This window comes from Hordeum vulgare, chromosome 5H (genome assembly GCF_904849725.1).
Source record: "Hordeum vulgare subsp. vulgare chromosome 5H, MorexV3_pseudomolecules_assembly, whole genome shotgun sequence".
NCBI lineage: Eukaryota > Viridiplantae > Streptophyta > Magnoliopsida > Poales > Poaceae > Hordeum > Hordeum vulgare.
In genome coordinates this window covers 97,529,828-97,601,916 of record NC_058522.1, presented here as the reverse complement: position 1 = coordinate 97,601,916, position 72,089 = coordinate 97,529,828, and the positions used below count along the sequence as shown (strand labels likewise).

The 72,089-nt window shown below is 43.3% G+C and overlaps 1 protein-coding gene and 2 long non-coding RNA genes across 5 annotated transcripts in view; all 3 read right to left on the bottom strand.

The window, feature by feature from the left end:
- Positions 1–31,021: 31,021 nt before the first annotated feature.
- On the bottom strand, positions 31,022–38,737 carry LOC123396904. Of its 2 annotated transcripts, none has more exons than XR_006609932.1 (9): positions 38,517–38,737; positions 37,571–37,777; positions 36,601–36,644; positions 36,066–36,272; positions 35,092–35,135; positions 34,883–34,954; positions 34,631–34,664; positions 32,588–33,941; positions 31,022–32,461 (listed from the first exon to the last, which is right to left on the bottom strand). It is a non-coding gene; the product is annotated as an uncharacterized LOC123396904 (long non-coding RNA). The 2 variants fall into 2 exon arrangements; XR_006609933.1 differs by having other exon boundaries at positions 31,022–31,480; positions 33,850–33,941.
- Positions 38,738–53,422: 14,685 nt separating this feature from the next.
- LOC123398522 lies at positions 53,423–57,546 on the bottom strand. The gene is made up of 4 exons (XR_006610172.1): positions 57,454–57,546; positions 56,354–57,207; positions 54,841–55,679; positions 53,423–54,260 (listed from the first exon to the last, which is right to left on the bottom strand). It is a non-coding gene; the product is annotated as an uncharacterized LOC123398522 (long non-coding RNA).
- A 7,714-nt stretch (positions 57,547–65,260) lies between these two features.
- Positions 65,261–72,089, bottom strand: part of LOC123399946 — an 8,295-nt gene continuing 1,466 nt past the window's right edge. The window contains exons 3-4 of one of the 2 annotated variants that reach the window (XM_045094338.1): positions 69,660–70,013; positions 65,261–65,537 (exon numbers count right to left, since the gene is read on the bottom strand). In XM_045094338.1, the coding sequence (XP_044950273.1) occupies positions 65,521–65,537; positions 69,660–70,013 (371 nt within the window). In that variant the 3' untranslated portion in view covers positions 65,261–65,520. Of the gene's footprint in view, positions 65,538–69,053; positions 70,014–72,089 lie in introns of those variants that run through there. The other variant, XM_045094337.1, reaches the window with a different exon arrangement.

Sequence of the window (72,089 nt, the reverse complement as noted above, 5' to 3'; positions counted from 1 at the left end):
ACATCAACACACCATATTCATTGAATTTAACCACTATGAGCAACACATATTTTTTTAAATTTTATCACAAATAAATTTGAAAAGTTGCTGAACAAACATGCAAAGTATTATTTGTCCCTTTCAATGTCATGAAATCCTAGCTCTTCTGCATGAAAAACATATTTATTTAATTTTTTGTGTTCAGTGCAAAAGCAAGAGTAGAAGTAGTATGCTTGGCTTATCTAAATCTGAGAAGAATAGATACTACCCTAATCTCATCCAATAACTCTAGTAGCCTTTTTTCCTATTTAGAGCGAACATGGCCAACAACGATAAGGCCGGCGGTTCGGGCAAGCCATTCTGGGAGCTATCCCAGGAAATGGAGGAAGAACCTCACCGCTATGAGGACGCCACGAAAGACGCCGATCCCGACTACACAACCCCTAGTGGCGTCGGGGATGACACCACTGATGGTGCCGCCGGGGATGCCACCACTGATGATGGTAGCGAACACACAGATGGCAGCCAACCGAAGAGGCAACGGAAGGACCGGCGCCCGGACGTGCTCGACACCGTCAAGGAGGAATTTACTGAAGTGTCCTCCAGTGGGCATCCAACGGTGCCCAAGGAATTAGTCAGTGGGTACGCGGGACAACTCGGGTGCATTCTTCGGAGAACCGTCTCGATCAACACCGAGAACCTAAGGCATCATGACCAAGGGAATTTGCGCAACCTCCTCTTCATGAAGCTGCACGAACAATACATGTTCCCCATTAACGTCACAAACACACGCCTCTTAGGGAATAAAGTGAACAGTGCCACCCTCACGAAGAGGAGCACAGCCCTGGCTACTTGGAGAGCCGCGGTGAAGAGAAGGATTCTAAGAGGTGATAGTTATGAGAAGATCAAGGAGACAAATCCTTCGATCAGAGAAGCTGACTACCTGGAGTTCAAGATCAAGTGCGAGAGCAACACATCCGCGGAATCAAGTTAGTGGGGGAAAGATATGTGGGACTTGAACTTAGGGGTCCACAATTTCGGTCCCGACGGTTACAAAGTGGCAGAACCTAAATGGGACAAGGAGGACGCGGAGCATGCCGAGCAAGGCCTACCGCCCCTGTTTGATAAATACCATGAAAAGCAGACGAGGAACTATGTCAGGGCCCGGTACAAGGTGGACCCGGTAACAAAGGAGCTTACCACGGATCCGAAGGTGAAGGAGCTTGAGCGTGTTCTGGTAAGGAATACACCCCCGCGTAATTAGGTCCATATGGTTGCATTCTAATTAATGAAGAGAAATTTCTAAATGGTTCACGTTCCTCCCAGAGGAAACTAAAAGCAGTAGTGCGGGGTCTCAGAGCTCCCCATCTGCCCCTTGGGACACCACTTTAAATAGGGCGTTGAACGTAATGAAACACAAGGATAAGTTCAGTAAGCCGTCGTCAGCTGGTCGTGTGGCCGGCGAAGGCTTGTCCATGAAATGGTCGGAATACTATAAGGTTGGGCGAAAGGAGAGAAAGACCAGCTTAGAAAGCCAGGAGCGCGAGGTTAAAGAACTCAAGGCACAAGTCGCGCGGATTCCGGAGATAGTCCAAGAGCAAGTGCAAGACCAACTGGGAGCGACGATCACCGCCATTATGCCTTCCTTGATTGAGGGGCTGCGGAGGTGGATTGCGGGAGGCCAACATGGGCCGCCCCCGATTCCCAGCTTCACGGGCAGCAACTCGCACAACATGCCGGCATCGATGTCTCCGGTGGAGGCGGCATTGCAGGTGCCTCCGGTGTCGGCGCCGGTATTGGAGCTTAATGCACCCGTGTGTGGGAAGAATACTCCGGCTGGTACCTCGGCAGAAAGCGCCCCCTCCATCACTTGCATGCCCACCGTTGGCGGTGCCTCGACATTAGCCGAGCTCGATGCCATCACGGTAACTAAGCCCCGGCTGATGACTTCATCTCCTTGCCTTTGACTGGGTATCCCTGACGCCAACGTTCCATGCACCCTCCTGCACTTCGTGGACGGCGAGTTGATCGATGTCGCCAAGGACAAAATCGTTGAACTGGGCAACCGCGTGTTCCACGGTAATCCGATGCCACCCACCGTGTATAGGGTTCAGCTGGTTCGGGTGCTGCGGGGCTGCGACGACTTGTTACCTCCGTATCGACCCCCTAGGGCCGACGAAGACGATGTGATGACCCTCAATGCCTGCTTAAACTGGTCCATGCTTTGGCCGAAGAGCCAAATTCGTTTGGGGGCGGGGGACACCACCACACAGACAACACCGCCAGTCATACCGGCGCCAAGCCATGGCAAGACCGCCGCAACACTACCGCCGTCAGCTAATCCGGAGATGCATATGGCACAGGATCCGGACGACGACTACGGTGCATTTCCAACGTCGATAAGTACATCAACGAACATGGGTACGGTGACGAATTGTTAGGGCCTCCTTCTCAAGAACCCAACCCTGCAAAAGACGATCGCGATCTAGCTGGTACCGCGGAGAAACCCAATTGCAACAGGTGTCGTCTGTTCAGTTCTCAGGAGACGACTCTAGCTGCCGCCTTCACCAAGACTCAAATAGCCGAGGTGCGAAATATTATCAGCCCCAACACACTCAAGAAGGTGGTCTCTGAGCAGAACTCGATCCCACTACAGCAGAAGAGGCAGAAGGGACGGAAAACAAAAAATAACAAGGGTGTGAGCCAGCCGGCACCGAGTACGATCCGTGCTCAGGATGGGCCACCAAAATCTAAGGATATCTCGAGGAGGGTGCATGTGGCGGGTAGGCCGATGCTATTGACTAATCTGCTCAATACTGCAACCGGTGCTATGCGGAGTCTGCATGACGGTGTTCTTTATATGGAGAAGCGGCGTCTCTCCGAGAATGATCTGTCATACCCGGTTTTCGTGGCCAAGGTTGATCGTCCTGCGGTTTGATGACCTCTTCGCTATGCTTAACCTTTATCCGCTGCACTACACCTTCATTCGGCTATTTTTGCTCAGTATGGAGATGCGGATCATGAGATACAAGACCTCGGACATCGTGATAGTCGACCCCTTCTACATGCGTGCCAAGATCTTGGGCAGCGCTGGGGACCGGCAAGTCGTGAGTTCATACCTCAAAGGCGTCATTCTGGCGAACGCAAATAAGGATAACTTCCTCATGCCTTACTTTTCCGAGTAAGTCATCCCCTCACCGCCCCGTAACATATGATTTCTTAGATTTCGATCGTTCTTTTTTTTTCTAACATTCCGTGTTTTGTGCAGTGACACACATTGCACACTCATCCTCTTAAGCCCGAAATATTCCATGGCCACGTATTTCGACTCGGACCTCCAGTCGAATAAAGACTACACAAATATCAAGAAAGTTCTTGATGGTGCCCTCCCCGGCCATGCCAAATCTGGAGGCACCTTCAAGAGGCCAATTCGTAAGTATGGCAAGCACGTGTTTACCCACGTAACGACGTTCCCCTGCGTCAAGCAGCCGCCTGGCAATCAGAAGGATGCCTACTACGCCCTCCATCACATGCGGGCAATCGTACGGGACCAGCATCACCGTATGCTACCAAATGATCTCAAAGAATGGGTCGCACGCTTGTCGGCAATCCAGGACGAGGACATCAGACAAAAATTCTTTTGCATCCAGTCGGAGTTTGTGGAAATCATCTATCAAGATGTCCTTCCTAGATCGGGGCAGTTCTACCTCAACTGTCAACCGTCCAACCGTGAAATAGACACAACGCTACAAATGCAGGCTGACAACGACCGCACATTCATGACCATCGCAAAAGACGACGGCTTCATCCACGCTCCGTTCCCTGAGTCGAGTCGAAAGTATTGATGCTATGTAGTTCCGAAATATCGATTAGCTCATGTTGTAATTAAACTTTAATGAACTTGTATGCCTCTTTAGTTTGGACAGTCGTTCAACTTATATGCAATCGATGCTATTTATTAGTAGGACCATGAATCGTGTTATTAATGTGTTGCTTTTCTCTTCCGATCCTTTTGTTGTATACTTATATATTGCTTATATATTATCTGTGAATTGCTACTAACGTTTTGTTTGTCTAGTGCATAGAGATGCCTTCGTATGTCGTGTACAAGGGTGAGGTTCCCGGAGCCTACGACGAATGGGAGGAGTGTCGGAGACAGGTTCACCATTTCAGCGGTAACAGTTACAAAGGGTACACCACTAGGGCGGAGGCGGAAGCTAGATACGCGCGCTATCTAGCGGGAGAGAGGAGGGAGCGGAGGAGGAACCGGATGAATATCAGTTTCATCGCGATGATGCTCATCGTGACCGCAACCCTCTTCTATGTGATGGTAGTTTAGATATCGACTTGTAATGTGAAGACAAACTCGCTACTCGCGGTCTCGAGACTTGTAATGTTCTAACTTTGTTTGGTATTTTGAATTCGAAGACTAATATGATGAATTGTATTCGGAGACTAATCTTCTATTGTATTCGATAAATCTGCTGTTTATATGTTGTGCTGTTTATATTCTCTGTTGTAATATATTTTGTAACCTGTGCAAATATCAGAAAAGCAAGAAAAAAATTCCTAATATTCATAGTAGTGGCGCACCAAATTGCACTTTAGTGGCGCACATGAATAAACACACGAGTGGCGCATTATCTAAAAGTGCGCCATTAGTGTCTGGGATAGTAATGGCGCACCAGGTGGTGCGCCACTGTTATGTAGATTAACAGTGGCGCACCAGGCGTGCACCATTACTATTTATTAGTAGTGGCGTGCTAATAGTGGCGCACCTATAGTGTGACATTAATAGCCAAAATAGGTGCGCCACTAACAGCCTTTTTTCTAGTAGCGCGGGATGCCCGACCGGCCGCCTCGGGGTGTGGCGGTAGGCTCCAGCCGCTGCAGGGGGCGGCGGCGCGTGCCACGCGTCACCTGGCGCGCCTGCCGCCAGGAGAGGGAGGGGTCCAGTCTGACAATTGTTTCTGCAGGGAGTCCTTTCTTGCAAATCCATCCGATGGATGGTCGTTTTGGACAAAAATTCCTTAGGCAGCTTGGCGTCGTAGGTGTACAAGCACGCCGTCAGCGCGCTCTTTGGCCTTGCGCTGAATGAGGAGAGATCAGCTCATGAAACGATCGGCCACTAGTAGGAGAAAGGCTACCAGTAGCGGTGGTTTTAGCCTTACTAGTAGCATTGGGGCCGACGCTACTGCAAACGCGCTACTGCTAACCTGTTAGCAATAACGCTGGTATTGAAGCGCTACTGGTACCTCCCTTAGCGATAGCGCTGGAAAACATAAAGCGCTACTACTAAGCCAGCGCTACTTCTAATATTCCTGCTTTCAATATTTATGCCCCTCTACGTATTTGTGCATGCTCTAAACAATAGTTTCATCGTATCATAATAAACATGCATTATTCTCATCATATCATACACATAAAGTAGTCTCGTCATTTATACCAACTCATCATCATCTTAATCATATACCAAGTTAAAATCTCATAAAACAGAAAAAACATCATAATAGTCATCATATGGATGCATCCTAATCGCTCATGCAAGTTAATATAAACCAGAAAAACTTGTCTCTCATAAGACCTAGTCCTCGCTCCTATGTATAACGTCATAAAACAGAATAACACCTATGTCTCCGTGATGAAACACAGAGATCCAACGGTCTCCAACTTGTGGCTTGCGATCCTTCTTTATTTCTCTCCATGCTTCAGTTCGGAGCCTTTTTGATTTGTGGTTACTCGAGTATGGAGCATCGAACTCAGCTCTCAGCGGGCTTTTAGTTTTCATATGACCTTCTGGGTGCATCAACAGATGCACTACATCATTTGGCAGTTGTTGTTGAACAACATAATAATAACCTAGTTAGCAATGTAATCAACACCATTTATGCAATAGTAGAGCATACTTAATTAGAAAACTCTTACCAAGATATTTCGGCGAATATCATCTCCCTCAACCTATGCACTAGTGGCATGTAAAATGTATAATTTTGGCCATTTCCCAAAATATACGGGAAGTTATCCCTACAAACCAGGACACCAACAAGAAAGTAGAGAAGAACATCCTTCTCCTCCCAAGTTAGATGTGAACCATACGTGTAGTGTGTCGTGTCAATTAATTTCCGTAATTCACTCGAAGAAATGAAATAAGCTATAAATTATAATTTAACAAATTTAGTATATGGATGAACACCAACTATTTCTAAAAATAGAATGCAAATTACTTGACAAATATGGTTGAGGAACTCACATGGACGTAAAATAGGAAGCATATCGACAACCACCCAAATGTCGATGTTGCCTGGCATATTATCTTGAGGACGAAGATCGAAGGTTATTTCCATACCCTCATGAAATCCATATGCCTTGCAAAGATCTTCCCAATTTGGGCATCCTATTTCTATGTTAAAAATTAAATCCATTACTTTGATCAGAAATGTGTGACCATGTATAGTCCTCAGGTTAGCTCTCCTTGTCTTCATACTCTCGTGGTCTTCGAAATCGAGCCTCTCAACACATATCTTCTTGCATGGAAAGGGAGAAACTAGTCGAATTGTATAAACAAAAATTACACGTTGAAGCAAAGAAACAGAAGTCATGCATGCTTAATTACGAAAAAGCATTTGTCATCGTAGCGTACCATAGAATCTTCGAAGGTCTCGTCAAGCTTTAAGCTGAAGAACCTGTCGTCTCGCGGGTGAGGTGTGTCTCACACACCCCGATAGTCGTCGCAATATTCACACTACCAATAATCATCGTCAGACATTTCCTGTTTTAATGTGGTAATTTAACTTATAATTCGTGGAACATGTTTGTAAATGCGTAAACAACAACCATGACACTATATCGAAAGAACTAAACATCTATATATAAACAGAAGCATGAATAATAAAAAGGGACCTATATTTGGTCGGAATGTTGATTCATTTCCCTTCCCCGCAATTCCCAGGCACTCCATATGTCCTAGTTTCTAGCACTAGTCATGCCGAAATTCACGGAAATTTTCGACATGACCTTTTCTAAGAAGTGGACATATGAAGTGCCTGAAATTTGCCGGAACGGAAATGAATCAACATTCCGACAAAATATAGGTCACTCGAAAATTTTCTTGACCTATTCTAGAAGAATAAGACATGGAGCAGTAGGCCTTGATTCCGGAAAAACATATGTATCTCACATGACACATATGTCTAACACACACAAATTAAAGAGTGACATTCTGTCTATAATAAAATAACCATGATGTATTTCATAAACATGGTCATGGTATTAATTACTAAAAGTGTCATACTACCTACAATAAAACTATCATGATCTAATTAATACTAAAAGTGTCGTGCTATGTACTACCCTAGTATTGTTAATAAAATTGACACCGTTTAAATAATAAAAATGCCATGCATCTTGCTGTTTTAAGTATTTTATTAAGAGGTTCCATTAGGGAACTACATACGGATGTATATAGACATACTTTAGAGTATAGATTAACTCATTTTGTTCCGTATGTAGCCCTCTAATGAAATCTCTAGAAAGAATATTTAGGAACGGAGGGAGTAGCTAGGATACTTTATGTCTTGCTACTGTATGGTATGGTTTGTTGTGCATCCTGGGAATAATTTTGGTTGATGCCCATGTCTTGTCACTCGGCCGGTTTGATTGTTTGCACCGATACTCTCTTAGCTTTGATGATATCCATTTATAATCAAGCTCGACCAACCACCTGGACGTCTATTAAAATCTTTAAGAAAAGATCAAGAGGGCCAGACCCTGGATCCATTTTTTACAGAATGAATGGAAGGTATGGTTCAATAGTTATTTAAAAATTTATGTATGATATGCAGAGAGAACAAATCTGTTCATGGTGTAAAACGATGCTCAATGCCTGAACTTGAAGAAATACTAGCATGCCACAGATTAAGCAATAGTACTAAGCAACCGATGTTTCCATGAACTTCCATCAAGTAGAGACAAAGCTTGGATTCCCTAGTCAGAGACAGTGCATTTTGGTTCGATTTCCTAATGTGTGTTTAAGTTACATTTCAACCACCTAATTTAACCATAACAGGTATACATATACATGTAAAAAAAGCACAGCTATATATAAACCGTGGCTGGCTATACAAAGAAAGTCTGGATGTGATAACGAGCTATGGCTCTGGCTCAGAGAACATGATGAATGATTGACCAGGACACAGGATCTGCACAGGTCTTCCAGCTCTCCTTCGGTGAAGAAGTTGTAGTTGCCATTTACGGGTCCAACAATGTGCCAAACATAGTAGTGGGAGGGGAGGGGTGGCGTACCTCGGGGGAGAAAGAAGAGGTCTGTGGCGACGACGTGCGATCGAGGAAGAGGAAGCACGCGCCCGACGATGATGGTGATGGCGACAGAGGAGCTCTCCGACGGGCGGCGTGAGCTCGAGGGCGCTCAGGGATGGGCGGCGGCGGCGACACAGAAGAGGGGGATAGGGGGTGGGGGAGTGAGGAGTTAGGAAATTTTGAGCCCGTGTGGGGGGTTAACTGAACATAGCAGTAGCGCTGGTTGTGCTACTGCTAACTTAACAGTAGCGTTGGTTCTAATCTAGCGCTACTGCAAACTTAAGAGTAGCGCCGGTTCTAATCCAACCCTACTAATATATATTTTTTATTTCTTTTTATTATTTTCTATTTCTTTTTTTTCCATTTCTTTTTTTCATTTTCGTTTCCTTTTCTGTTTAGTTTTCTTTTTTGTATTACTTTGTCCCTTTTGTTTTTGTTTTTTGTTTTTATCCCGACGGCCTCGCACGCAGTAGTGGACGAGAACGTCCCCACACTGCGCAAATATCACTCGAACCATGTGGTGGTAATTGAAGGGGATACGATGTATATATCATTTGGCCGATAACGATTACTTAAGTGCGTACACAAAATACATACATACATATAAACGATTGTTTCTCAGCCGTGTCGAAGACGTTTCACATTGAGCTTCTTTCCTTTCTTGTTCATTGTGTTGATTCTTCTTTTCTGGCACCATGGAGTACGGTCTTTCTTAGGTAATGTAGTCCTGATTCTTCTTTTCACGTATGCTTCATCGTCACCGTCATCTTCCCTCATCGGGTTGCCATATTGGTGGTAGTCTTCCTCGTTGGCGACTTCATCCATTCTGACAATGTTTCTTTTGCCTCTCCTCATGACAACACGGCTGGGATTGGTCGGGTCGGTTATGAAGAAGCACTGTGTCACATGCTTAGCGTGTATCCATGGCTCAGTTTTGGCGTTGACGTTAACATTCACGGTAGCGCTCTTTGCATCGGGTATAGACATGGTAGTGAAATACTTGTTTTCTCTTACGACGGTCTGAGCCCACCTACCATGGAACATCGTTGCATCGTGTTTTCCAGCATAGTTAATCTCCCAGATCTCTTCGGTCCTTCTGTAGAATCTTTCAATTGTGCCATTCGAGTCGATCACGCATTCAATCGTCACCCCTGAGTTCTGGTAATCAGCGTCCATGTCTTTGGCCTCCGTGTAGAACGTGTACCCATTGATATCGTATGCGTCATAGGACACGAGTTTGGGCGCGGGGCCCTGTGCTAAGACGTGTATGAGAAACCCGTCCGCACTGCCCTCTTCGGGGGGATTAGCACGAACCTGCTCTTTGAATCAACGCAAGAAAGTGGCGTTGTGCTCTATAGTAACTTCGTAGTCCGTCTGGCGCATCCCCTGATCACGGTACTTCTTTGCGATGATTTCTTTATGCAGTGTCACATAATCATCTACCACATCTAGGTGTTGTAGCACTACAAAGTTAGCCCTGTCAAAGTCGTCTCGTCGATCCGAGTAGTCCACGTGCAATTCCCACCTGTCGTTGTTGTGACCTTCTCCTCCGAGCCTCCCCTGGACGATGCTCCCCTCGGGACGATACATGTTACGAACAGATCCTTTGATGAACCCATTCATCCTCTCGAACGACATCATGTTGTGAAGGAATGTCGGCCCGAGGTCGATGATGTCGTCCACGATGTTGATACACAGATGCACCATGACGTCAAACGAATTTCATTTTTTTAATCTTATTACAAAGAACTTCTAATATGCAAAAAATAACATATAAAAATAGCAAAAGTCAAAATAGATGCGTTTATAGATAAAATTCAACCTAAATTCAAAGTGTTAGTTGTACAACATCCGCACAACTAGCACTTTAAATCTTAGGTCGAATTTTCTCTATAGACACACTTGGAGTTGGCAGCCACGGAGGGGCTTATAAACCAGTACTAGTGCGCTTCGTTTGGCGAGGTGGGACTAAATTGTGGATGCCAGCCACGTGGGCGTACTGCTAAGTGGGTGCAATAGCCGTAATGCTGGCTCCAGGAAAACGCTACTGCTATTCTACTTAGCAGTAGCGTTTTTTACAAGCTCGCGCTGGTACTACTACTACTTCTACTGTCGGTACCCTCGTTCGCCCTCCTTTAGTAGTAGCGCTTGAAATATATCCAGCGCTACTGCTATGGACCCTAGTAGTAGCGCTTTACATATCCAGCGCTACTGCTAGCAGTAGCATTAGCGCTTGCTTTTTTCCAGTGCTACTACTAGGCTCCTACCTATAAGGTTTTTCCTATTATTGGGCGTGCGACAAACCTCATAGACAGAATGGCATCACACGCGGACGGAGCGCAACACAACATGGTCAATGACAGTGGTGGTGCCCTCATCGACGAGGTACTGGCTCTTGAGGAACCCGGTCTGGTCGGATGCGAGAAACAGCGCGGCCTCCGACACGTCGGTCACGCGCAACACCTCCGCGCTCATGCACACCATGGGGAACACAAGGTTGATGTGCACGCCATGACGACTAAGCCCCCGGATGACCGTGCTCCCGTGCACACGACGGCGCCATAGACACCCACGGACGAACATGGCGCGGTACTCGAGCGCGCCCAGGTTCATTCATGTGCGGGACCGGGCCTATCCGGGGCAACACGAACTAGGCATGTAGCTTCCCTCTTTTTTTGCGGGGTGTCGCTTCCCTCCTAAACGAGTAAATTGTTAGAGTAAAACAAGATTGAATGAAAGTGAATGGACGATTAGTCATGTTTGTATTGATTCTCAAGTATATATACATCTGAAAGAGGTGCGAAGAAGAGGTGTCTGTTCGGAGGCATCCCTCCAGAACAAGTGCCTGTTGGCAATAGAGAGAGAGAGAAGAGACACGACTGTTCGGGGTTGGACACATCCCTTTGCTAATTAATCTACTAATTACTTTCTAACACTCCCCCTTGTACAACACCGCTCCTTGAATGTTTCATCGTTGAAAGCTTCTTGCATATAGATCTTCCATCTTGAGAAATCTTCCAGATAATCTTGAGAGTCTCCCCCAAAAACCCCGTGGGAAAAATATGAGGAGAATAGAGTAGATATGTTGCTAAAACTCCTTCAAACCCAGTGGGAAAATAAAGATAAAATGATGCAACATATGATGATCATTGTCTCTTGATAACTCATATGAGAAAACCTTTGAAGAAGGAGAAAACTCATTGATAAGTTTAGAGAACAATTAATATGTCTTGAGTACTTCCTTTAAAAAACCTGATGGAGAAAATAGAAAGTATGACATATGATCTTTGAGAAGATATTGCCTCACTAAAAACCATTATGAGAAACTTTGAGAGAAAACTCAAAAGGGAAAAGAGTGCAATCGTACATGCCACTCAAAACTCCTTTAAAACCGAGTGGAAAAAATATAAGGAGAAAATGATATGGCATATATAGATACTTGTGTTTATATTATCTCATTAAAAACCTTTTATGATAAACCGTTAGGGAAAACTCTTCAAGGGAAAAAGAGTACAATATATGCAATCTGACGATTGTTAATAGGTTATAGTCTAGGAGATTACTCCCCCTGAACTCTGCAAATATGGAGAATGTATCATACCAATGCCATTGACATGAACATGATATTGTGTATAATCTGTTGGATTATCACAATATTTTGTTTGCAAATCATTTCCTCAACTTTCTATAATCCATGAGGATAAGTAATTTCTGAGCAATGTGATTTATGATATTGCTCTTCATATAACCTGTAGGTATTGAGTAACACAAGTGGAAGTATCTTGATAAATCAAGTTATGTAATTCTGATGAATCTCAACCACATGATTTTGAGTGTGGTTAACCACTCTACTAAGTTATGCATATTTTGCAATGCCTTTAGACAAAACAATTATGTTAGAATGATAACTGCAAATAACCATTAAAATCCATTTATATGACTTCCATGTGAAGGCTATTCCAGCAAATTCAGTCATTGATATGGTGTCATTGGGATCAAATAAAGAGCCAATATCAGTACATCATATCATGGTCATATCTTATTTCCTGATGGAAATATTCAAGATTTACTGTAATCTTCAGATATAAGATGATAGTACTTATATCAACCATATACCTTTTGTTTGGGGTTGCACTCCGAATAAAGATAGCAAATATAGTGTGAGGCCTGACGTAATTTGCAAGTATATGAGTGTTTTGACATTAGTGAGATATTGAACTTTAGGTCCTGATATCACTTCATTATCACCCCTAGGTATGGATGGATTCGTACCATATTAGGGTTGTATGACCATACATGTCTTTTGTTGTTATGATATATCCACACTGAACTTCTCGTATATGTTTTGGATATATGTATACTGAAATGTATTCTTGAGAGAATGCTCAAGTTGTAAGCTTAAGCTAAATTTGGTTGGATCCAAATTTTCCGTCTTGAGATGATTTTGTGTATGTTTATGTCTTGTAGAGACATTGATGATGAAATCATCGATATACACTGAGGTGATGTAAGGAAATCAAATTTCGCGATTCCTTTATTAACACATAAAAAATGATCATCCTTTTGAGCAATCCTTTGAAGAAGGGACTCATTTAGTCGGTAGTATCATATGATTTCTGACTATTTCAAGTCATAGAGTGACTTCTGAAATTTTACACAAATATATGTTGCGATTTGTTTTTGGATTCGGAAATGTAAGCCCTTCAGGGACTTTAATATATATTTCCGAAATGAATGACTCATATGAGTATGTAGCCACTTCATCCATCAACTACATGGATAATATTATTTGTACTGCTAGTGATATTTATTATCGAAACTTAATTCCACTCATACCAAGAGACTATGTTACATCATAATTTGATGTCGGGTCTCTGCATGTACCCTTTTGCTACAAGCCTCGCTTTCTCACCACCTCGTTGACTTTGTTTAAATGAGAAGTTTTTAGTATTCCTTATGGGAGATACTTATGAGTAGTAGGTATTACTGTGGTACATACCACTCTTTGCTGAGCGAGTGCTATTCTTCATTACTTGCTTCCTTTTATGTGAACCAATATGAGTGCAAGAGGCGCTCTACCATGGATTTTGGTTCAGGGTCCAAAAGGTTTTAGCAATTTTTAGAAGAAATGTATGTCGACAAATGTAGCCTTTATTTTATATGATTCTGGTGGAATCGATGAAATTTGTGGAAATATATTTATTCCTTTTAACTCCTTGTGATTTCCTACAACAATGGAATCAAGGTGTTTCGATGTCCCGACACCAAAATCTTTGTGCAATTTTATGTCGGGCTTTGGATGATGAGCATCCAATGAGGTGTCTTTCAACTTGATGTTGAATGACATTTACTGGTTGAGGGTTTGATTTCCTCTGTTTCCGTGGAAGCATATGCAAGATTATATCTCATGTGGTCATATTTCTCCCCCTATTGCTCTCATTTGGGGACAAGAGTGGTTTATCACGTACCTCCGATCTTTCTGACACTTTACTGCAGGAATATAAAATTGAGTGACACCTTTGTCATCAGTAAATGTATGTGGCAGATTGTCACACCCAAGATGCGACCCTATCCTCAATTGGGCATGAGGTCCTCGCCAGGGATAGAAGCGCATCTCGTCGTGTCGCAAGAATGGATATCGTTACAAGTACATGTACTGAAAAGAAGATATATATATATATATATATATATAATTGGCTTACACTCGCCACAAGCTACATCAGAGTCACATCAGTACAATACACAATCATCATGATTAAGAGCAGGGTCCGACTACGGACGAAAACAAACGAGAAAAGAAGAACGACGTCCATCCTTGCTATCCCATGCTGCTGACCTGGAACCCATCCTAGATCGATGATGATGAAGAAGAAGAAGCAACTCCAAATGTACAATCAACGCGCTCGCGTCAAGTAACCTTTACCTGTACCTGCAACTGGTGTTGTAGTAATCTGTGAGCCACAGGGGACTCAGCAATCTCATTTCCAAAGGTATCAAGACTAGCAAAGCTTAATGGGTGAGGTAAGGTTAAGTGGTGAGGTTGCAACTAAACGTGAGATTCTTACTTTGGGTTTGATTGGTTTAGGTTTTATTGGGCTGAGATTTTTTTAGTTTGGTTTTGGTTTGGGTATGTGGAGAAACCAGTTTGGGTATAGTTGGTTATGGGTTTAAACGGTTTGGTTATTAGCGGTTATAAACTATGGATCCAAGCCGGTTTCTAGGCATTGGTTATATGCAATAATCAACTACGACCGAGAACGAGTATCTTTGATCGGTGTGCATGCTGTAATGCACTATGTAATTATGTATCATGGGGAAACATCAGATGAAAATCGAAAGTGTTTTCTTGTGCTTTCGCTAAGCAATTTGGTTTTAATACACTTGTTAGTGAGCTTATCAGCCATGGGCATGTTCTTTTTGCCTCTTACTGTGTGTTGACTGTATCTCAAGGATTACTTTGTTTCTAAACTGTTGTAGATGCATTTATACCTTTTCTATCTTATTTGTTTCTTAACATGTCAATTTATGCAATCATATGTACATTAAAGAAAACCATGGTTATGTAATGGGTTTAAACCCTTGGTTATGTTTTGGGTTTAAATTGGTTTGGGTGGAAAAAATAGTGGGTTTGGTTTTGGTTGGGCTAAAAATGACACTAAATGGGTATGATTCAAGTATGGTTTTGAAAGATAAATGAATGGGTATAGTTAAAGTATGGTTCAAGTATTAAACCATTTTCAGGTTTAGTTGCAACAGCGGCTAAGCATATATTTGGTGGCTAAACCTACGAGTACAATAATAAAGAGGGGGATGATCTACGCATAGCGGACGTGAACTACTAATGATCAAATGAATGATCCTGAACACCTACCTACATCAGACATAACCCCACCGTGTCGTTGATTGGAGAAGTAATTCACGAAAGAGACAGTCACGGTTACGCACACAGTTGGCATATTTTAATTAGATTACTTCAAGTTATCTAGAACCAGTGTTAAACAAAGTTTCCACGTTGCCACATAACCGCGGGCACGGCTTTCCGAAAAGATTTAACCCTGCAGGGGTGCTCCAACTAGTCCATCACAAATTACCACAACCCGCATAGAAATCCTCGATCACGAAGATCACGATCTCGTCGGACTCCTTAGTGGAAAACCTCAACTCTGAGATTACCCAAAGCATCACTAGAATCCCGATGCACAAGATATCTCGTCAAAGGTAAAACTAATCCAGCAATGCCACCCGACGTGTCAACGACCCCGATAGGAGCCACGTATCTCGTTCTCAGGACACGACGGATAAGCTACGCATACGGAGGCCTGATAGAAATCACCCAAGTTTCCCTGGGTTGGCCCCGCACAGTGCTCTGTTTTGGACCAGCAGCATCAGCACTGGCCCCCCTGTATTATGTAGAATTACTCCTCGGGTAGCGCTAACTCCCTATGCATTTCAATGTTAACAAAATTATCATGTTGGGCAAATGTAGTACCAATGGTGGGCCTTGCCAGACCAGCTTTAATCTAAAATGAATTATCAAGGGGGTCCCCATAACAACCCCGATCGTGTTAGGAGCGCTCAAATATGGAACATAACACCGGTAGCCGAAACTAAGGGGGCAAAGGTGGAACAAAACACCAGGCTAGAAAGGCCGAGCCTTCCACCTTTTACCAAGTATATAGGTGAATTAAATTAAATAGCATTAAATAGGGTGATATAACAAGGAACCCCCATGTTTTCACATGGAAGCAACTACACCTGCAACTAGCAACGCTAACAACGTGGATAAGCAAGCGGTAACATAGCCAATCAGTGGTTTGCGAGGTCGAACAGGATGAAGGTTATCATGGCATTGTTGAGAGGCTGATATTTAACATGTGGTAGGCAACGAGACGTAAACGGTAGAAATGGTAAAACTAGCATGGCAATGATAGTAATGGTATCTGGGGAAATGGTCATCTTGCCTGATATCCCGCTTGGAAGAAGAACAACTATGAGAAGTCGGTGAACCCACGTAGTCGAACGGGTCATCACATTCCGACACGCTTGCGGAACTCTATGGAGACGGAGCAAACCGGAGACAAACATCAACACAGATATTCACCACACGATGCACAACATGATGCACAACCTACTATGATGCATGATCAGTTCACTGATGCAAGGGATGGCATGACAGTTCACCTCAGACAAACACTACACATTAACTGAAGCTCGACATGCAACGAGTTGCATCTCGACGAAACTCCACATTTAATTATTTAGTTCGCTGCCGATTATTTACACGGCAATATTAATTTGTTGTTAACATGGCAAGAGGTGAAGCGGGTGATTCTACCTGTCATCCTAGTCGGTTAACACGCGGAGCATAGAACGGAGCTAAGTTACAAGAAACATGCAACACAGGAAATTGTGCCATGAATGCTTCATGCATGCTAGTTACAACACGGGCAAGAAGAGAAGGAAGCATGTGTCGCCACGGCGTGCGAAAGGGATCCACGACGGCAAGACGGAAACGATGCCACGACAACGTTCCTATCCCGATAACTCGAAGAGGTATTGGTGCCACGAATTGTGAGCGTGTGCGGGTCAAGTCAAATAAAGATGGGGTGATCCCGTTTATCGGGTTCCCATGTGTCGAGGGCATGACGAAAGGAAGACAACGTGCAACGGGCAAACATATGGCGCAAACATACGGTACACGACACGTTCCAACGGTATACCTTCGAAGCGTGCAAATCGGAGCGGATCGATTCATTGCGGTGAAGGAGAACAAAGATCGTCGTGGTCGTAGTGGAAGTCGTGGTACTCGGGTCTCGTCGATGGTAGTCGTACTCTGGCGTCAGTACACGGGTCTTCTCGTCGGTAGTCGAACACGTTTCCGAAGATGTCCGGGGGTCGTCGAGGACGTCGTGGTACTCGTCGTTCTTGTCGGATCCACGGCAGGCGGGGATGGCACGCGACAAAATAGCATCAGCTAGTAACAACGGCGGAATAGCAACAACAGCATGCTACGCCAACTAGCAATGTGGCTAGCAACCTACATCAACTATCAACTAGCACTAGCAGCAAAGCAGGCAAAAGCAAGAGCAGCAACAGCTACTACGCAACATCAACTAGCAAGGCAAGCAAGCAAGCAACACCATCTAGCAGCAACAAGCACTAGGTAGCAGCAAGAGCATTGGCCAGCGGTAGCTACACGGCTAGCAGCTAGCAGGCAAACTTGACAGCAACATCAACGGCTCGGCAAAGCGGCACAAGCAGGTAAGAAGGCAGCATCAGGCATCTACTAGCATGCAAGCTACGGCAACTAGCTATGGCAGCAGGCAAGCGGCAGCAACAGCAACATAGCAGTAGCAATCAACACGCTACGCAAGCAAGCAGCAAGGCGGTAGCAAGCTGGCAAACAGCAAGCACTAGAATCTAACAGCAAAAGCATCAGCTAGCAAGCAGCAAAGCAGGCAACAGCTAAGGCTACGGCAGCGGCTAACAGCAGCAACGCAGGCAGGGCAAGCAGCCTAGATCAGTAACTAATAACAACGACATGGCAAACAACAGATACAACTAGCAAGCTAGCAACAACATCGCAGCAGCATGCAAAAACGGCAAGCATGCAACGCAGCAGCTATGGCACAACAACATCATCGCAACAACGCAAGGCAGCGCAACAATAGGCAACCGGCACAACGACACGTCGGCACGGGGACTGGCCAAGGCGTCTCGGCAGAAGGCATACTCGGGAGGGACGAGGCCGGGGCATGACGAGGAACGGCGGCGCAGGCGAGGAACGGCGACGCAGGCGAGGAACGACGACGCGGGGCGCGCGGGGAGGCGGTCTGCTGCTACTCGGCCTGCCCGAAGCGGTTGTCGGAGGCGGCGGCTCGCTGGAGAGGATGAGGGGCGAGGCGAAGCTCGGGAGACCAGGGGCGAGGCGACCTGCAGCAGGGCCAAGTCGGCCATGGCAAGGTCGGGCACCGGCGACCTAGGGGTGCGGGAGACGGCGCAACGCGGGGAGGCGACCAGCTACTGGCGGTGGGGACGGACGAGCTCGGCAGCGCAGCCAGCCGCTGCGAGGCCTGGGGCAAGCCGACGGCGGGGCAGGAGAGGGGCGAGGCCGAGGGAATCGGTATAGAGGGAGGATGAATCGGGAGGAAGAGGGGATCGGGACGAGCAGGGAAGAAGGGGATCGGGAGGAGGGCCCTATGCGCTAGGGTTGGCCAGCTGGGCCTTGGCCCAACTCGGCCACAGGCTGGGCTGGCTCCTCGTGTGTGTCCTTTTTTTTAAACAGAAAACGCACACAAAGGGGAAAAATTAAACAAAATAAATAAAAAAATACTTTTGACTCCTTTAAAACAAACCCCAACTATAAAATAGATTGGGCATTTTTTAACGAATAAAAATAAAACCTTTTTGAAGAATAAAATAAAACCCTTTTTTTAATAATAAAATAAACCCATTTTATAAATAAAAGAGTCTCTAGTTTTAAAATAAACAAAAGGAAAAAAAATAAAGGAAACCCAAGGGGTTGCCCCCACATTTAATAGAAGGATTTTAAAAGAAGACGAACTTTTTAAAGGGGGTTAAAACTGAAACTCTGACGCAGCCACAAAAATAGAATAGAGAGGAGAGAAGGTTTTACGTCCTCGATGCAACAGGGTTTTGAAGTGGCTCTGTTGCACCCACTCTCATCACTCCAACAAAACAACGCCACTCACAAAGCACTAACACCCAACAACAATGAGCAACAAGCAACACCGACAAAACACATTTGACATGATGCCATGCATGATGCCATGATGCAAACTAGATGACGATTCAACAAACAAAAATAACAACACGACGGAAATGGAAATAAAGGGGAATCTTCTGGAACGTCGGCATCGGGCTGTCACAACTCTCCTACACTACAACAGGATCTCGCCCCGAGATCCAAGAATGAAAGGGGGGAGAGGATGAGAAAGAACAAGAGGTAAAACTTAGTCACTTCTTTGACAAACGAGTGACACCAACAATCCTTGAAAGTTGCAAAGAGATGAGGAATGATATGAGAGACGAGCAAGAATTCACGGAAAATTTCGGCAGCAATTCGGTAGGAAAATGGGACAAAAAAATCGATAAGATAGGAGAAATAGACAATATAGATAACAAAAAACTAAATAGAACAAGGGAACACCATGATCTTGACAGGACAAGATGATAGACCCAAAAGAGCAACATCACAATGCCTCCGGAACAAGAGAATATGAACTAGCTCAAGCGGAAGAAGAGAATGAATAAAAGAATGACAACTATCATCACAATAGAATTGAAGAGCCTCCGGACAGAGAATTGACGTAGTAGTTGGAAAACCAACAACGAAGAAGAAGATAGTAGTGGGCTTATGAAAATCATCTCAGCATCTATGAGGTGACAACCAACCACTACAAGCACCAAGGATATATGAAAGCAAAGATATCAAAACTTCTTACACCAAAAGGGTGCATTGAGAACTGGGATTAATGACAAGCACCATGATAGCATAATCCATAGGAAAAGCTTTAGGTGGAGTCTAAACCAAGATATCTCAATGAAGAAATCATGGGTTGAAATTATCTCATGATCAAAGAATTTGTGGATTTATTTATCTCATTCTTGAAAGGAAAACTCTTTGAGGCTCCTACGCTAACAAGAATGCTATAACACCACCTCAAAGGATAAAGGAATAACAAATGCACTTGGAAATGCAAGAGAAGAAAACTTGAGGTTCCCCAATAAGAATCTTGAAGAACACTTGAGAATGAATTGAAACCTTGATGAACCACCATGAAGGACCACCATATACAAATGAATGATGCAAATATATGAAGGTAGAAGGGATAAGATTAGAGGCCTTGCAATGATTGCGATGAAGCTTCACAAAGAGATACTGATAGACTTGGAACTTCAGAAAAGAAAGATAAGCACTTGAGAAAGAATTGATATCATGAGCCACTCCGGAAGAAGAATTGAAACCACTATGGAGAAGAATAAGAATTATGTTATGCTTGTCCTTCATCAAGTTTAATTGATGACAAGCAGCGGATTTAGCATACGACTTAATCTTCTTGAAAAGATTAAAGAGAGATAGATAAAGCACAAACTTAAGTAGTCTTGAAACAACCACCGGCAAGAATTCACAATTGAATGGGAACACCACGAATTAATGGAGAAACATGAGAATGAAGAGATCATAAGCCACCTGAGAGAAAACTTTGAACAAGGCACTGGAATAATTGAGAGACGAACGAAGAGAGAACAATTGAGGATGAAAGCTGAAAGCTGAGAACAAAGAATCTTCTGAAATGATGGCCTTCAGAGGATCGAGAATGAAAAACAATTCAGAAAAGCACCGGATAGCAAGAAAGGGATTACTCATAATTGGAACAATTAGGATGATGGCACCAAGCTGAAATGAAGAATCTTCTAGAGAATGGACCGAGATTTGAGAGAAACAATCCTTCGAATTGCAAGCTGAGAATGATGACGAGAACAACACCAAGAATTACTGAGACACTCCGGAATAATGAAGAATGAAAGGTTGAGCCAATATGAGAACTAATTCAAATAGATCTAGAAGAAGTAATATGAATGATGGAAATCATACTTATGTCATAGTTGAAAAGATTTAGAGATCTCCGTAGAAGTTTAAAATCGCGAGGAAAGATCCTGGGAAAGAACCTGTGGGTTATGGGCCCACTCAAAGAAACCACCGTTAGAAAAGATTGCTTAGGAGAGAGATATTGCACCGGTATGAAGAGAACTAGATGAGGTTAGCACCTCGAAATAATTGAAAAGATTGGAAACAAGAACTTCTAATGTAGCTTCAACGCTCCGGATCGAAAAGCGAGGAATAAATAACAAGATAGGCTCATAAGAATTTCCAACATAAGAAATAATTACAAGGATGAATGGATAAGATGACATAGATAATTAAATTGGATTCGCCGGAAAAGATGACAAGATTGAATAAAGATGAACCCTAAGCTCCTGAGAATCTTCACAATGAATCACCGGATAGGACACATAAGAAAAGATAGCGAAAGTAACAATGAAGTGAATGCACTTAGATGAAAACTAATCACCGAAGAAAAAGGGTGGGAGGGCGGGGAAAAACAAAGACAACTTGAGACAGCTGAGACAAACTCCGGAAAGAATTGAGAGAATGATCTGCAATATTGGAGAGGATCGAATTCACTGAAGAGAAGCACACCAGTTGAAGGGAATTGATACGATGACTCCGGTTGAAAATGAATTGATAAGACGACTGATTAAGCAAAAGGATTAGTACTCTCATAAAAATATGAGAACACCACTTAGGAAAGATCTGAAATCACCACTTGACATCAAAGCAACTTGAATTACCATATTCCAACAAAACAAAAGGTGCGGCTTATGGAACAATCCAGAACAAACTCATGAGAGAGATTTCCATTTGATATTTTCGTGGACAGGATCGCACGGGCTCGAACCTTACAGTAGCCATCAAGTACAAGGCAGTGCACCCGACATACGAAGCGTCCCCGAGTCGTAGCAAGCTACAATGACTCTTTAAGACACAACGAGAACCACTGTAAGTCGACCGTCAACAAATGAATCCACTAGATGTCGAACCCCAACCTAACATCATGCATTTGTTGGAAGATTGTCCTACAAGTAACTACTTGAATTCCCACCTAAGAATTCCCGAAATTTCTGGTCATGCAATCTGGTACACGGATACAAGGAGTAATATCACACAGATCCTATACTAACCCGTCACTTGTATCACATACGTCAACACACAACCAGAATCTCGGACCTTCATCTACAACAGACCCTCGTGATCACAACGATACAAAGTATGGCAGTACTCCCGAACAATCTGCACCAGTACTTGGGACATTGGGGTTATCTCGGCACTACTAGTATTGAAGCAATTACGAACATCCTTCGTTCTGAGATACTAAGAAACCTGAATGATAACGATGTGCTCGAGAATCCCCTGGAGCTCAACTCCCCGGAAGAAATCAAGTCAGACAGGAGACACCAAGAAAGGACTCGGTCACATCGGCATCATATAGGTTCCAAAAATATCCGCGTGATCCTAATTTTTTTTTGAGTGAGAAGAGAAGTAGAATTAAATTATTACATCAAGATTCCTCACCAGAGCATAGAAGAGGAGAAAAAAGAATCCTACTCTCCCATATATAACTAGACTCAAAGTAATTTTTTACTAGACTCGACTCGGCCAAGTTCCATCAATCAAGGGGGCTCCTAGGTCGGCACTGCTCTGATACCAACTTGTCATGCCCAAGATGCGACCCTATCCTCAATTGGGCACGAGGTCCTCGTCAGGGATAGAAGCGCATCTCGTCGTGTCGCAAGAATGGATATCATTACAAGTACATGTACTGAAAAGAAGATATATATATATATATATATATACAGAATTGGCTTACACTCGCCACAAGCTACATCAGAGTAACATCAGTACAATACACAATCATCATGATAAAGAGCAGGGTCCGACTACGGACGAAAACAAACGAGAAAAGAAGAACGACGTCCATCCTTGCTATCCCAGGCTGCCGGCCTGGAACCCATCCTAGATCGATGATGAAGAAGAAGAAGAAGCAACTCCAAATGTACAATCAACGCGCTCGCATCAAGTAACCTTTACCTGTACCTACAACTGGTGTTGTAGTAATCTGTGAGCCACAGGGGACTCAGCAATCTCATTTCCAAAGGTATCAAGACTAGCAAAGCTTAATGGGTGAGGTAAGGTTAAGTGCTGAGGTTGCAGCAGCGGCTAAGCATATATTTGGTGGCTAAACCTACGGGTACAAGAATAAATAGGGGGATGATCTACGCATAGCGGACATGAACTACTAATGATCAAATGAATGATCCTGAACACCTACCTATGTCAGACATAACCCCACCGTGTCCTCGATCGGAGAAGTAACTCACGAAAGAGACAGTCATGGTTACGCACACAGTTGGCATATTTTAATTAAATTACTTCAAGTTATCTAGAACCAGTGTTAAACAAAGTTTCCCACGTTGCCACATAACCGCGGGCACGGCTTTCCGAAAAGATTTAACCCTGCAGGGATGCTCCAACTAGTCCATCACAAATTACCACAAGCCGCATAGAAATCCTCGATCACGAAGCTTGCGATCTCGTCGGACTCCTTAGTGTAAAACCTCAACTCTGAGATTACCCAAAGCATCACCGGAATCCCGATGCACAAGATATTCCGTCAAAGGTAAAACTAATCCAGCAAGGCCGCCCGACGTGTCGACGATCCCGATAGGAGCCGCGTATCTCGTTCTCAGGACACGACGGATAAGCTACGCGTACGGAGGCCTGATATAAATCACCCAAGTTTCCCTGGGTTGGTCCCGCACAGTGCTCTGTTTTGGACCAGCACCATCAGCACTGGCCCCCCTGTATTATGTAGAATTACTCCTCGGGTAGCGCTAACTCCCTATGCATTTCAATGTTAACAAAATTATTATGTTGGGAAAATGTAGTACCAATGTTGGGCCTAGCCAGACCAGCTTTAATCTAAAACGAATTATCAAGGGGGTCCCCATAACAACCCCGATCGTGTTAGGAGCGCTCAAATATGGAACATAACACCGGTAGCCGAAACTAAGGGGGCAACGGTGGAACAAAACACCAGGCTAGAAAGGCCGAGCCTTCCACCTTTTACCAAGTATATAGGTGCATTAAATTAAATAGCATTAAATAGGGTGATATAACAAGGAACCCATGTTTTCACATGGAAGCAACTACACCTGCAACTAGCAACGCTAACAACATGGATAAGCAAGCGGTAACATAGCCAATCAGTGGTTTGCTAGGTCGAACAAGATGAAGGTTATCATGGCATTGTTGAGAGGCTGATATTTAACATGTGGTAGGCAACGAGACGTAAACGGTAGAAACGGTAAAACTAGCATGGCAATGATAGTAATGGTATCTGGGGAAATGGTCATCTTGCCTAAGATCCCGCTTGGAAGAAGAACAACTCCGAGAAATCGGTGAACCCACGTAGTCGAACGGGTCCTCACATTCTGACACGCTTGCGGAACTCTATCGAGACGGAGCAAACCGGAAACAAACATCAACACAGATATTCACCACACGATGCACAACATGATGCATGATCAGTTCACTGATGCAAGGGATGGCATGACAATTCACCTCAGACAAACACTACACATTAAGTGAAGCTCGATATGCAACAAGTTGCATGTCGACGAAACTCCACATTTAATTATTTTATTCGCTCCCGATTATTTACACGGCAATATTAATTTGTTGTTAACATGGCAAGGGGTGAAGCGGGTGATTCTACCTGTCATCCTAGTCGGTTAACACACGGAGCATAGAATGGAGCTACGTTACAAGAAACATGCAACACAGGAAATTATGCCATGAATGCGTCATGCATGCTAGTTAGAACACGGGCAAGAAGAGAAGGAAGCATGTGTCGCCACGGCGAGCGAAAGGGATCCACGACGGCAAGACGGAAACCATGCCACGGCAACGTTCTTATCCTGATAACTCAAAGAGGTATCGGTGCCATGAATTGTGAGCGTGTCTGGGTCAAGTCAAATAAAGATGGGGTGATCCCATTTATCGGGTTCCCATGTGTCGAGGGCACGGCGAAAGGAAAACAACATGCAACGGGCAAACATATGGCGCAAACATACGGTACACGACACGTTCCAACGGTATACCTTCGAAGCGTGCAAATCGAAGCGGATCGGTTCGTTGCGGTGAAGGAGAACAAAGATCGTCATGGTTGTAGTGGAAGTCGTGGTACTCGGGTCTCGTCGACTGTAGTCGTACTCTAGCGTCGGTACACGGGTCTTTTCGTCGATAGTTGAACACGTTTCCGAAGATGTTCGGGGGTCGTCGAGGACGTCATGGTACTCGCCGTTCTTGTCGGATCCACGACAGGCGGGGATGGCAGGCGACACAACAGCATCAGCTAGCAACAACGGCGGAATAGCAACAACAGCACACTATGCCAACTAGCAATGCAGCTAGCAACCTACATCAACTAGCAACTAGCACTAGCAGCAAAGCAGGCAAAAGCAAGAGCAGCAATAGCTACTACGCAATAGCAACTAGCAAGGCAAGCAACACCATCTAGCAGCAGCAAGCACTAGGCAGCAGCAAGAGCATCGGCCATCGGTAGCTACACGGCTAGCGGCTAGCAGGCAAACTTGACAGCAACAGCAACGGCTCGGCAAAGCGGCACAAGCAGGCAAGCAGGCAGCATCAGGCATCTACTAGCATGCAAGCTACATCAACTAGCTACGGCAGCAGGCAAGCGACAGCAACATCAACATAGCAGCAGCAATCAATACGCTATGCAAGCAAGCAGCAAGGCGGCAGCAAGCTAGCAAATAGCAAGCACTAGCATCTAACAGCAAAAGCATCAGCTAGCAAGCATCAAAGCAGGCAGCTGCTAACAGTATCAACGGTAGATAGGGCAAGCAGCCTAGCTCAGCAACTAATAACAACAACATGGCAAACAGCAGATACAACTAGCAAGCTAGCAACAACATCGCAGCAGCAAGAGCAGCATGCAAAAATGGCAAGCAGGCAACGCAGCAACGCAAGGCAGCGCAGCAACAGGCAACCGGCACAGCGGCAGATCGGCACGGGGACTAGCCAAGGTGGCTCGGCAGCAAGCATACTCGGGAGGGACGAGGCCGCGGCACGGCGAGGAACGGCGGCGCACACGAGGAACGGCGATGCAGGCGATGAACGGCGATGCGGGGCGCGTGGGGAGGCGGTCTGCTGATGCTCGGCCTGCCCGAAGCGGTCGTCGGAGGCGGCGGCTTGCTGGAGAGGACCAGGGGTGAGGCGAAGCTCGGGAGACCAGGGGCGAGGCGACCTACAGCGGGGCCAAGGCGGCCATGGCGAGGTCGGGCACCGGCGACCTAGGGGTGCGGGAGACGGCGCAGCGTGGGAAGGCGACCAGCTACTGGCGGCGGGGACGGACGAGCTCGGCAGCGAGGCCAGCCGCTGCGGGGCCTGGGGCAAGCCGGCGACGGGGCGGGAGAGGGGCGAGGCCGAGGGAATCGGGACAGAGGGAGGAGGAATCGGGAGGAAGAGGGGATCGGGACGAGGAGGGAAGAAGGGGATCGGGACGAGGAGGGAAGAAGGGGATCGGGAGGAGGGCCTTGTGCGCTAGGGTTGGCCAGCTGGGCCTTGGCCCAACTCGGCCACATGCTGGGCTCACTCCTCCTCTCTATCCTTTTTTTTAAAACAGAAAACACACACAAAGGGGAAAAAACTAAACTAAAAAAAATACTTTTGACTCCTTTAAAACAAACCCCAACTATAAAATAGATTGGGCATTTTTTAACGAATACAAATAAAACCTTTTTGAAGAATAAAATAAAATCCTTTTTTTAAATAATAAAATAAACCCCTTTTATAAATAAAAGAGTCTCTAGTTTTAAAAATACACAAAAGGAAAAAATAAAGGAAACCCAAGGGGTTGCCCCCACATTTAATAAAAGGATTTTAAAAGAAGACGAACTTTTTAAAGGGGTTATAACTGAAACTCTGACGCAGCCACAAAAATAGAATAGAGAGGAGAGAAGCTTTTACGTCCTCGATGCAACAGGGTTTTGAAGTGGCTCTGTTGCACCCACTCTCATCACTCCAACAAAACAACGCCACTCACAAAGCACTAACATCCAACAACAAGGAGCAACAAGCAACACAGACAAAACACAGTTGACATGATGCCATGCATGATGCCATGATGCAAACTACATGACGATGCAACAAACAAAAATAACCACACGACGGAAACGGAAATAAAGGGGAATCTTCTGGAACATCGACATCGGGCTGTCACACAGTTTTGCAATGAGTTGCAAATATGTTATTCTAAACTTCTTGTTAATATTCTTTGAGTACGTGGATATAAGGACTGAATGTCAATAACATGTCTAATTTATTTCTCGGTATTCTTTGTGGTACTAATCTCCCCCTAATGCCGGAAATGTCCTTATTGCTGATGCAATCAGCATACAGGTTGTGAATAATTTTGATTGACGGATAAATTGTTATTCCTCACATAGATCCCTAATTTGTTGTGATGGCCCATGGATGCATGCTGGAGTGGTGATATCAGTATGTAACCGAATTATCGCAGATAGGAAATACTTTGTTGATTTCCACGTAATTACTACAAGGGGAAAGTAGTATGCTATGAAGTTGGTATGATTTATATCATACTTACGGTGTGTAATGTCGTATTTGTCTAGCATGAGGCTAGTAAATTACGATTATATAACTTTGGTGATATTATTAATTTCACTATCTTTGATAAGATATTGAACTAAACCATTCTCCATATGTACTTAAAGTATTATATATAATATGACATTGCTTGTGAAATGAGTTCAACGAAGTTGTCCATTCGAATGGATTTAATTTATCCCTTGTTTAGGATAATTTGCTCTTACTTTGAGAATTTGAGCAATTAATTTAGTTATATCATTCATGGTTTGTGTGACAAGAGACACACTGGAAATCATTTTATAAATGTTTCCATGAGTACCATGAAGTATCTATATAATACTCCCTCCGTCCCAAAATAAGTGTCTCAACTTTATACTAGCTCTAGTACAAAGTTGTACTAAGCTTGAGACAGTTATTTTGGGCCGCACGGAGTACCACATAATGGTTGAGTAATCCACATATCTTCTGAATGTGTTCAAGGACGAATGAGTTGGCTCATTTAGAATTGTAAGGTGAGAGTTCCTTAAATTAATTTCCCCTATGGCACAGGTGGTGCACATAAAATCTGATGATTTGGGAAATTTTGCAACTTGTTAAGTTGTGACCAATAGAATTGTCAATAATTTTCTAATCATCCCCAAACCAGGATGGCTAAGTCTAGTAAGCTTAATATTTAATTTATTAATACTTAGAAAATCATTGTGTACGCAACAATATTGAGTATGAATTGAAACATACATTCAAATGTATCAAATATTCTATCCGAGGGATGATATTGGATATTTTACTACATGTAGTAGTACAAGTATAGGCTAATAATATGTTGGGATAATGAAGAGATTACATGAGGTTTCCCATATTATTATTATTGAGTGCAAATGAGTTCATCCTCCATTTGCTGCACTAGATTTTGGTTTTCCATCTGATGAAGATCCCGAGAACAATCATCTACCAGAATATTTTTGATTGTTACTTTTAACTTCTCAAAATTTACCCCATTTAATTTATTGACCCTTTTAATAAATTTGTGGTGTGGTTTGACCATATGTTTGAGGGTTTAGTAATCATATGTACGATATTTGTGTAACCACACATTTGACAAACTTGAGAGTTGTCTTTATCCTCCACTTTACTTTGAATTCCTCATGGTTCTATTTTGTGACCACTGACTTGCATAGTATTCTCAACGCTAGCAAGAATTTCAAATAATGAAATAGGACCCATTGAGTGAATCTGATGATTTTATGAAATTCCATGTTTCTTCATCATGAAAATGGTAGGACTATCATAAGAAGATGTAAAGTGTATTGAGAGCTTTTCCACTAGATCTTCGGATGAAAATATTTGATCATGAGATCTCAACTTAAAGTTGATTGAGTGACAAAAATGTGAGCTGCAATAGACTTGAGGTCTTGAGAAACGAATGGGTGATTATTCGCGATGTGCTCATGGCAGCATGTTTCTCTTAATGGAAATATTCAAGGTGAATAAATATTCGTCCATTATGTACTTAGTTTGATAACCAAGTGAAGTTGGTGACATATAAAATGCATATGTGCATCAATAGAATATCCATGTGTTACATGAAATGATCATGCATTGTTTAATTTACTTCTTAGAGTAAAATAAAATATATGGATGAAATGATCTTGTTGAGCACAATCCGTCAAGGTGATGCTTGGTGAACATGGAGTGTAAACCTTCAATATAGTGCATGGGATGAAATCGTTGCTAATGTTTTGGGCTTCATTTGTGATAAAAAGTGTGACTTTAGAGTCACGGCCAAAAACATAGACTTTGCAATTTTAACATTGCTTTGTCACTATGAAAATAACAACCACAATGTGATATGGATCTTGCAATTGAGACACTCGTTATAAATTATGGCATCCATCTTGGATGATACTATAATTAGAAATAGTGACGTAGGCTCCATTGCCATGCATTTTACGAATGTAGTAGAAGGTAATCACATGTATATGCAAATATTTTCATAGTTTCCTATGACATATTCAAGCAAAATATGCAAGAACAATATTTACTATGAGAGTAAAATATTTTAGTGAACAACAATAATAAATGCTTCAGAGGAGCAAGTTCTTGTTTGGCTGATGCCTTATATGTGTAGACCTCAATTGATATAGAATAACACTTTGAAGATAATCACCAATATGGTGTAGATCTCGCAGTAATAGAAAACATATTCTGACTTTTGTCAATTGATGTTCATAATTCTATCACCTTATGTTATGCTATTTTTAAGAAAATAACTTTGAAGGTAGTCATATGTCAGAATGACATGATGTAGACTTTGCAGTAATAGTGGATAGTCTGCAAAATTTTGCAGTAGATGCCAGTATTACCTTACGATATCTTGAGGTAGTCTCATCAAATATTAATATTTGAAAGAACACTTTGAAGGTAATCATCTTGTAAACACATACAAGATATAGACCTCATAGTAGTGATGAATAATCTGCAAACTGTGCAGTAGATGTCATAAATACCTTGTGATTCATAAATAAAAATTTGAGCTATGTACACATTAATATTTAGAAGAGCACGTTGAAGATAGTCATCTTGCCAAAATGACAAAATGTAGATCTTACAGTAGTGATGGATGATCTGCAAAAATATGCAGTAGATGCCATCAAATACCTTGTAATTCACAAATAAACTTGGATGCCGTCATATTAAGTATAAGAATATGCGATCCTTGTTTTCAATTAAAATACGATTTGCAAAAATTAAAATTAATTGCAAAAGTAGTTGTTCTCCAAAAACGGGTCCTTAGGGAATGTTTGCGGCAAAGACATATATATTGTCTTAAATTCCGAAGGAATAAAGACACTCACAATATTCTTTTCCATTACATATGGATGCAAACCTTAATAATTTACATATTTATGTAACATATGAAAGCGAGAGGGCTTCAAAGTGCAGCCAACATATTTATGTAATTTCATTCGTAGAAAGTATAACGATTAATCTGCAAAGTATTCTAAGCCTGAGGGCTCAATGAGGATATGTAAGGGATTGTCTTCCTTTGCGTGGATAAGAATCTAACTGATTCGTTCGGGTCGCCACCGGGGAGGATGTTACCTCGTGGCTGGCGTGAGGGCGACGCGGTAAAGCGTGATCGAGAGGTCGGGTCGTCGTGTTGGACTACAGTCGCGTCTGAGGACGGACCACCGTGACTCGTGTCTTGTCTGTTGAAGCCGGCTGATGGTCATGACGGGGCTGCGCGCCGGAGGATAGCGATGGGGCCCGAGGGTCGCCATGCGCTCCGGGATGGAGGCCGCCGTTTCATCGAGGCCGGTGTTGCCTTCTGTTATCGGGGTGTCTCGTATGGATCGAGGCCTCACGCCGGACATCATTTTTGCAAGTAGAAGAAACGCCTTGTGTAGTCGGCCTCTTCATGGATGATTTGATGAAGCAATTCTAGCATAAGGTAGAATGGATGAGATTTCTCTTAATCACAAGAAGACAAACCGAATAAACATTCTGATGATTAATTTCCTGTACAAATGCATGCATGCATCATGGGTTGCCGATGCATGTCGCTGCGTTGTTAGCCTCTTGCAGCTCTTGCCAAGGATGAAGCCGTTCATGGTTTTGCCAGATCGGACTACCGCTCTTAATCACAAGGAGACAACAGATTTGCATTTGCCAACTGATTTCCTGATGCATGCATGCATGCCGTTCTGCCACAGCCAGCCTTGCTGTAATCACTCCCCGAATCATGAAGCCGCCCCGTGCCTTGATCCAGCCGACGGAGTACGCGGAGTACCGCACCAGCATGCCGCGGTCGCTACAGCTGCTTCGCGTCACGCAGAAGTCGTTCGCCTTTGGCCATTTTTGCTTGAATACCAGACCTATTGTAAAATCGCTCCACTCGAGAGCGTGCTGATAACGTGTTAGAGTAAAACGAGATTGAATGAAAGTGAATTGACGATTAGTCATGTTTTTATTGATTCTCAAGTATATATACATGTGCAAGAGGTGCGAAGAAGAGGTGTCTATTCGGAGGCATCCCTTCAGAACACGTGTGTTGGCAATAGAGAGAGAAGAGACACGACTGTTCGGGGTTGGACACATCCCTTTGCTAATTAATCTACTAATTACTTTCTAACATAAATTACATAAAAGCTTCACGTTGAAGGCAAGGTTTGCAGAAAACACCGTGTTATATTTTTGTTATTGAAAACGTTGTGGCTATTGTAATTCTTTTGCAAATAACACTGGTCGATGGATTTGCCTCGACTAAGCCCGTTTATGCGAGGTGGAGCCCACCGGTCAGGCTGATGTGACAAATTTCTATTAGACTAGTAATTGTGCACATGCAACGCATGTGTAATATAATCTTAAAAAAGATCAACATTAAGTTTATTTGAAACCCTAAACTTGTAAAGAAATATGTGTAAACATTAGTAGCTACATTCCGAATGAAGATTCTATTTAATAACACACGTCTCAAACATAAGTATACATAATGAAAAAAAGAATTTTCTTGAAAATATACGGTCAAATAATTAGTATTTTGCATCTTCGGGCATCATTAGTAAGCAAAGCAAAAGGAATGGACTAAGCTAGTCTCCTTTACCATCCCAGGTTATTCCTTTTCATCATGAGGTTACCGACTTTGTACATTCAACTGAACTATTCTTCAAAACATGAAGGACGAATACTTTATCAGCATGGATAATTGCGATGAAAGAAAGATTGTGTACAGTCAATTCCATTGTTCCGCTAGTCGTAAAGGGATCTTATTTCTTAAGTTATAGGAATTTGATTATGCTTTTTTTAGAATGCACGTCGTCATGGTGAGTCCTAGATATGTTGCACTCCCTCCATGAAAGTTGTACAAATACAAAATGGCATGGTATTCTAGAAAAAGAAAGGGGGTGTTAAGCAAACTAAATAACACTCATACACATATGCACAGTAAAGTTATAGAAAACTAACAAATTTTGTATTATGTATATCTGTTTAGTTAGACATATAAGAGAATACCATCACAAGTACTTAAGAAACTCGAGATTCAACCTAACATCATCCAAGCTCCTGCTTTGGCCATACAAAAGTCAACAGAAATGAGCAAAACAAGAAACCGAGGAAAAAGCTTTAAAGTGCAACAACTCCTTATGATTCTCCCCTTTCTGAATAGATTAACCAGCTATGCACCGTAAGTATTGCGAAATATGTCTGCTATTTTTTATACCTGATACTAAAAAAATCCTTTCAGAAATAGAACATTATTGATACTTTATATTTCCATACATTCAATGGAAGATTTTAAACAGGCATACTATATTTATTCTACGTTCACACTAAAACGGTGGTGGTTCTTAAAATTGCTCGTCATGTGTGGTTTGCAACACAATGGTGAGAGATGACAGAGAACATGACATGAAGATATAATTATTACTTCAAACTGAAATTTAATTATGACATGCTCTCGTAAAAGTAGCATCGCTCAGTACAAGCAAATATAAGTACACATACAAACTTTGCTATCCTGAGAAGAAATGAAGATTTTAGTAGCGCAAACAGTCGTACCAAAGAAAAAAATAATGGTGTATAATGACATGAAAAATTCTGCAATCATTCACCGGTGGTGGTCTTGTGAAAAAAGCTAGAGATCAATTAAGTGCTTTTCTGAAAACAGTGCTCTAGCATAGCACCCCAAATGCTTTTCTGAAAACCTGACTGGAACCCTCACAACCTCAAGCACTTGGTAACGGTTAAAATTCAGATAAGCATAGAAACATGTCCACTTCTAGCATAGCAATTCACTTAAATTGATGACAACACACAGACCTGGGTACTCTACTTAAATTGACTTAAATATCTGGTTGTCTTCTGTGTCAGTGTGATGATACAGTCAATGACTCTTTGAACTAATTAATAAAAAAGTACAAGCAACGTAACCTACATATTCATTTGTCCTGTGAACAAAGGGTCATTATTGCAGTCAATTTGAAGTGATTCACATCCCCATTTATCCAGTCAAATAATATAAGTTGACAGTCCTATTTGATATTTAAAAAACTCATTTCTCCATGACTGAATGTAACTTCTACAGTTATAGTCAATGCGAGTAACTTCTGATATCCATCACAATAATTCCTTCATTGTCAACTTGTGTTCCAATACTTCTCCTTAGTATTGATGTCAATGCGCAGTCATTTGGTCCAAACGCGAGAACTAAAAAACCCAAATTCCAAACCCACTCATGATAGTAAGAGTAAGGAGAATAAGATAACAGTGCTCACTGAACAAATCGAGGGAAAGCAGGTTGTCGGTGCAGCCGCCTCCTCAGGTTGTGGGTGGAGCCATGGTTGCTAAGAACTTGTGAGTATATAATCTATGTGATTGTACGAAAATGAGGATTATTAGCACGTAAATTGTGCAATTGACGAAAGATAAACTTGGTCCATGATTGCTAAACATCAGCTTGACGCTGGTGAAGTAAACTTGAGATGCGCATTTCTAAGATAAATATTAGCCTCTCACTAACTTATTACTTGAATATGTGTTTGATTTGCACAATTGTCTCTTTTCATGCTCGAGCTGCAATTTGTTTTTCTGGTTTTGTACAATCAGTGACTTTCTACGGTCTCAGTTTGTTTGCATGACATAACTACATGGTAACTGCTATTTGGCCTCTCCTCTCCATGTCTTAAGACCAGTAAGCGACAACGTAAAAAACTCAGAAAATACCATGATAATTAGTTATAGATTCAACATGGCATTCATTAAGGATGATTACATGGGAAAGCATATATATATATACACACACACTACGAAAATATATATGAGTAAGACAACATACATGTAAGGAGGGCATAAAATGCACCACAGGTGTAATTCAGAGCATGGAGTAATTTAGGATTGAATAAATGATGTGTACTGTTATCTCTGGACTTAGAAGGAAATTATTATGGATCATTTTTGTGCATGCAATTGTTCAAGAGCTCAAAAGCTCGGACAAATGAAATATTAGGACTCAAGCATTAAAATGAAAGATGCTCAGTTGGCATAAAATTCACAAACCTATGCTTTGAAGGCTGCATATCGTACCAACTTCCTGTGTAGAAGAAATAAAACAGTTTGATAGGAGGGAAACTTTCAATTAAAATATTCATAGGATATGCTTACAGAAATCACATGGCCAAAATAAATCTCAGCTTTCTTACATGACCAAGAATAGTCTTAAATCAATGCTTGAGTAGTAATTCACTGAAAAATAACATATCCAGAAACAACCGGGGGGTAGTTTATCCTTCACTACATCATATAGGTTACCTTGATTCACCTGATATGCAGCCTGCTTGGACTTCTTATCAAACACCATTGTCGACATGACACATAAAAGGTCTTCAGAATCCGAATTAACATGAGAGATAGAGATGGTTAAGTTAGCAAATGGTAATAATAAGGGTAAATCAAGAATCAATGTGGAAGATCAATGTAGATGAACCGCAGTAGCACTAATCGCTTAGCCAAGTCTATACCTATCTTGTGAAGAGGACCTCTGATTTTTCTCCTCCTTATCTCCCTACAAGAAAAAATATCACCACAATGTAATCAGAAATTTGTGCCATTTTTTGACAGAAAAACCCTATTTGCAGTTAACTTATAACCAACATATCCTCACCACAATTGTACCATAAGCATCAGAAAAATGAAAATAAATAAATATTAGGATGGCCATCTCCGAAGGTAATTTTTGTGGATACCGAGGATAGTTTTGTGTCATTCTCATCACGGGGAATTAACTGAAGTGAAGTCATGGAGGGCTGGAGCATAATCCATATCAGTCGTCTACAAGATGTGGTCTACACGTCTGCTTGCACAAGGTCAAACCGAGCAAGGCAAGACCACTAAAGGGAAAGGAAACTAGCTGAGCATGAAGCATCAACCCAATAAAGCAGATGTAACTTGCTGAATTTTTTACGTAGAGCCATCGTATCAATGATGCAAAAATCGCGATCACAATCCCATAGGTTCAAACATTAACGCAAGATTTCATAGGTTGCAACTACCCTGATCTGATAGGTTATAAATTCAGAAATATTTGAGAGGTTGAAATAGTATGCCATTCATCATCAGGATTAAAAAAATCAAGTCTTCTCAATCAGAGTTAGATTCAAATTTTATACTCGATATCTGTCTATTAGATAGAAGAGCAAATAATTAAGCTACCAGCAACCAAAGTCACAAGTTTGTCCATCGGAGATGGCCACCCAAGAAGTCAACGTATGCCTAAGCAGCAGAGTACTTTGTTTTATTTCGTCCATCACTATAATAATTCAACATGAGAAAGGATCCACCATGCAAGTAGAATCCACAATAAACAAAAAAAATAAGCAAATGCACAACAAAGGTACATAATGTAGAACAAAATATGCAAACTGATTCATACTGTACAATGCGGTAAAAAAATAAGTAGTGGCAGCATGAAAGTAATGATCGTAGTGGAGTTTACCAAGTAAAGATCCTATATAGGGCCTCCTTTTCTGACAGGGTTGTAAGCCGGTTCTGGTTGTATTCTACTCTTTTCTCATCGGACACTCAGGCATACCAACTTTGAACACCCTTCAATTTTTGTCCTTGCAGATTTTCACTCGTGAGATTTGCATTCCGATGACCAGGCGTGTTCATCGGGTCTTTAAACAAGTACGCTCCCCTGATCCTAATGGAGATGCAGGTGGATTACGATTCTCCCTTTGTAAACCAAAAAAATTAAGTGGATACAACAGGCAATCTTTTAAAATATGTTGATATGAAGATATCACTATTCACTACTTTATATAATCACAAAACGATGGCTATGAAGCAGCAGAGTAGCTGATGATGTCAAAACTCAATTAGGAACATGTCACCTATATAGTTGAGCACATCTGAACTGATAGTCCAGATAAACTATCAACTATTGCTGTGCCTACTTTAAAGCTTTCTAATTATTTATTGAAATATTAGGATGAACCACAGTAGCACTAATCGCTTAGCCAAGTCTATACCTATCCTGTGAAGAGGAGCTCTGCTTTTTCTCCTCCTTATCTCCCTACAAGAAAAAATATCACCGCAATGTAATCAGAAATTTGTGCCATTTTTTGACAGAAAAACCTATTTGCAGTTAACTTATAACCAACATATCCTCACCACAATTGTACCATAAGCATCAGAAAAATGAAAATAAATAAATATTAGGATGGCCATCTCCGAGGATAATTTTTGTGGATACCGAGGATAGTTTTGTGTCATTCGCATCACGGGGAATTAACTCAAGTGAAGTCATGGAGGGGTGGAGCATAATCCATATCAGTCGTCTACAAGATGTAGTCTACACGTTTGCTTGCACAAGGTCAAACCGAGCGAGGCAAGACCACTAAAGGGAAAGGAAACTTGGTGAGCATGAAGCATCAACCCAATGAAGAGATGTAACTTGCTGAATTTTTTACGTAGAGCCATCATATCAATGATGCAAAAATCGCTATCACAATCCCATAGGTTCAAACATTAACGCAAGATTTCATAGGTTGCAACTACCCCGATCTGACAGGTTATAAATTCAGTAATATTTGAGAAGTTGAAATAGTAGGCCATTCATCAGCAGGATTAAAAAAATCAAGTCTTCTCAATTAGAGTTAGATTCAAATTTTATACTCGATATCTGTCTATTAGATAGAAGAGCAAATAATTAAGCTACCAGCAACCAAATTCACAAGTTTGTCCATCGAAGATGACCACCCAAGAAGTCAACGTATGCCTAAGCAGCAGAATACTTTGTTTTATTTTCTCCATCGCTGGAATAATTCAACATCACAAAGGATCCGCCATGCAAGTAGAATCCACAATAAACAAAAAATAAGCAAATGCACAACAAAGGTACATAATGTAGAACAAAATAATCAAACTGATTCATTCTGTAAAATTCGGTAAAAAAATAAGTAGTGGCAGCATGAAAGTAATGATCGTAGTGGAGTTTACCAAGTAAAGATCCTATATAGGGCCTCCTTTTCTGACCGGGTTGTAAGCTGCTTCTGGTTGTATTCCGCTCTTTTCTCATCGGACACTCAGGCATACCAACTTTGAACACCCTTCAATTTTCGTTCGCGCGGATTTTCACTCATGAGATTTGCATTCCCATGACCAGGCGTGTTCATCGGGTCTTTAAACAAGTACGCTCCACTAATCCTAACGGAGATGCAGGTGGATTACGATTCTTCATTTGTAAATCAAAAATTTAAGTGGATACAAAAGGCAATCTTTCAAAATATACAGATATGAAGATATCACTATTCACTACTTTATATAATCACAAAACGATGGCTATGAAGCAGCAGAGTAGCTGATGATGTCAAAACTCAATTAGGAACATGTCACCTATATAGTTGAGCACATCTGAACTGATAGTCCGGATAAACTATCAACTATAGTTGTGCCTACTTTAATGCTTTCTAATTATTTATTGAAATATTAGCAGAACAAGGCAGCTACTCTCGCATTACTATGTGATGTTTGTCTGAAGCTCTCAATGCTTCATGCTTAGGTTGTCTGGCATGACTCCTTGGTTAATATATCAATAGTATAGTTATTAAAAATATTAGGATGTCAAAAGGATAGCGAGCTGTTCTGTTTTTTATAAGATGTTAACCTTGAGAAAGTAATAATAAATGCCCATTGTCAATCCCAAATTCAGTTTGTGGGCGGTCTGCTCACCCAGATATAAACTGCACAAAGGAACTAGGAATTATACAAATAGGGTTAATCTGGCATATTTGAGAATCTAGTTCACAAGACTGAGGGCTAAACTGACACCATATTGTCTCTGAATTCCTCCCAGACTATATATTTCTACCAAGATAGTTTTGCCTACGAACATTGGAAGAACCAGAAACATAATGATGTCAAGGTATTCCTAAGCTCAACACACCTTGGACCCGAGGGGATGGTCGCCCTGCACCAGCCAGGACCCGTGCTAGACATACCGCTCTGCCGCAGACACGCGCCAGAGTACGTCGAGCAGCAAGCCAACGGCGTAGTCGATGACGTCTATGGAGAAGACTTCCCGTGAGTTGGCGATGGCCACGCCGCGGCACCCGCACTGGGCAACTGCACGTGCGGTGGGCGAGCGGGGCGCGGCGCGCAGGGAGCGACGCGTGGGCGAGCGGCGCGGTGGCCCGGGGCGACCGGCGCAGCGCGGGGCGGCAACCGGCGCTGAACCAGCGCGACGAGCGGGGCGAGGGGACGGCGACCTTCGCTGCACGCGGGGCGAGTGTGCGGGGCGAGGGGCAACGACCTTCGCAGCGAGCGAGGCGAGGGGGCGGCGACCTTCGCGGCGAGCAGGGCGAGCGTGCGGTGCGAGGGGGTGGCGATCGGCGCGGCACTGCGAGCGTGCGGGGCGATGCAGAGACTGGCGCAGGCGGAGCAAGCGTGCGGGGCGAGGGGGTAGTTAATGCGCGGACGAGGTGTGCGGGCGAGACGACGTGCGAGGTTAGCGAGCCTTTTGATTAACGCTAACGAAGATTCGTTAGTTTTGTTAACGAAGATTTTAGAGCGTTGATTTAAAGATTAGACGGTCTAGATGTAGAGTTAGATCTGCCCTCTCATGTTTTTAATAGTACAGATTAATGCCGTTAGCTTGAACCGTTTCGCTTGTGAGCATTTCATCATTTTCTTCTCCAAGAATATCGCCGCCGTTAATGAGCCCTCGTCTGGATCTGGCAAGAATCGAGCCTCCGCTCCATTCCGCACCTCGGATTCGTGCTCCTCCACACCAATTCGAGCTCCAGATCTCGCAAGAACAGGGACGGACGGCGGCCCCTGTCGCGACCTTCGTGCCTCGTCGCTGCCATTAGCCCGTCCTTGCTTGAATCCGGCAAGAACAGATCCACTACTACCTTCCGCACCTCGTATCCGTGCTCCCTGGTGGGGCGTGGTCGAGCGCTGATGGCCTATGGCACGACCTCCATGCGGCAACAGTGACCTCTGCCTCGGCCATGGCGGCTCGAGCCACAGCAGCCGCAGGTACGGCGAGCAGCAGCAGGCATAGCAACAGGCGCAACGAGCAGCAACAGCGGGCGCCGCGAGCAGCGGGCACAGCGAGCAGTACGTGCGTCAAGCACTAGGCGTGGCAGTAGCGAGGTGGAGCAGCGTGGATCCGACGGGGATGCACCGATCCCAACTGGATCTTGATGAAGTGGTGCGACAGCTCATACGCGAGTGGATCTTGACGAAGACAATGAATTTGCCTTGACCAGATTCCCCCCTTCATTTCTTTCAATGTCAGGTGGACCCCACAGGCTCAGACATAATGATAACGTTACCAATTGTCGCCTTTAAAGATGTTAAGCAGTGTCACATCAGCCTGACTGACTGGCGACCCGATCTATTATGAACATGCTCAGTCAAGTCAAATCCATTGATGAGTGTTATTTCTAAAAGGATTACGATAGATATGATGTTTTCTGCAACAAAAATATATCATAGTGTTATATGCAAATCAAGTCCTCAAAGTGATGGTTTTGTGTAAGTTACTCCTACTGGACCCCTCTTCTCTTGCCTTTGCCTGAACAAGTTGGGCTCTTCCTCAAGATTGAAGATGACTCGAACGAGCAGCAAAATCAAAGCCTCGTCTGTGATATTGCGCCATCCAAAGAAGACAGCCATGCCCAAAGAAAGTACCTAAATTCTTTAAAGTGCAGCTGTGCCGGATTGTGGACTCTGGCGCACACGTCTCGACACCGTTCGATTTACATCGAACCGTCTTGGCGTAGCGGCACGCGGTTGGCTAGGGTCGTCGGTGGCCGCGCCAGGTGTCCCCTGGTCGGGTCCCTCCATCGTCATCCATTCTCCCATTTTGAATCCTCCTCCATCCCTCTCCCCTTCCCCTTCCTCTCCTTCCACCGGCAAAATCCCGAGCCCATCTATCAACCAAATCCAAATCCCCCAAACCAGGAGCGAGGCGGTGGCGAGGCGGTGGTGTGGCGGTGATTCGTGGCCCTTTGTGTTGCCGGATGTGCATCTGGAGGCGACCAACTGTCATGCGGTGACGGAAGAGAAGAGGAGCGCAGCAGCAACAACCGCACCAGCAACAAGATTATCGCGGGAGAGGAGGAACTGGCCGCGCGTACGCCGTCCCTGACTTCCATTGCGGCGACGAGGGGAGGTGCTACCACCCCAGCAAGCACCACCGCGTCATTGCTGTGGAAGTAGGAGTCGCCGGCGTCATTGCTGCGGAAGTAGGAGTCGACGGCGGAACATCAGCAGTCCCTGGACACGCAGAGAAGAACAACAACCGAGGACTTCGCCGGAGGGTACATTTCGCTGCAGCTCCCCTTGGTGAGTTTATCCACTCTGTTTCAGATCTGTTCTATTCTCTGTTTTTGGCACATGTACTGCTATCCTAGGGGTCCTTCTAGTGCATGTGTACTGCTATCCTAGGTGGTTCTTCTAGTGCATGTATGGACGACTTGAGTTAGGGTGTGAATGCCTTGAATGCATGCCAGCTCCTGCGAGGGTTCATGATTGCTGAGTCCTAGATCAGGAAACATTGGTTATGATTTGCTGAGTTATGGTTGTTGGTTTGCTGAGTAGGTTGTGGGTTGTGGGGTGTGTGTTTTGCTGAGTTAGGGTCGTTGGATTTGTAGATCAGGCAAGTCCATTTTTGTTTGCTACATTTTTGTGTTTGAGTTGCCCAACAACAACACATGAGATTTTGTATCTCGGGAAGGGTTCGGGGCTCTTCTACATGAAAATGTGTTCAAGTCTAGTGATGTAGGGAAGGGAGGGGGTAATTTGCACTGAGTCCTCCATTGTTGGTTGTTGGTGTTCATTGTGGTCAGGTGACTGAAGATGGGAAGGCCACAGAGATATTTTTTTTGGTAGTGATGTTTTGGCTTTTGTTGTTGATGCAGTTATATCAGTTGTTAATGGCTCTTCAGTAGGACAATAGTGTTGTAATGTAGCTTGTTGATATTTGTTCAGTTGGTAGTAGGCATTTGGTTTTTATTCAGTATGCAGTAGTGTTTGCATATGTATCTTGTTGATTTTTGTTTAGTAGGCAGTAGTTTTGTATTGTAGTAGTTATCACCCTCATTTGTTTTGTTGATGCTAATTAGTTTGCTTGTTGGTTATTTGTCACCCATCTTTACAGTACAATTGTTGTTCATTTAGTTTTTGTTGCCTATCAGTCATAGGTTTTAGGTTCACATAGGTAGTATAGATGTTACATTGGAACTGATGTGTCCAAAAATGAATGGTTAACTGCATTTTTAGGGGCTGTTTTCTGCTAGATTCTGTATGTTTGCTGCTTATTTGTGTTTTATCATGTGTTTCCTAGGCTTTATATTTTCACTTGCCCAGTGTCTTATCATGTGTTGCCTAGGTTGTATATTACATTTTTCCTGTAGTGTACATTGCTATGCTTTTTAAGTAGTTTCTAATGTTGGAGCTCTCCTACTTAAGTAGTTTCTGTTTTGTTGGAACAGTCTAAATTTCATTTAGTGGACAACAATCCTTTTGGCACTTTTAGTCATGCTTTGTTACATGAATTTTTTAGGGTGCAAGATATACAGTTACAGCTTTTTTGTAGAACTGAATTGTTTCAGTTTTGCTTGATGTTCTTAATGTTTTCCTTTTTTCTACACAACAGAAAATAGATGGGTGGAAGAAGCAAAAAGGCAAAACAAGACAATCCTCCTGTAGCAAGCCATGATGAAGTTGCGTCTCATGGAAATGAAGAGCAGCAATCACAGGTGTTCGAATTTCTTTTGAAGTTTTATGTTATTTTTGTACATAACAAGTTTTTTTACCGATATTTGTGTCTTTACTCTTTAGCCACCGAGTGGTTCAACAATGATTGGGCAAAAGCATCAGAGTTTCCAGGCTATCATTCTACGAAGGAAGAGTCCTGATGATATTAATTCAAATCAGAGCCTAGACGGAGATTCTGAAAATGTAAATGCTGAAGGTCCAACTGTGGATCAACCTCAAAATACAAAACGACAGAAGACTCGAGGAACTGAGGTATTTGCATTTGTTGCATCTGTTTTTCAAAACCGTTGCCCAACATTATTGTCCAGTAATGAACATTATTGCTAATTATTTCCTTATTTTTTCATCTTGTTGTGCAATAGGGTCGTAGGACAGGGCATCACCTGCAAGGCTCTTCAAGTTGAACAAGGACTTGAATTTTGAGCAAAAAGGTGCCATCATTGAAAAAGAGTTTGGTGGCCTTCTGGACCTTGCAGCGAATAGCATGCCTGGTGATCTTAGCCAATGGATAATGAGGCATTATGATCCTGAGATGTCGCAGATAGTTATTTCGGAAAGGGGCAAGATTCCTGTAGATGCTGCAAGTGTCCGTAGGATATGGGGTTTGCCAAATAGGAGGAAGGTTTGCTTTGATAACCGTCCTGAAATCACAAAGGCAATGTACAACATTTACAATATCACCTCCAAGAATTCACCGACTCTCACAAATTGGTGCAAGATGATCAAGGAAATGAATGGATCTCATGATGATGACTTCGTCCGCGCTTGGCTAGCTCTTGCTTTTTCTTCCTTCCTTGCCCCCTCTACTAGTTTAAGTATTTCCCCAAAAAGCTTCCCAGCGGTCTGGGATGTCAATGTGATAATAGAGACGGGCATATGTCAGTTTGTTGTTGATCAACTGAAGCTAGCATTCACATTGGGTCGTCGCAACAAGAAGGTTGTTTGTTGCTGTGTCTTCCACATTGTTGTAAGTGCTTATAGCTTGTTTGTTGCTAGCATCAATTGTTTTTCAAACATCAACTAACTTCAAACATCTGGTTTTTTTGTCATCACACAGTTGTTGTATCTAGACTCGTTGGATGTTGATGAGCCAATTCCCAACTTGGTACCAAGGGTGTCAGTTTGGAATTCAGATTTAATTTCTAAAGTTATCAAGAAGGACAGGAAGGCCCTGGGAGAATACGGCAATTTGAGGGTAACCTCATTTCCTTTTCTTTTTCTGTTGCACTTTTTTCCCATGTGCAAATGCAATCATTTTTTGTTTGTAAGGACCTATGTTTTTTCTGAAGAAACCTGATGTACTCTACTGTATGAGGAAACTTAATTTGAAAGAGCAAGCAAGTTAATAAGATTTTCTGGGCAACTGCTTTACACATATTTTTAAGTACTTTTCAGTTTTAGTTTGAACTTGTGTTTTTATGACAGTAATTGCACATGTTTTGTACTACTTTTTGAAATTAATAGTAGGCAAACGATGGATAGTTTAACTATTCAACATTTTATATGTTTAAAATCAGCTAGTTTCTCTTGCAACAGAAGCAATTTATGCACTCAAAACTAGCAAACTACATACATTTTTCCTACAACTCTAACACCTACTGAATCTTAACTATCCATTATTTTTAGGAGGCATCAAGAAATCTGATAGTGGATGCACGCAAATTCATACAATTAGAATTACCATTTTTTTTCTTTTGAAGTATGCATCTGCCACATTTTGTTCTCACTCATTTTTTCCTCTTTTGATAACAAAAACACCAGCTTAAGACCAAGTTTTCACGGTCTGCGGATGATAGCTTGTTTGGAAGCGTGGATCACATCACCAAATTTGTTGCCACAAGATTGCCCGAGTCATATGACAAAACAGTAAGTCAACCGATGCTTGTTTCTTTTCCTGTAATAGTGATTCTCTTTTGTTGACCATCTTTTTTTACTTGATCCATTTTTTGATATCCTCAACAGATGGTTATTCTTATAATGGTTTTTATTGTCCACTTTTTATGTTTTGCAGAAGCAAAAGAAGCTCACACGGATGGTGCACGAAATGTGTTCTGTAATTTCACATGCAGTTGGAGAACTCGTGACTGGGTTTGGGAGGATCGATGATGATGAATGGGGGGCAAGGACACCAGATCCTGATGATGTTGAGACAAGCAGGCGACAGTCGAAGAGAAGACGTCAACAAGTACCAGCCAGCACAGACAGCTTGCCAAGTGACGAAGAGTCATTTATTTCTGATGATGATGGCAGTGAGGAAGATCATAGTGAAAATGACGAAGTTTCTGAGGACAAAGATAATGACGGCATCGAAGAAGATGGCAGTTCGGACAATGATGATGGTGACGAGGTGGGAACAAGTGTTCACATGGGGAGGGAAGTCGAAATTGATGGAAACAAGGACGAAGAAGATGAGGAGGAAGGAAAGGAAGACGATGATGATGATGAAGGTGATGACAACAAAGAAGAGAATGAAGATGATGAAGGTGATGACAACAAAGAAGAGAAGGAAGATGATGAAGGTGATGACAAGAAAGAAGAGAAGGAAGATGATGAAGGTGATGACAATGACGAAGAGAAGGAAGATTGTGAAGGTGATGACAATGAAGAACAGAAGGAAGATGATGAGCAGGGGGGTGATGAAGATGATGATGACGACAATGGAGGCAACGGTGGCTCAGGCGGCAACAGCGGCTCAGGCAGCAACGACGGCTCAGGCGACAACGAAGGCTCAGGCGACAACGGCGGCTCAGGCGGCAACGGTGGCTCATGCGGGACACCGCCCAACGTTGATGATGAACAATGCACACTACAATTTCTATTCGAAAAGAGGAGACACAACAAGAAGAAAAAAATCACTGGATGAGGCAGATAGCATCTGTGTGAGAGATCTTGTGATGACATGCCTTGAAACTGCTGCATCCCCAACCCCATGCTTCTCATTGTTTGAAGTGAGAGAAATGTTGGACATTGAAGACAGATCCCTTGCACTAGAAGCAAAGAGGATTTTTGAAGAGTTGTTGAGCGCAAAAGACTTGGATCTGCCATTCACATTCAACCCCGAGGAAATATGCCCAAAGGAGATTCACCGGAAAGTTATGAGAGAAATTGGTTCTGCACTTGAAGTTGGAGAACCAAAGCAAGTTGGTCACAACCAAGTTCGACTGCCTCCATTTCCTAAGAAGAAGAAGAAAAGTTTCAGCTTCATATTAGAGCCAATTGTGATGAATGAAACAGGAGGGGATCCACAAACATTTCATTCTGAAAATAGCTAATATGGCCAAGGGGGGAAGGCAAGGTAGCAAGCCATGAAAAAAATCGGGGCTTCTAAGCAGCAATACGAAGCAATAAATGAAGTAAAAGAGGCAAGTAATGGAAATGACGAAACACAACTGCTAAAAAGTATGCTACCAAGCTCGGTATCTCCAGGGTTAGGCTCAAAGCAGACTGGTAAACAGGCAAGTTGCACACAAGTTATGGCAACTCAGTCCAAGCAGGAGGCAAGTCCAACTGCTTTTCAGCCAAGTCTTGCAGAGGCAACACTTAATGCCACAAGAGTAGAACCAATTCAAGTTAAAAAGGGAGGCGACACTCTATCAGTCAGTAAAGAAAAACCTGGTGCAACACAACCTCTAGGTGACTTAACTTGCCAAGTTCCTTTTTTGTCTCGAGGAAATGTAAAGCAAGTAGGCAATGCTTTCCAGAGGGGCAAGTTGCAAGATCTCAAGGCATCACCACATGCTGCACTATTAAATGATGCAGGTCAGGAAAAGGAGAAAGAGAACATCCCTCCGACAGTGTCATGTATGGAGATCAAAAGGGAGCAAGACAAAATCGTTGAAACCACGACAAATATTTCAGAACAAAAGTTGCTAACAGCCCTAGGGAAATTTCCTGTTTGTTCAATTGCAAATGCCAAACATGAAGCCAAAAGTGTCTTAGATGTAGTACAAGCAAGTAGCCAGGAGAACCTTTTCCATTTATCTGATGTGGAGGACCGGTTCCAGAAGTTCATGTCTCTTAGTGGGAATTCAACAAATGCACTAGAAGTCAATGTTCTAGATGTCAGTGAGCTCTCAGCAAGGTTTGCTCATCCAAACAGCAAGAACCCCCAAATCAACCCCACAAAGATAGAACAACAACATCAAAGCAAAAGTGAAAGATCAGCTGCATTTTATAGTGAGTATTGCCCAGCACCAAGTTTTGATCTAGGCATTGATGATTTGCCCACAGCATCCGTAGATGACAGAGCACATCAGAGTGAGGGATCTAGCGGATTTGATGACCATGAGTTCAAAGAATTGTCTGTACCTATGCACCTAACTATTGAAATAATCGATGACGATTATGTTTTTGACCTTGAAGGCATAGATGAACCGTGTGCAGAAGCAGGCTGTTCAGATGGGATCATAACTGAGCAAAACATGTATCAAACTCCCCAAAAAAATTCCAAACAAGGAGAAGTGGGATCAGGCAGCAAGATTTATAGCAGCAGTAGCTCAGGAGAGATGCCCCCACAACGATTTGAGAGAAGGATTATCAAGCCACCTCCTTGCAAGAGGTCCCCATTCATTGACTATAATGAGAAAAAGGTCTATATGTCGAAACCGGAAGCAAATAGATTGTTTGCATCGGTTATCTTCCATGGGAGACTTAATGAAGAAGCATCACCAGATGCAGATACTAGGTATAACAATATGCTCATTCCATTTTCCTTGCAAGGTTTTTTGCAGAAATGCACTTTTTTAGGCAAGTTAATGCTTTTATGCAGGAAATTCAAACTAATTTTACAAGCAATCCAAATTATATAATATGGCAATTTTTGGTTTAGTTTGAAATGTTTTCTGCATTTTTTTATTTTTTTATTTCACCATCCCCTCATTGCTTTTTCATAGCTAGATGGTGGTAGGCAAATCAGGAAGGATTTTTTAGCTAAATGTCTTTGTTTCATTGCAGCGCAATGCTTATTGAATGTGGTGGATACTTTGTCACCGTGAGGGAGCTCGCAATGTCAATGAAGAAGGAAGGTTTTGTCATGAGCCATGTAATGGAAGTTGGAATTCAATCTATAATGTTCAACTTGCCACCAGACTCGAAGAAGGTGCTGATGCCGCTCAAGTTCTCGGTAAGAAAAGTTCAATCATTAATCCATCATTAATACATGTAGTTTTGCAATTATTTTCTTTTTTTCTGAATTTCTGCTCATGGTCATCCCCACATTATTCCTGTCACAAGATTTGGCTGCAAAAAATGGAATTGACCAGCAAGGAGATCATTTCTCGTTTCAAGAAATCAAATCACTTGGACCGTCAAGATATGGTAAGTAAAATAAAAAAATAGGGTTGACAACTTGCGTGCACTCATGATATTTTTTCGACTTTGCTTCTATCTTTACAAGTTGCTTACATGAGCACACAAAAAAAGTTTGCTAACATCGAACATGTGGCATGTTTTTTGCGCGGTAGTACTTTTGCACGTGTATTACTATTGAACTTGCTTATTTTCACTACTAACCACAGATTTCCTACTTTTCTAATAGATTATGTTCCCGGTTTTAGAGAACATTGACAAGAAAGAGCCAGTTACATGCAATCATTATTGGATTTTCAATGTGAACATCAGGGATCGATGTTTTGAGGTTCTTGATTCTTGGAGGACGCTTAAGAACAAGAGTCTAGATGTTTGCGCTAGGAAAATTGTTGCAAGTGTTCGTGTTTTGAGGGAAGATCACTATGCCAGGTCTCACACCTGTTTGGATGATTTTGGACTAGTCAACATTGATGTGCCACAACAAGACAACGAGTAAGCATCCAATCACACAGACACTGCTTTTTTAGACCTTGTCAAGTGACACTAGTACATAGAGTAAACCAGCTAACTAGAAAACATAATGTAAATGCATAGGTTCGACTGTGGTATTTTTGCCCTTACAATAGCAAACAGCTGGGATGGAAGGGCTGTTCCAAAATTCACTGCCAAGGATGTCCCAAACATCAGGAAACAGCTGACCAACTCATGGGTTGACAACGTGCACAACAATGCTCCATGGAAAGCCATCCTCAAGTTAGCAATGGTCAGTTTCTTTTCTTCCCTCACGTGTACTATTTCTTTAGTTCTTTTTCTGAAGTTTGCCAGTTTTTTAAAGATTAATGCATCATCAGCATTACGGAAATGCTTTTGAATTTTTTTTCACCGCGGGATGGAATTCTTTTGGACTGGGGGGAGTTGCTTGTATAAGTAAATTTGACCAGTCAACTCAAATGTCATATCCAAACATCCATAACTATATTTGTGAGGCAAGCTAATAATAAACACGATAAAAGAAAATTAATATCATCATTAAATAAGCAGAAGATTACTGCATCTTCAGCATTACAAATTTTTTGCATGTAATTTTATGGACCATCAGGGTGGGTTGCATGTATTCATTCTTTTGCTAGGCAATACAAAGCACAACAACACGCAACTCACATTCCATCAACGCGCAAAATAAACTACAATGTGAGGCACGATAGTCACAAAAACCATAAAACAGAATCCCATAGTATTACCATTACACAAGCACTTTTAGGATATTCAAACATATAAAACTTCAAAATTCTAGGGGAAAAAGTAGGAAGTTGACAATGCAATTTATTTTTCAACCATCCGTTCTTTGTGTGTACATCACACCAGTCTGGTCTTGCACTGTGCACCAGTGTGGTTAACAGACCCACAATAGCTGCACTTGTTTTTCCTCTTCGGGTGCAGCTCAAGTGTTGATTCAATTCTTTTTAACTTTGCCCTACCTTTTGGAGTTGATCTTGGAGGGTCTCTAGGAATTGTAGGGTCAGGTGTGGCAGTAGTTTCCCTAAAATGTGGTTCAACCATGGGAGCACCTTGCGCGGCCGCAACAATTGCATGCAGTGATGCTATATTGAGTGGCGGGTGTTCATGTCTAGCAGGAGGTTGCCCAATGGTAGTTGAAAATGCGCTGCCACTTTCTTCTTGCATTGTAAAAGAACCAGGACGCTGTCCACACCCACCATCAACTGATGCTGACGCTCTAGGCGATTGTTCAAGTGCAGCACTAGTCACATACATTGTGTTTGCTGCGTTACGGCCGTGATTTGGTTGTACATCCCCCATAGGTTGTGATGCAGGCGAGTTTGTTGGTCTAGGACCCATATGTGGTGGAACAGGGCCTCTCACTAGTGCTGCATCCCCAAATATTTGTGGCACAGCCCCTCTTTGTGTATGCACAGTCCTTGGCCTTGGCACTGGCGGTGGAGGCCCCCTGGGCAGTGTTGCAGTCCTACTGTTTGATTGTGCACTAGGGTTTGAATAGGCTGGGCGCATCAACAGCTCTAACAGGAATTTGGCTCAGCTTCAAGATCATTCAACCACCAAAGGAATTGCCTGGTGACATCGCATGGCCATACGTCAGCTTATAAAGGCCAGTTCTTTTGGTGCCTTTTTGAGCTTCTAGAATAAGCTGCCCCGTATCCAACTTATTATGGAAGCCCAACAAAAAATATTTATTTAGAAGCCTATTAGTCAAGTCTTAATTAGTAGACTTCTAAAGAAATAAATTTGATTGAAGCTTCTAGAATAAGCTGGGTAGGGGGTGTTAGGTTGATCTCTTCCCGAGTGGGCCCAACGGCCCATCGGACCCTGAACCACGCGCCCTGATCGGGAGCGTCCAACCCGTTATGGTTGGTGGGCCCCTGTGACCCGCGCTATATAAACAGAGGTGGGGGCCGGAACATGACTTACGAGGTTCGCCGTCGCCACACACCCCACCTAAAAACCCATCCGATCTAGAGTTAGCGCGGTGTTCACGGGAAGCTCCACCGACGCCACACCCTTCTCTGTCACAACCGCCGTCACCACCACACCGACGGAGGCCGGCGCGAGGTCATCAAGTTCTGGACAAGGTAAACTCCACCCTAATACCGAATGATATTAGCCGAGTCGATCTAGTAGATCAAACAATGGTATCGGAGGCACTCGGTTTTAATAGCTTTTTCGATAGAAAGAAAAATAACCGAGAAAGATCCCTCCCCACGACGAACCCTAGCAGGGCGAAGTACAATCCAAAGAAACGGAAAGATCACCGGAGAAGGGCCTTGGGCCCGCCGGTAAAGTAGTGTCGCCGCAAGGCCACACCTGTTCCTCTCGATCCCCACACGCATCGGCAAGCCGAGGGGTGGGGAAGAACAACACCACCCTTCGGTTGCAAAGCAAAGATCGGGTTGGATCCGAAAGCTAACAAAAAAAGGGAAAGAAAATGCAAACAAACCACCCCAACCGGGGCAAAGGGCACCACCACCGTGACCTTGACGGTGGCGCGTTCACCTTGGAGGTGCTCGTCGCGCGCCGGCAAATGAACGGAGATGGCGCCGCCGCTATGGATCTTCTCTGCACGGAAAAGAACAAAGGGGCAAAAGGGCCCCCTTGACGGCGGCACACTCTCCCTCAGGAGCTCGTGCGCACCGGCAAGAGGGGCGGAGGAGGCGCCGCTGCATCCCGTCTCCCTATCTCTATCTGTGTGAGAGTGGAGGAAAGAAGAGGCTAACGGGGGAAAGGGAGAGGGCTCGCGGTGGCTCGGCTGTGCTCACCGTCGGCCGGCCGCTGCTGCCTCGGGCGACGGGAAGGGGAGGGAGAAGAAGGGCACGCGCAGCGCGGTGGCCGACGTGCCTCCTCCCCGCCGCCGTTGCCGTTGCCGGGGGGAGCAGAGGGGGGCCGAGAGGCTTGCGCGGGAGGGAGAAGCCAGGGGCGCGCGAGAGAACCAGTGGCCCCTGCCCTCGAGCTGCTCGAGGACGAGCACAACGGCATGCTCGGGAGAGGATAAGTGAGCGGCGCTGGGGGAAAATGAAACTAGGGTTTCAGCCCCTGGTGGCTGTGGCCGGTTTTTGTTGCAAGAGAAATCGACGGGCGACCGTTGGATCATATTGAACGGCCCCGATCGGCCAGGAGGGGAAACCCTAGCCTAGCCGGGCCGTTTGGGCCACAACTAGCTGGCCAAAGGACGACGGGAGCAAGGGCCAGCCAGGCCGAAGTGGGCCAAAGGGAGGCACGCGATACTGTAGTTGCGGGTGTGCAGCTGCGCGAGGGCAGCTCGACCAAAAGGGCCACTCGGCCGGTTTAGGCCAATGTTTTTTTTATTAAAAAGTTTCTGTCTTTTTTTTGTTCAGTTTCTCTCGACATTTTTAGGCAGATTTAAAAATTGTTCATTCTATGAACTATTTTTCGATGAAAATCTTGCTAAGAAAAAGAAAGAAAAGTGACTAGTATCTCTAAAAGTCATATAAATTTTTCTGAAAAGAAAAATTAATAGTTTCTGAAAATAAAATATAATTTTTTCAGAAAAAAGAAAGGTTCATGGATTTTATAAAAGTATAATAAAGTTCATGAATTTTTTTGAAGTACCAGAATATTTTTTCAGTAAAGTACAAAAAGGTGCATGCATTTTATATTCACGTTTTCCGCTGCAAAGTCATTTTAATAGTGCTATTTTATGACGTAAATAAAGTTTAAAGAGAATAAACTTTAAGAGCATTTTCAAGTGATTGTTGAAGTAAATATGGTTATGTTATTTTTCTAACCAACGTTGTTAATAACATGATCATGTTGCATTATTGGCATTAAAAATGCAATTATTTCTATTATTTGCCCAACGGTAATATAGATTTATTTGCATAGGCAATTGTATGTTTAATTTGACCAACGTTAGATTAATGCATATAATTGTTGTACTCATCTCGCTTAAATTGTGATTTCAGGAGGTTTCCACCTAATGAGTTGACTCAAGGACGTCCCTACACTCACAGGTGATAATTACTCTGAGTGGAGGAAGAAAGTTGATATTGCTCTTGTCTACGCTGAGGTGGACTCGGTTCTAAAGGAACAACAACCCATTAAACCTCCGGAGCCAGTCAGAGACGCCAATGATGATGATGATGCATGGAAGAAAAAGAAGTGGGGTCATGCCACAGTGGAGATGTCCTACTCCATAAGGAACCAATATTGGGTAAATGCCAACAAAAAGTGTTTGGCATTTATAAAGAACACAATTTAGACCGCCATTGTGGGCTCAATTGCAGAGTGCACTTCCGCAGGAGAGATGGTAACAAAGATAAAGAGCCAGTTCACTCGTTCTTCAAAGACATATGCCACCCAGTTGATAAAACAACTGGTCACAGACAGCTACACTGGAGGTGGCCATGGCATAAGAGAGCACATCCTTTTGATGAGCAATACGATAGCCAAGCTCAAGCCCATGGATGCGTATCTGAAGATCAAACCAGCTCTCCTCGTCCACCTGGTCATGGCTTCGCTACCAAAGGAATTTGAGACTTTTGTTGTGAACTAGAACATGCAGATACATGGAAATAGAAAACGCAATAGCAATGTGTTTCCACGAAGAGGAGGGAATCAAAGCTTCACATGGTGGCTCCCTGAACTATGTGAAGGAAAAGAAAAAAGAATTTCCAAACCAACAAAGGTTCTACCTCAAAGCAATATGTTAAAGGTCCCGCTGACCTTTACCATATAGCTTTGAGGGAGAACCTTTGTTGGGTTGGAACTTCTTTTTCTTTTCCTTCACATAGTTCAGGGAGCCACCATGTGAAGATTTGATTCTCTCCTCTTCCTGGTAACAAATTGCTATTGCCTTTTCTATGTCCCATGTATCAAGCTGCATGTTGTATTTCACACCAAAAGTCTCAAATTCCTTTGGCAGCGAAGCTATAACCAGGTGGACGAGGAGAGCTGGTTTGATCTCCACATCCGCATCTATGGGCTTGAGCTTGGCTGCCGTATTACTCATCCGAAGGATGTGCTCTCTTATGCCATGGCCACCTCCAGTGTAGCTCTCTGTGACCACTTGTTTTATCAAGTGGGTGGCATATGTCTTTGAAGAGCGAGTGAACTGGCTCTTTATCTTTTTTAGCATCTCCTCTGCGGAAGTGCACTCTGCAATTGAGTCCCACAATAACGGTCTCAATTGTGTTCTTTATAAATGACAAACACTTTTTATTGGCATTTACCTAATTTTGGTTGCTTATGGAGTAGCTTATGGAGTAGGACATCTCCACTGTGGCATGATCCCACTTCTTTTTCTCCCATGCATCATCATCATCATTGGCGTCTCTGACTGGCTCTGAATGTTTAACGGGCTGTGATTTCTCCAGAACCCAGTCCACCTCAACGCAAACAAGAGCCATATCAACTTTCTTCTTCCACTCAGAGTAATTATGACCTTTGAGTGTAGGAACATCCTTGAGGCAACTCATTAGGTGGAAACCTCCTGAAGTTACAATGTAAGTGATGTCAGTATAGCAATCATATGCAATAATTTAATGTTGGCCAAATTAAACATACAATTGTCTATGCAAATAAATCTATATTACCGTTGGGCAAATGGTAGAAATAAATGCATCTTTTATGCCAATAATGCAACATGATTATGTTATTAACAACGTTGGTCAGAAAAATAACATAACCATATTTCAATAATGACTTTAATATGCTCTTAAATTTTATTCTATCTAAACTTTATTTACTTCATAAAAGAGCACTATTAAAATTACTTTGCAGCGGCGCAAAGGGCATGTTGTACATGTTAGTTATATATGTTGTGTCAAAGGAGATGCAATCATGATAAGATTCCATGTAAGCCTTCCTTGATGCACCATCGACCCAGAAAATATTTTCAACCCTGTCCTCCTCATCATACTTTATCTTATAAAAAAATCTAGATCTTCTTTCTGCTGATCTTTAAAGTATGCAACTGTCTCTATCATATCCCCTTCTTTTGTATCATCCTGGTTCAAGACCGTCTTGAGGTTTGTAATGTGCTTAGTTGTATAAGGGACAATGAGTTCCGTCCCATAGAATTCTGACATGATGTGCATCATACGACCTGCCGCCATCAAGTGACAATAGTGGTTAACCATTTTTTACACAAAAACAGTATCAAGAACAATTTCTATTTCTTAGATGAAGGCAACTCTAATGCAAAGTGTAGGCAAATCACAGAAGCTATATAACCAACTACGACAAAAATGTATCAGGCAATACACGAGCAAACTACACACAATAGTTATATGTTTCAAGCAAGTCAGACAGGAGTTGGAACCAAGAAACACAAAATTTGTTACTTGCTACTTGCAACTACAATCAGACCAATCATATGTAAGTCTATATGCACATCAAATTTGTTTTACCGACAATAATCAGGCAAGTAGAAACTCCCAATCGAGCACAAATCAGAGTTATGCAAGTTCAGCAACTAGAGTGTTAAACAAATCATGCATTATCATGCCCAGTTGCAAGCAAGTTCTTTGTTATTATCAAGCAAATAAGGCAGATGTTTTCAAGCAAGTCAGACAGGGAGTTGTAAGCAAGAAACAAAAAATTGTTAGGCATCTCCAGGGTGTCAAAGTTTTAACCATATGTTAATGTTGGTGCTCGTTGTAGGGGGCTAGGGGTGTTGTTTAAACCTGTAGTCAAATTGCAGTTATGAGGATGTGTAAGGAATTTCTTTTCTTCTACTGGGATCCCTTGGTGTGATCGCAGATACTTAGTGCCAACCAATGGATGGTTGTGCTTGCCAACAAAGTGGATCACTTCCCATCTGCCATCAATTAGTTTCACAACCATCTTAGCTTTACAACCAGTTTGCAATATTGTATGTCTCTTCCGCTTCTTGGTTGTCTTTTTGGTTTTACTGTCATCATCAAGGAAGACAATATCCTCATATTGATCATCATCTTTTGTTTCGTCAACAATTTCATCTAGCATAGGAATATTTTCTTCCCCTCCGTCATCGACCTTAGGCTTTCGAAACTTGTTGCAAACAAACTGCTGCTTTATCAACTCTCCAGTTTTTGCAGCTTTCCTTGAAGTATTCATTTTTATTGAAAAGCCAATCTACAATGAATAAGAATTGTAGTGGTTTTTTGCGCCTTCCAAAGTGTCGAACCTCATGCCCACATGAGGCTCCTTTGGTTGTGACCAAGCTTCATCATCATTTTCATCACCGAACCCATTAGCAACAGTCCCACCAGTATTGCTCGGTGCAAATGTGCCATCAAGGGTATGTCCATCACTCTCAGAAGCTACTGCTTCAGATATTTGTGTATTACCTCGAGCAGCCATCACTAGACTTGAGTACCCATCTGTAAAAATTCCTTCTGCAGCAGCAACACTGACTTTCTGAATCATAGGAGGATTAAGTGATTCCGCAACAAACTCTGTATTTCCAGCAGCATGTTGTGTACAGTACACATGATCACCATTATTTTCATCGAGTTCCTCATTCAGGTCAATCATCATCAACCTGATCATTTTTCAACATAAAAAAAGATGAAGCTAGTTAGCTCAACGACGCAACCAACTATTCATCATCAAATAGACGGAGCAAGATAGCTCAATGAAGCAAGCAAGTAGCACACTTAATACAAGCAAGCAAGCAGCACACTTAATACAACAAGCTGCTGCCTTCGTTTTCGCAGCTCATTAACTGAAGACAATGTACTAACTGTCTTCTCCAGCACATCACACAAGTTCAGTTCAGTGAAGCAACCACTTGATCAGTTGACTTGTCATTCCTAGCCTCAACTTTCTCCTTTCCTTTCTACAAGCAAGCAAATAAAACAGCACCCCAAGACCACCATAATCAGAGCAATAGAATAGATTCAGTTTTTTGTACAGTAGTTCTTACAAGAATAGCTTCAGTTTTTTGCATCAGTTTTTTGCCTCATAGTGAAACTATTCTTGCTCAAAAAGTACTAGCAATTTTCCTTACTAAAATCTTTGGACTACCATGTTTTCTAGCACTAATCAGGTGCTTAACAGGAGAAGCATGGAAGCATTCAGGAAAGCAGGAGAGATGCTGCAAACCAAAGAGATGGTGGATCCAACATGTTGGATGAGAAAGAGAATCCTGCAACCTAGAACACAACTGATTGTGGATGCATAAGGGGGGGAGGTGAGAAAATCTGATGGCTTTACCTCTGTGATTCTTCACCCTTCTGTTCTGCTATGCAATTCCTATGATTTGTGCTGCTTGTTTTGCTTGGTGAAGTTTCAGATCTGGGATGGGGCAACTGCCCCCTTGTTTGCTTGCTGGAGAAGAAGATGGGGAGGGAAAAGCTGCGTGTAGATGTGGAGGGAGAAGAAGATGCGCAGGGAAGATGTGCTTTTGGGAGAAAAGTAGTGTAGGGACTACCTTTTGGGATAAAAGTAGTGTAGGGACTACCTTTTGGGAGAAAAGTTTGTGGACCAGCGTGTTTTTGCTGGGTCTTTGGTGAACCCGCCGTGGTGCGCTGGGGACCAGCCTGACCAGCCCTTTCCTTCCTTTTTTTATATATGTGGGGACAAAAATTTATCTTTTATGGAAGGATGCCATGTAAGGCTAGCCAGCAGCCGGCTGCTGCCTAGACGCGTCTAAGAAAGTATTACGTAAACCAATTTTAACAGAACCACAACTTAAAATTGACTTTGCTAAAACTCCTCTAAAACTTTTTTTGCTAAAACTTATTCCAAATACTAGTTATCCAAACAACCCCAAAACAAAGAATCAAATACAAATCCAGAACATCCTATTATTCTTCCACACGTGTTCACAATTCACCCATTAATCTTCCAGACCAGAACAGTATATTATTCTTCCACACGTGTTCACAATTCATCCATTAATCTTTCAGACCACAGTACACTGTTACATAAATTATAACATAATCTTCCAAGTACAGTGGGAAATTAACATTCATAAATTGCAAAATAACAATGATGACGATGATGGAGTATCGCGAGAGCGGCGGCGGCTGTGAGCAGTATATGTAAAATCTACCGAGTGTAATAACCTGCATGATGGAGTAGTATCTCATCATAAACTTTTTCATAGATATATGTAGGGCTTGAAGAGAAAGAAGAGCATGCTGTACGACATGTCAGACTGTATAAGAGAACGATAAATACCAGTAGCAAGTTCATATTTACATAATGAAGTAAAAAATAATTCAAAATTTCAGTATCTTTGAGTATCTAAGTATAAATACTAATAAAAACAAAGAAGGATTGATTTGCAGCAAAAGATGTCTTTCACATACAACTAGAAAATGCAGTGGAAGAGGTCGTTGTTAGTGATGAACCCTGCTTTTCCGCCACATTGCTCCTGTTATTGCAGTGGGAGGGATTGTAAATCTTGTTCACAATTACTAGTGTCAAACAAATAGACATACAGTGAATGACTTTATCTAAATATCTAAAAGGTCAACACCAAATGAATACACAGTCAACATATGTGTGTCTGGAGCTTCAGTTTGAACATGGAGAGATCGCCAAAATATCTAATGAACAATCGACCATCCTACTACGAATTTAGGCACTAGATTTAGGGATTACATTTCCCCTTTGATTGTACTATCTACCACAACTACAATTATCCACACTAACGAAATTCTAAAAGTTACCCCTTTGATTGTCATATCACACTGCTGCTAGTCTCGCACAACCGTAAAAGATATCGAAAACAATTAATAGATAATTTTGCATCTGTCTACAATTCCCATATTCCCATATCCGTATCTCCATACCGTGTAACATAGGTTTGCGGTGAACAGGTTGGATTGGAAGCAAGCAAAGAATGTGCACTATGGTTTGAATAGTCTGGGAGCATCAACAGCTCTAACAGGAATTTGGCTCAGCTTCAAGATCATTCAACCACCAAAGGCATTGCCTGGTGACATCGCATGGCCATACGTCAGCTTATAAAGGCCAGTTCTTTTGTTGCCTTTTTGAGCTTCTAGAATAAGTTGCCCCGGATCCAACTTATTTTGGAAGCCCAACCAAAAATATTTATTTAGAAGCCTATTAGTCAAGTCTTAATTAGTAGACTTCTAAAGAAAGAAATTTGATTGAAGCTTCTAGAATAAGTTGGGTAGGGGGTGTTAGGTTGATTTCTTCCCGAGTGGGCCCAACGGCCCATCGGACCATGATCCACGCGCCCTGATCGGGAATGTCCAACCCGTTATGGTTGGTGGGCCCCTGTGACCCGTGCTATATAAACAGAGGTGGGGGCCGGGACACGACTTACGAGGTTCGCCGTTGCCACACACCCCACCTAAAAACCCATCCGATGTAGAGTTAGCGCGGTGTTCACAGGAAGCTCCACCGACGCCACACCCTTCTCTGTCACCACCACCGTCGCCACTACACCGATGGAGGCCAGCGGGAGGTCATCAAGTTCTGGAGAAGGTAAACTCCACCCTAATACCGAATGATTTTAGCCCAGTCGATCTAGTAGATCAAACAATGGTATCGGAGGCACTCGGTTTTAATAGCTTTTTCGGTAGAAAGGAAAATAACCGAGAAAGATCCCTCCCCACGACGAACCCTAGCAGGGCAAAGTACAATCCAAAGAAACAGAAAGATCACCAGAGAAGGGCCTTGGGCCCGCCGGTAAAGTAGTGCCGCCGCAAGGCCACGCCTGTTCCTCTCGATCCCCACACGCATCAGCAAGCTGAGGGGTGGGGAAGAACAACACCACCCCTTCGGGGGCAAAGCAAAGATCGGATTGGATCCGAAAGCTAACAAAAAAGGGAAAGAAAATGCAAAGAAACCACTCCAACCGGGGCAAAGGGCACCACCACCGCGACCTTGACGGTGGCGTGTTCACCTTGGAGGTGCTCATCGCGCGCCGGCAAAGGAACGGAGATGGCGCCGCCGCTGCGGATCTTCTCTGCACGGAAAAGAACAAAGGGGCAAAAGGGCCCCCTTGACGGCGGCGCACTCTCCCTCAGGAGCTCGCGCGCACCAGCAAGAGGGGCGGAGGAGGCGCCGCTGCATCCCGTCTCCCTATCTCTATCTGTGTGAGAGTGGAGGAAAGAAGAGGCTAACGGGGGAAAGGGAGAGGGCTCGCGGTGGCTCGGCTGTGCTCACTGTCGGCCGGCCGCTGCTGCCTCGGGCGACGGGAAGGGGAGGGAGAAGAAGGACACACGTGGCGCGGTGGCCGGCGTGCCTCCTCCCCGCCACCGTTTCCGTTGCCGGGGGGAGCAGAGGGGGGCCGAGAGGCTTGCGCGGGAGGGAGAAGCCAGGGGCGCGCGAGAGAACCAGTGGCCCCTGCCCTCAAGCTGCTTGAGGACGAGCACAACAGCATGCTCGGGAGAGGAGAAGTGAGCAGCACTGGGGAAAATGAAACTAGGGTTTCAGCCCGTGGTGGCTGTGGCAGGTTTTTGTTGCAAGAGAAATCGACGGGCGACCGTTGGATTGTATTGAACGGCCCCGATCGGCCAGGAGGGGAAACCCTAGCCCAGCCGGGCCGTTTGGGCCACAACTAGCTGGCCAAAGGATGACGGGAGCAAGGGCCAGCCAGGCCGAAGTGGGCCAAAAGGAGGCACGCGAAACTGTAGTTGCGGGTGTGCAGCTGCGCGAGGGCAGGTCGACCAAAAGGGCCACTCGGCCGGTTTAGGCCAATCTTTTTTTATTAAAAAGTTTCTGTCTTTTTTTTGTTCAGTTTCTTTCGACATTTTTAGGCAGATTTAAAAATTGTTCATTCGGTGAACTATTTTTCGATGAAAATCTTGCTAAGAAAAAGAAAGAAAAGTGACTAGTATCTTTAAAAGTCATATAAATTTTTCTGAAAAGAAAAATTAATAGTTTCTGAAAATAAAATATAGTTTTTTCAGAAAAAAGAAAGGTTCATGGGTTTTATAAAAGTATAATAAAGTTCATGAATTTTTTTGAAGTACGAGAATATTTTTTCTGTAAAGTACAAAAAGGTGCATGAATTTTATATTCACGTTTTCTCCTCCAAAGTAATTTTAATAGTGCTATTTTATGACGTAAATGAAGTTTAAAGTGAATAAACTTTAAGAGAATTTTCAAGTGATTGTTGAAGTAAATATGGTTATGTTATTTTTCTGGCCAACGTTGTTAATAACATGATCATGTTGCATTATTGGCATTAAAAATGCAATTATTTCTATTATTTGTCCAACGGTAATATAGATTTATTTGCATAGGCAATTGTATGTTTAATTTGACCAACATTACATTAATGCATATAATTGTTGTACTGATCTCGCTTAAATTGTGATTTCAGGAGGTTTCCACCTAATGAGTTGACTCAAGGACGTTCCTACACTCACAGGTGATAATTACTCTGAGTGGAGGAAGAAAGTTGATATGGCTCTTGTCTACGCTGAGGTGGACTGGGTTCTGAAGGAACCACAACCCATTAAACCTCCGGAGCTAGTTAGAGACGCCAATGATGATGATGATGCATGGAAGAAAAAGAAGTGGGATCATGCCACAGTGGTGATGTCCTACTCCATAAGGAACCAAAATTGGGTAAATGCCAACAAAAAGTGTTTGGCATTTATAAAGAACACAATTGAGACCGCCATTGTGTGATCAATTGCACAGTGCACTTCCGCAGGGGAGATGGTAACAAAGATAAAGAGCCAGTTCACTCGTTCTTCAAAGACATATGCCACCGAGTTGATAAAACAACTGGTCACAGACAGCTACACTGGAGGTGGCCATGGCATAAGAGAGCACATCCTTTTGATGAGCAATACGACAGCCAAGATCAAGTCCATGGATGCGTATCTGAAGATCAAACCAGCTCTCCTCGTCCACCTGGTCATGGCTTCGCTACCAAAGGAATTTGAGACTTTTGTTGTGAACTAGAACATGCAAATACATGGACATAGAAAACGCAATAGCAATGTGTTTCCAGGAAGAGGAGGGAATCAAAGCTTCACATGGTGCCTCCCCGAACTATGTGAAGGAAAAGAAAAAGAATTTCCAAACCAACAAAGGTTCTACCTCAAAGCCATATGGTAAAGGTCCCGCTGACCTTTACCATATGGCTTTGAGGGAGAACCTTTGTTGGGTTGGAACTTCTTTTTCTTTTCCTTCACATAGTTCAGGGAGCCACCATGTGAAGATTTGATTCTCTCCTCTTCGTGGGAACACATTGCTATTGCCTTTTCTATGTCCCATGTATCAAGCTGCATGTTGTATTTCACAACAAAAGTCTCAAATTCCTTTGGCAGCGAAGCTATAACCAGGTGGACGAGGAGAGCTGGTTTGATCTCCACATCCGCATCCATGGGCTTGAGCTTGGCTGTCGTATTTCTCATCCGAAGGATGTTCTCTCTTATGCCATGGCCACCTCCAGTGTAGCTCTCTGTGACCACTTGTTTTATCAAGTGGGTGGCATATGTCTTTGAAGAGCGAGTGAACTGGCTCTTTATCTTTTTTAGCATCTCCTGTGCGGAAGTGCACTCTGCAATTGAGTCCCACAATGGCGGTCTCAATTGTGTTCTTTATAAATGACAAACACTTTTTGTTGGCATTTACCCAATTTTGGTTGCTTATGGAGTAGGACATCTCCACTTTGGCATGATCCCACTTCCTTTTCTCCCATGCATCATCATCATCATTGGCGTCTCTGACTGGCTCTGAACGTTTAACAGGTTGTGGTTTCTCCAGAACCCAGTCCACCTCAACGCAAACAAGAGCCATATCAACTTTCTTCTTCCACTCAGAGTAATTATCACCTTTGAGTGTAGGAACGTCCTTGAGGCAACTCATTAGGTGGAAACCTTCTGAAGTCACAATGTAAGTGATGTGAGTATAGCAATCATATGCAATAATTTAACGTTGGCCAAATTAAACATAGAATTGTCTATGCAAATAAATCTATATTACCGTTGGGAAAATGGTAGAAATAAATGCATCTTTTATGCCAATAATGCAACATGATTATGTTATTAACAATGTTGGTCACAAAAATAACATAACCATATTTCAATAAACACTTTAATATGCTCTTAAAGTTTATTCTCTCTAAACTTTATTTACTTCATAAAAGAGCACTATTAAAATTACTTTGCAGCGGTGCAAAGGGCATGTTGTACATATTAGTCATATATGTTGTGTCAAAGGAGATGCAATCATGATAAGATTCCATGTAAGCCTTCCTTGATGCACCATCGACCCAGAAAATATTTTCAACCTTGTCCTCCTGATCATACTTTATCTTATAAAAAAATCTAGATCTTCTTTCTGCTGATCTTTAAAGTATGCAACTGTCTCTATCATATCCCCTTCTTTTGTAGCATCCTGGTTCAAGGACGTCTTGAGGTTTGTAATGTGCTTAGTTGTATAAGGGACAATGAGTTCCGTCCCATAGAATTCTGACATGATGTGCATCATACGACCTGCTACCATCAAGTGACAATAGTGGTTAACCATTTTTTACACAAAACAGTATCAAGAACAATTTCTATTTCTTAGATGAAGGCAACTCTAATGCAAAGTGTAGGCAAATCACAGAAGCTATACAACCAACTACGACAAAAATGTATCAGGCAATACACGAGCAAACTACACACAATAGTTATATGTTTCAAGCAAGTCAGACAGGAGTTGGAAGCAAGAAACACAAAATTTGTTACTTTCTACTTGCAACTACAATCAGACCAATCATATGTAAGTCTATATGCACATCAAATTTGTTTTACCGACAATAATCAGGCAAGTAGAAACTCCCAATCGAGCACAAATCAGAGTTATGCAAGTTCAGCAACTAGAGTGTTAAACAAATCATGCATTATCATGCCCAGTTGCATGCAAGTTCTTTGTTATTATCAAGCAAATAAGGCAGATGTTTTCAAGCAAGTCAGACACGGAGTTGTAAGCAAGAAACAAAAAATTGTTAGGCATCTCCAGGGTGTCAAAGTTTTAACCATGTGTTAATGTTGGTGCTCGTTGTAGGGGGCTAGGGGTGTTGTTTAAACCTGTAGTAAAATTGCTGTTATGAAGATGTGTAAGGAATGTCTTTTCTTCTGTTGGGATCCCTTGGTGTGATCGTATATACTTAGTCAAAGATGGCTTGCCAACCAATGGATGGTTGTGCTCGCCAACAAAGTGGATCACTTCCCATCCGCCATCAATTAGTTTCACAACCATCTTAGCTTTGCAACCAGTTTGCAATATGTATCTCTCTTCCGCTTCTTGGTCGTCTTTTTGGTTTTATTGTCATCATCAAGGAAGACAATATCCTCATCTTGATCATCATCTTTTGTTTCGTCAACAATTTCATCTAGCATAGGAATATTTTCTTCCTCTCCGTCATCGACCTTAGGCTTTCGAAACTTGTTGCAAACAAACTGCTGCTTTATCGACTCTCCAATTTTTGCAGCTTTCCTTGAAGTATTCATTTTTATTGAAAAGCCAATCTACAATGAATAAGAATTGTAGTGGTTTTTTGCGCCTTCCAAAGTGTCGAACCTCATGCCCACATGAGGCTCCTTTGGTTGTGACCAAGCTTCATCATCATTTTCATCACCGAACCCATTAGCAATAGTCCCACCAGTATTGCTCGGTGCACCTGTGCCATCAAGGGTATGTCCATCACTCTCAGAAGCTACTGCTTCAGGTATTTGTGTATTACCTCGAGCAGCCATCACTAGACTTGAGTGCCCATCTGTAAAAATTCCTTCTGCAGCAGCAACACTGACTTTCTGAATCATAGGAGGATTAGGTGATTCCGCAACAAACTCTGTATTTCCAGCAGCATGTTGTGTACAGTACACAAGATCAGCATTATTTTCATCGGGTTCCTCATTCAGGTCAATCATCGTCAACCTGATCATTTTTCAACATAAAAAAGATGAAGCTAGTTAGCTCAACGACGCAACCAACTATTCATCATCAAATAGACGAAGCAAGATAGCTCAATGAAGCAAGCAAGTAGCACACTTAATACAAGCAAGCAAGCACCACACTTAATACAACAAGCTGCTGCCTTCGTTTTCGCAGCTCATTAACTGAAGACAATGTACTAACTGTCTTCTCCAGCACATCACACAAGTTCAGTTCAGTGAAGCTACCACTTTATCAGTTGACTTGTCATTCCTAGCCTCAACTTTGTCCTTTCCTTTCTACAAGCAAGCAAATAAAACAGCACCCCAAGACCACCATAATCAGAGCAATAGAATATATTCAGTTTTTTGTACAGTAGTTCTTACAAGAATAGCTGCAGTTTTTTGCATCAGTTTTTTGCCTCATAGTGAAACTATTCTTGCTCAAAAAGTACTAGCAATTTGCCTTACTAAAATCTTTGGACTACCATGTTTTCTAGCACTAATCAGGTGGTTAACAGGAGAAGAAGGGAAGCATTCAGGAAAGGAGGAAAGATGCTGCAAACCAAAGAGATGGTGGATCCAACATGTTGGATGAGAAAGAGAATCCTGCAACCTAGAACACAACTGACTGCGGATGCATAAGGGGGGGGGGGGAAGGTGAGAAAATCTGATGGCTTTACCTCTGTGATTCTTCACCATTCTGTTCTGCTATGCAATTCCTCTGATTTGTGCTGCTTGTTTTGCTTGGTGAAGTTTCAGATCTGGGATGGGGCAACTGCCCCCTTGTTTGCTTGCTGGAGAAGAAGATGGGGAGGGAGAAGCTGCGTGTAGATGTGGAGGGAGAAGAAGATGCGCAGGGAAGATGTGCTTTTGGGAGAAAAGTAGTGTAGGGACTACCTTTTGGGAGAAAAGTAGTGTCGGGACAACCTTTTGGGAGACAAGTTTGTGGACCAGCGTATTTTTTGCTGGGGCTTTGGTGAACTAGCCATGGTGCGCTGGGGACCAGCCGGACCAGCCCTTTCCTTCCTTTTTTATATATGTGGGGACAAAAACTTATCTTTTATGGAAGGATGCCATGTAAGGCTAGCCAGCAGCCGGCTGCTGCCTAGACGCGTCTAAGAAAGTATTACGTAAACCAATTTTAACAGATCCACAACTTAAAACTGACTTTCCTAAAACTCCTCCTAAAACTGTTTTTGCTAAAACTTATTCCAAATACTAGTTATCCAAACAACCCCTAAACAAAGAATCAAATACAAATCGAGAACAGCCTATTATTCTTCCACAAGTGCTCACAATTCACCCATTAATCTTCCAGACCAGAACAGTCTATTATTCTTCCACACGTGTTCACAATTCATCCATTAATCTTTCAGACCACAGTACACTGTTACATAAATTATAACATAATCTTCCAAGTACAGTGGGAAATTAACATTCATAAATTGCAAAATAACAATGATGACGATGATGGAGTATCGCGAGAGCGGCGACGGTTGTGAGTAGTATATGTAAAATCTACTGAGTGTAATAACCTGCATGATGGAGTAGTATCTCATCATAAACTTTTTCATAGATATATGTAGGGCTTGATGAGAAAGAAGAGCATGTTGTACGACATGTCAGACTGTATAAGAGAACGATAAATACCAGTAGCAAGTTGATATTTACAGAATGAAGTAAAAAATAATTCAAAATTTCAGTATCTTTGAGTATCTAAGTATAAATACTAATAAAAACAAAGAAGGATTGATTTGCAGCAAAAGATGTCTTTCACATACAACTAGAAATGCAGTGGAAGAGGTGGTTGTTAGTGATGAACCCTGCTTTTCCGCCACATTGCTCCTCTTATTGCAGTGGGAGGGATTGTAAATCTTGTTCACAAATACTAGTGTCAAAAAAATAGACATGCAATGAATGACTTTATCTAAATATCTAAAAGGTCAACACCAAATGAATACACAGTCAACATATGTGTGTCTGCAGCTTCAGTTTGAACATGCAGAGATCGCCAAAATACCTAACGAACAATCGACCATCCTACTACGAATTTAGGCACTAGATTTAGGGATTGCATTTCCCCTTTGATTGTACTATCTACCACAACTACAATTATCCACACTAACGATATTCTAAAAGTTACCCCTTTGATTGTCATATCACACTGTTGCTAGTCTAGCACAACCGTAAAAGATACCGAAAACAATTAATAGATAATTTTGCATCTGTCTACAATTCCCATATTCCCATATCCGTATCTCCATACCGTGTAACATAGGTTTGCGGTGAACAAGTTGGATTGGAAGCAAGTAAAGAATGTGCACTACGGTTTGAATAGGCTGGGCGCATCAAAAGCTCTAACAGGAATTTGGCTCAGCTTCAAGATCATTCAACCACTAAAGGCATTGCCTGGTGACATCGCATGGCCATACGTCAGCTTATAAAGGCCAGTTCTTTTGTTGCCTTTTTGAGCTTCTAGAATAAGCTGCCCCGTATCCAACTTATTTTGGAAGCCCAACCAAAAATATTTATTTAGAAGCCTATTAGTCAAGTCTTAATTAGTAGACTTCTAAAGAAATAAATTTGATTGAAGCTTCTAGAATAAGCTGGGTAGGGGGTGTTAGGTTGATCTCTTCCTGAGTGGGCCCAACGGCCCACCGGACCCTGATCCACGCGCCCTGATCGGGAGCGTCCAACCCGTTATGGTTGGTGGGCCCCTGTGACCCGCGCTATATAAACAGAGGTGGGGGCCGGGGCAAGACTTACGAGGTTCGCCGTCGCCACACACCCCACCTAAAAACCCATCCGATCTAGAGTTAGCGCGGTGTTCACGGGAAGCTCCACCGACGCCACACCCTTCTCTGTCACCACCGCCGTCACCACCACACCGATGGAGGCCGACGGGAGGTCATCAAGTTCTGGAGAAGTTAAACTCCACCCTAATACCGAATGATATTACCCCAGTCGATCTAGTAGATCAAACAATGGTATCGGAGGCACTCGGTTTTAATAGCTTTTTCGGTAGAAAGAAAAATAACCGAGAAAGATCCCTCCCCACGACGAACCCTAGCAGGGCAAAGTACAATCCAAAGAAACGGAAAGATCACCGGAGAAGGGCCTTGGGCCCGCCAGTAAAGTAGCGCCGCCGCAAGGCCACGCCTGTTCCTCTCGATCCCCACACGCATCGGCAAGCCGAGGGGTGGGGAAGAAGAACACCACCCCTTCGGGGACAAAGCAAAGATCAGATTGGATCCGAAAGCTAACAAAAAAAGGGAAAGAAAATGCAAAGAAACCACCCCAACTGGGGCAAAGGGCACCACCATCACGACCTTGACGGTGGCGCGTTCACCTTGGAGGTGCTCGTCACGCGCCGGCAAAGGGACGGAGATGGCGCCGCCGCTGCGGATCTTCTGTGCACAGAAAAGAACAAAGGGGCAAAAGGGCCCCCTTGACGGTGGCGCACTCTCCCTCAGGAGCTCGCGCGCACCGGCAAGAGGGGCGGAGTAGGCGCCGCTGCATCCCGTCTCCCTATCTTTATCTGTGGGAGAGTGGAGGAAAGAAGAGGCTAACGGGGGAAAGGGAGAGGGCTCGCGGTGGCTCGGCTGTGCTCACCGTCGGTCGGCCGCTGCTGCCTCGGGCGACGGGAAGGGGAGGGAGAAGAAGGACACGCGCGGCGCGGTGGCCGACGTGCCTCCTCCCCGCCACTGTTGCCGTTGCTGGGGGGAGCAGAGGGGGGCCAAGAGGCTTGCGCGGGAGGGAGAAGCCAGGGGCGCGCGAGAGAACCAGTGGCGCCTGCCCTCGAGCTGCTCGAGGAGAGCACAACGGCATGCTCGGGAGAGGAGAAGTGAGTTGCGGTGGGGGAAAATGAAACTAGGGTTTCAGCCCGTGGTGGCAGTGGCCGGTTTTTGTTGCAAGAGAAATCGACGGGCGACTGTTGGATCGTATTGAACGGCCCCGATCGGTCAGGAGGGGAAACCCTAGCCCAGCCGGGCCGTTTGGGCCACAACTAGCTGGCCAAAGGACGACGGGAGCAAGGGCCAGCCAGGCCGAAGTGGGCCAAAGGGAGGCACGCGATACTGTAGTTGCGGGTGTGCAGCTGCGCGAGGGCAACTCGACCAAAAGGGCCACTCGGCCGGTTTAGGCCAATGTTTTTTTATTAAAAAGTTTCTGCCTTTTTTTTTGTTCAGTTTCTCTTGACATTTTTAGGCGGATTTAAAAATTGTTCATTCTATGAACTATTTTTCGATGAAAATCTTGCTAAGAAAAGAAAGAAAAGTGACTAGTATCTGTAAAAGTCATATAAATTTTTCTCAAATGAAAAATTAATAGTTTCTGAAAATAAAATATAGTTTTTCAGAAAAAAGAAAGGTTCATGGATTTTATAAAAGTATAATAAAGTTCATGAATTTTTTTGAAGTACCATAATATTTTTTCTGTAAAGTACAAAAAGGTGCATGAATTTTATATTCACGTTTTCCGCTGCAAAGTAATTTTAATAGTGCTATTTTATGACGTAAATATAGTTTAAAGAGAATAAACTTTAAGAGCATTTTCAAGTGATTGTTGAAGTAAATATGGTTATGTTATTTTTCTGACCAACTTTGTTAATAACATGATCATGTTGCATTATTGGCATTAAAAATGCAATTATTTCTATTATTTGCCCAACGGTAATATAGATTTATTTGCATAGGCAATTGTATGTTTAATTTGACCAACGTTAGATTAATGCATATAATTGTTGTACTAATCTCACTTAAATTGTGATTTCAGGAGGTTTCCACCTAATGAGTTGACTCAAGGACGTTCCTACACTCACATGTGATAATTACTCTGAGTGGAGGAAGAAAGTTGATATGGCTCTTGTCTACGCTGAGGTGGACTGGGTTCTGAAGGAACCACAACCCATTAAACCTCCAGAGCCAGTCACAGACGCCAATGATGATGATGATGCATGGAAGAAAAAGAAGTGGGATCATGCCACAGTGGAGATGTCCTACTCCATAAGGAACCAAAATTGGGTAAATGCCAACAAAAAGTGTTTGGCATTTATAAAGAACACAATTGAGACTTTTGTTGTGAACTAGAACATGCAGATACATGGACATAGAAAATGCAATAGCAATGTGTTTCCAGGAAGAGGAGGGAATCAAAGCTTCACATGGTGGCTCCTTGAACTATGTGAAGAAAAAGCAAAAAGAATTTCCAAACCAACAAACGTCCTACCTCAAAGCCATATGGTAAAGGTCCCGCTGACCTTTACCATATGGCTTTGAGGGAGAACCTTTGTTGGGTTGGAACTTCTTTTTCTTTTCCTTCACATAGTTCAGGGAGCCACCATGTGAAGCTTTGATTCTCTCCTCTTCTTGGGAACACATTGCTATTGCCTTTTCTATGTCCCATGTATCAAGCTGCATGTTGTATTTCACAACAAAAGTCTCAAATTCCTTTGGCAGCGAAACTATAAACAGGTGGACGAGGAAAGCTGGTTTGATCTCCACATATGCATCCATGGGCTTGAGCTTGGCTGCCGTATTGCTCATCCGAAGGATGTGCTCTCTTATGCCATGGCCACCTCCAGTGTAGCTCTGTGTGACCACTTGTTTTATCAAGTGGGTGGCATATGTCTTTGAAGAGCGGGTGAACTGGCTCTTTACCTTTTTTAGCATCTCCTCTGCGGAAGTGCACTCTGCAGTTGAGTCCCATAATGGATGTCTCAATTGTGTTCTTTATAAATGACAAACACTTTTTGTTGGCATTTACCCAATTTTGGTTGCTTATGGAGTAGGACATCTCCACTGTGGCATGATCCCACTTCTTTTTCTCCCATGCATCATCATCATCATTGGCGTCTCTGACTGGCTCTGAATGCTTAACGGGCTGTGGTTTTTCCAGAATCCAGTCCACCTCAACGCAAACAAGAGTCATATCAACTTTCTTATTCCACTCAGAGTAATTATCACCTTTGAGTGTTGGAACGTCCTTGAGGCAACTCATTAGGTGGAAACCTCCTGAAGTCACAATGTAAGTGATGTCAGTATAGCAATCATATGCAATAATTTAACGTTGGCCAAATTAAACATACAATTGTCTATGCAAATAAATCTATATTACCGTTGGGCAAATGGTAGAAATAAATGCATCTTTTATGCCAATAATGCAACATGATTATGTTATTAACAACGTTGGTCAGAAAAATAACATAACCATATTTCAATAATCACTTTAACATGCTCTTAAAGTTTATTCTCTCTAAACTTTATTTACTTCATAAAAAAGCACTCTTAAAATTACTTTGCAGTGGAAAACGTGAATATAAAATTCATGCACTTTTTCTACTTTACAAAAAAAATATTGTGTTAAAAATAAAAATTCATGAACTTTATTAACCCTTTCTATAAAATCCATGAACTTTGTTTTTCTGAAAAAACTCTATTTTATTTTCAAAAACTTCTCTTTTTTTGCAGAAAATATTGTTTTACTTTTACAGAAACTTTTCACTTTTCTTTTCCTTTTTCTAAACATAATTTTCGTTGGAAAATTATGTGGAGAAAAAGAAAAAATACAATTGTTCAAAAAATGTCCAAATCTGGACAGAAACAGGAAACTCCTGTGGTCCGAATCCTCCCTGTGGCGCCGACCCATTCCCTCGCGGACCAGAGGTGCAGCTGGCCTCAGCTGCTCTCCCGCCGGCCTGTGGCCTAGCCTCATCCTAGGCCGACTCTCTTACGCTTGGCCCAGCTGCCCCTTTTGATCGGACGGTCACCCATGGGGATCGGGGAAACAAAAGCAGGACCCAAGCCGGCGGGGGGGTGGGGGGACCCTAGCGCTCATTTTCTCCCCCGGGCCGGTCTCGTCCCTCGCTCCCACTCACGACAGGAGCGGGTCGCCTCTTGCACGGTGGCTGCATGCCCCGCGAGAGAGCGCTCGAGCTGGCCGCTGGCAGCGGTGGCCAAGAGCCCCTTTGCGCGCCGCTTTCTCCTCTGCGCTCCCGCACATCGCGCAACGCGCCTCTTTTCTCTCCCGCAGCCCGTTCTCGCATAGGGCTCTGTCTCGCGGCAGCTCTCGCTGGTTCGCTTCCAGGCAGTAGCGACCACCAGTCAACGGAGCAAGATCTGGCCACCGGCGTCGGGGCGGAGCCCTCCACGCTGCGCGCGCCGTGGCTCTTCGTTCCCCGCGCCTTTTCCCCTTTCACCGGTGCCTTCGATGGCATCGTTGCCTCCCCTTTCGCCGGTGACGCGCTCCCTTGCGGTGAGCGCACCGCCGTCGAGTGGGTTGGCCGCGACGCCCCTTTCTCCTTTTGTTGTGTTCTACCTTCCACCACCACGACCAGAGAACGCCCGCGGCTGCGTGACGCGACGGCGCCGTCTCCGTCACCTTTGCCGGCGTGCGCGAGCACCTCTAGGGTGAACGCGCCGCCGTCAAACGGCTCGGTGGTGGCGCCCTTTGCCCCTGTGGGCTTGAACTTTCTTTGCATGTTCTTTTTTTTTCTTTCGGATCCAATCCGATCATTGCTTTGCCCCTGAAGGGGTTGTGTTCTTCTTCCCCACACCTCGGCTTGCCGATGCGTGTGGGGATCGAGAGGAACAGGCGCGGCCTTGCGGCGGCACTACTTTGCCGGCGGGCCCGAGGCCCTTCTGTGGTGATCTTTCCGTTTCTTTGGATTGTATTTTGCCCTACTAGGGTTCATCGCGGGGAGGGATCTTTCTCTGTTATTTTTCTTTCTACCGAAAAAGCTATTAAAACCCAGTGCCTCCGATACCATTGTTTGATCTACTAGATCGACTGGGCTAATATCATTCGGTATTAGGGTGGAGTTTACCTTGTCCAGAACTTGATGAACTCCCGTCGGCCTCCATCGGTGTGGTGGTGACGACGGTGGTGACAGAGAAGGGTGTGGCGTCGGTGGAGCTTCCCGTGAACACCGCGCTAACCGTAGATCGGATGGGTTTGTAGGTGGGGTGTGTGGCGGCGGCGAACTTCGTAAGTTGTGCCCCGGCCCCACCTCTGTTTATATAGCGTGGGTCACAAGGTCCCACCAACCATAACGGGTTGGGCGCCCCCGATCAGGCCGCGTGGATCAGGGC